The sequence below is a fragment of the Arachis hypogaea genome, chromosome 14 (assembly GCF_003086295.3).
Source record: "Arachis hypogaea cultivar Tifrunner chromosome 14, arahy.Tifrunner.gnm2.J5K5, whole genome shotgun sequence".
NCBI lineage: Eukaryota > Viridiplantae > Streptophyta > Magnoliopsida > Fabales > Fabaceae > Arachis > Arachis hypogaea.
Window position 1 is genome coordinate 71,355,166 of NC_092049.1, and position 72,089 is coordinate 71,427,254.

Consider the following 72,089-nt stretch of genomic DNA (forward strand, 5'->3'; position numbering starts at 1 on the left):
AAAGGTGCTCATCCACGCGTACGCTTCGTCTATGCGTGCGCGTGGTCTTCAAAAGTGTCAAATTCTCGCGTACACTTTATCCATGCGTGCGTGCGGCCCTTCAAAAATATCATTTTCACACACACGCGTCACCCACTCGTACGCGTCACCAGCCAATTTTTCAATCCCCACTTTGAAAATTATTGCAGGCGCCTTTTGGTAACAACGTAGTGCCAAAGGCGCTCTTCCTGGAGGGACTCATAGCGCTCTTGAAAGGGAACGTAGCGCCAAAGGCGCTATCCTGGTTTGCAGAGTGTTCTTGGAAGAGAACGTAGCGCTAAAAATGCTATCCTGGTTTGCAGAGCGTTCTTGGAAGGGAACGTAGCGCCAAAGGCGCTCTCCCCCTATTCCTGGTCACAAAGGAATAACAACACATCAAAGCTCTGTCTCTTGTGCAACTAATTTTTGATAACTCACTCATTCATACTTTTCTTGAGTTGTTTGCATGAAATTGAGCAGAATTCACTTAGTTCTTAACACATCAAAGTATGATGAGAGAATCCATCTAAGTGCTTGTTTCTTTCAACTAAAATGCATGAAATAGAGCTAAAATTAACTAAACTAACCATCTAATCTAGCTAAGATGCAAACACATCAGTGATCCTAATTCCTATGCCTTAGCCAAGAGTCCTTTTTATAATTCACATTTGAAACCCAAAAATCCCAATTATTTGATTCTTGTTATAGTTAGTTTAGTTGTTTACTTAGCTCTAGAATAGAAGTAGATTTATATGTTCTCTTGTTAGATTGCACTTGCTCATACCTTGCTTTAGTTGCTTTGATTTAGTTTCTTGCACTTTAAGGTTCTTGCATGCCAAGCTTTAATAGTTTAAATTTTTGTTTATGACTCCCAACCTTAAAGTTCTAACCAATCTTGATGCACACGTTTGCCCATTCTCTTGAGGATGATCTGGGACTAACACTCTCAGTTACTTTTTATTGGGGTTGAACTAATGACAACCATATCAAAATTTGATAGAAAGGGTTATTTGTTGGTTTAGGACTATACTATAACATGATTTTCTATTGAGAAAATTCTAGACCAACAATATTCCTAGACAATCAAATTTTTGGCACCGTTGCCGGAGAGTGGATGCAGTGTGTGCTTTGATATTGGTGATGTGAATATATGGATATTGTAGATAATTTACTTGCTTTCATTAGTTTGTTTTTAGTTTAGATTTCCTTTAATGCATGAGCTATGACTTCTAAGTTGAATGACTCGGTCTCAACCGGATTCTAGCTTAGCCGAGTTTGATCTCGAAATTGAAAGAACTGTACTTCATACTCGGCAAGCTAGACGTCGGTTGGATTACACGGCTAGTGCTTCAGTCCCTCTTGAGGAATCTTCCAAAACAACCGAACCGAGAGTGATCAAGAGTCCACATTCAACGAAGGAATCTCCTATTTCTCTGTTGGCACTATTGATATATCCTTGCATACTACAGGTGAAAACCACATGGCGGAGCCACGTAGGATTACCTTGCATGAGCAAGGAGCACCGGATCTCATTCTTCAACCATTGCAAGCTAGGTATCCAAATCTTGATCATAATTTTGAGCTGAAGAATAGTCTGATTAACTTGCTGCCTAAGTACCATGGACTACCGAGTCAAGACCCTATTAGGCATTTGAGAGACTTTCAAGTAGCTTGTTCTACGGTTCGAAGGCATGGTGCTGATGAGATTGCTATCATGGTTTTTGCTTTTCCCTTCTCTCTTGAGGGGCCAATGATTACTGTCGTAAAACAAACTTTCTTTTATATAACTTTCTATGACAATTCTGAAAGCCCTCTATTGAGACCTTTGGGTTAGGTTCTCATCCACCTACATCCAACATTTTTAGAAAACAAATGACAAAATTTACAGAAAGTCTACTGAGCATCGGACGTGTATTACTTTATTTTTTACTGAAATTGTATTTAGTTATTATTTTTTCTCGTCATTATTATTATTACGTCTTTTTAAGAGAGGGATAGGAGTTGTAATTAGAAAATTATATTATTTATTATATGCATATGACTATTTGTATAAAAGTATACTTAGAGATGTTTTATTCATGACAATGGATGTAGCTGTTTGAGTTGAAGTAATTATTGGTTTCCTTGTAATAATTAGAATGTGAAATATATGTATGTATGTATGTATGTATAAAAAAAAGACTTCTATAATATATAAGTAAGTAATACAGGGTATACATATAATATCTTTATCATTAGTGATATCATGACTTAAGCATGATATTCTGATAGTAAGGGTGTTACAGACAACCTAGATCAAAGGGCTGAAATGGAAATAACCAACACTAAGAATTATCTTAGACTAAATTCTTTAAATTTATTCATCCAACAAGTAAACAAGTAAAGCAAATCACTCACCTCACTTTATCATACAAGGTAAAACATGCATAAAGCAACTAAGAAATTTTTATTCATCAAATGTGTTTAAATTATCTCACAAAAAGTATTTAATTAGACTCCTAACATATTAACCAAAAAGTGGATCAAATCTTCTTAAATATGACTCTAAAATTAACCTATTAATTTAAATCAGATCTGATTTAAACTAAATATCCTAAAAGATTTGATAACTAATTTAAATTAGATTTGCTATGATTGGATTTGATAAGATTTGATTTATACGTAAAACTCCTGAAATTACTATTAAGCAAATCAAAATCAATTACATCTTTTGACAAATCTTAATAACAAATCAAATTCAAATATGGATTACATAATTTTAAAAATTAATGCAAAATGTATGTCTTCCTCTGAACTTGAAAAATACTATTAAATTTCTTGTTATCTTGTCTTAATCTAATATGTCTTGTATTTTTTTCTTTGAGATGGACTATAGATCTCTTTAATGTCTAAGACCACATAGTATAATTCTTCTAATATTCATATTTTTTGAACATGATATGATTTTCATTATGCCTTTATTTTTAAAATGATAAAAATAAGTTCCTGAACCCGTATCAATAAGTTTCTTGAATTATTTTGTTCTATTATTTAATAAAAAATTTATGTTACGTGTGAAAAAATAGATAAAAATTTTAAAAATTTAAAAGATATTATAATTTTAAATTTATGAAATAAAAAAAAATTATTTCATGAATTTATTTTATACAGATTTTTTAATTTAAGAGACTAAATGAATCATGAGTGAAAATTTAGAGACTAATTTAAATCAATTAAAATAATAATATCTCAGTGATACATGAATAATTATATTATAACACGTGATATATAATTGACATGTGGAAAAATTTTGTTATAAGACATGTCATTATATTTTCTATGCCATCATATAATGTGTCACTAATAAATATAACATTATTTTATTTTATGTGACTAAATCTTATTTTGACATGTGATAATAACTATTATATGTTAGTATGTTATTAATAGAAATTATTTAAAGGACCAACATAAATTATAAAATAAAAATTTAAGATGTATACTAAGATAATTGAAATTTTAAAGACGAATGTAAAACTCGGTGCAAATTTTATGGGCTAATTTGTGTATTAACAATATATGTACGTGTGTATGATTGTATGTATGTACCAATTAAAGAAATAAGAGTTCACATGTGGTTTAGTGGCTTTTGTTTCGTTTACTTTTAAGATATAGGCTCAATCCTTCCTTAATCTATTTCTTCATGTTTTAACATCGTTCCATTTTCAAGAGATATAACTTAATTTGTTTGTCATTGTTATCTTACTATGATTTTCACTTTATTTAAAATTAAAAAAAACAATTTTTTTTCTTTACTGATAGTCAAAGTTGGGCAACTTTTACTTTACTTTTTTTAAGGATTTAAGTTAAAAAGACCTTTTTAAAAGCAGAGAAGGAAAGCTTTGTTTTAATTAAGTTATTTGTGTTTTCAATACACTTTTAATGTTTTTTCTTGTTTTAAATATTTTTCTTAGAAAACTAAATTCTCCCTTCCCCTAAAAACAATAAACCTTTTTTTCCTGAAACTATAGTTAAAAAATTAAATTCTCAATTTAAAATATGATACACACAAAATCTTGGCTACTTCAGATAATTTTAAATCCTTCTCTGATCTTAGAATCATGAATAAAATTCTAACGAGAGAGAAACTAAGAATATAAGAGATGAGGGAGTTGTAAAATGAGTAGAGGAACAAGAAGGAGTCTGTAAAAAAATAGAAAAGTTATGCATCTAAGTTTTTTATTTAATCAAATCTAACTAAACTAAAATAATATATTTTAGATTTATACACCACTTATATTTCAGCTGAAAAATAATTAAATTTTATGCATATGTTGGCATAATTTTTTTTTCTCTTCTTTCTAGTGTGGTCTTCTTCTTCTTTTTTTTTTTCCTCTTCTTTCTTTTACTTCTTTTTCTCTTCATCATCATTATCTTTTTTTCTTTTCTTTTATTTTGTTTTTTTTTTATTTCTTTCTCTTAGAAAAGAACAAGATCAAAAAAAATCTACATAACAAAAAAGAAGAACAACAAAAAAAAAAAGAAAAAGAATAAGAAAAAGCAGTTAATAAATAAATTCTTGTTAAGAAACTGCTATATTGAGTCCAAAACCTTAAAAATTTTCAGTTAAAAAATTTTTATGCTGCAGTTAAAAATTTTCGGTATCAAAATTAAAGAACTTCCTATATCGCTGTTAAGAAATTTTTGTACTATTTTTTTTGTTTTATGTTTTTTCCAAAAAATTATTTTTCTTTTTACTGTTCTTCTTGTTTCACACTTTTGTAACTTTTTTATTTTTTAAAAAGAATAAAAACAAAAAAAATCAAACAAAAAAATAAAAGAATTAGACAATTTTTTGTTTTTTTAATCCTTTTTTACCATAAAGACAAAAGTTTTTGAATGAAAAATAAACAATTTTATAGATAAAAACACAGAAATTTTATGCAAAAAAAAAAAAAAGAAGCAGCCAAAAAAAAAGAAGAAAAGAAAATAAAAGAATAAGAAGAAGGAAAAAGAAAAAAAAAATTGTCACATCAAGTTTAAAATCTTACGAAATTTTAGTGTCAAAACTAAAAAATTATAGTATTAAAATTAAGAAATTTTGGTGTTATTTTTAGGTGAAGAAAAAGTATGATTCACGCGCACATATGAGTAATTTTTGTTGGGTTTTGGTCAATTTAATTAAATTTGGTTGATAAAAATGTTTAAATATGTAACGAAATTGTAAAATAAAATGCACAAAATTTAAATTTTTACTTAGCCACAACTAAACCATCTTTAATATTAATTATTGAATAAAATAGTTTCAAAAAAATATTTTGCTTATGCACGACCAAGCATTATTCGTTTAATTATTTTTAAAAAATTAAATTAGAATGTTATTTGAATATTTTTATCAACCATCTAGCGGTCTCAAATCTTAATTCAAAAATGATTTAAAAGTAAAAAATAATACTATGGACAGTAGTCAGTCACCAAAAAAAAAAAAAGGACAGTAGTCGTTTGTAATCTTTTCCTACGTAAATATCTTCTGATAAAAAAAGTTGTCGTACACTTCATCTACCCTATCAACGGCAGTTCTGATTTTATCGATGGTGGCAACGTCGCCAACGGCGCTGTTTTAGTTAGACAAAAGGATTTTGTCAGAAGTAACATTTTGGAAGTTGGTAACTCCTTGTCTGATTAATTAATTAAGTTGCATATATAGCTCTTGAATCTAACAACCACATTTATTTGATATGATGAAAAAATAAAAAAATGGTAATCTATTCTAGATTATCTCGTTAGGTAGCCGGCCTTCATAACTGCTATTGATCTTAATGAATTGAATTTGTGAATTATGTAGGAATACGACGTTTCTCAAACAATACTAAATATGTGTAAATTTTTAACACTAATAATTTTTGTTTGGTTCTAACATTTATTCATAACAATATAATTTCCCTTTTTCCTCTTTATTTATCTACCTTCCATTCTATTATTTTTCCCTTCTTTTCTCCCTTATTTATTTCAACCTGATGGCTAAGATCATTCAGTGTAACAAGGAACTTTCATTCCATTGGATTTGGATAAAAGAATCTCTAGGATGAATATTGTGCACATTAATAGTAATACTAAGCTTTAACACAAACTTCTAATTATAATAATTTAACTAATTTGAGTTCTAAGGCACATTTTAAAAATATAATAATAATTTTTAATATTTTCTGATATACTAATTTTTTAATAATTTTTATAAAATATTTTTTTATGGTATGTTTAATTTATATTACTAGGACAAAGTTTTAAAAATCAGACCAGTCATTGAGTAGCTCTAATTATTAGTTTATTAATTTATTAAACCAATCGATTTAATCGTGATTCAATTGGAAAAATTGTTTTATAATAAACTAATAAATAAATTATAAATGAATATATTAAAATATAATTTCATATCATAATTAGCAGAAGAACCATCGCTAATTAATAATCAATTAATCATTCAATCTAAACACAATTAAATCAGCAAGACAGTCATAATATAAGTACAATTAAGTCACAAAGCACAAAACAATAGCACATCACTATATATAAAAATTACAAAACTCAAAACAGCCACCCAGCATGACAGTAATAGCTAATCAATAATCAATTAATCATTCAATCTAAGCACAACTAAGAAATCAAAATAGTCACAATCTAAGCACAATTGAGTTACAAAACCCAAAAAAAAAAAAAAAAAAACAGCAACATAATTTTAATAAAGATTAACAAGGTTAACTAGTGAACTAAATCAATCGAATCAGCACAATTTTAACAAAGATTAACCAGCAAAATAAATCAATTAATCATTCAATGATTCAATCCAAAACAAGAAAATAGAGTATAATACAGCTAGAATCAAATTTTAATATGAGTAGCATTAGCAGAATCCTAAAACAATCAATGTTCTGAGTAAAGAATGAAGAACAGATAATGAAAATTAAAAAATGAAGCCATTGCCTTTGTTCTGAGTAGTCTGAGCAGAAGGATAGAAGCACAACAGAGAAAGAGACCAGGTGACGAGCAGGACGATGGACAGCAAACGAAGAACAAGCACTAGCAGTAAGCACTGACCTTCGAAGGACGACTGCAAATAGACGATGTCGACGGTAGAGAACGAAGACTGAGAGCCAACATGGGTTCTTTTTTGGAGAACACCAACGGGAGGAAGAGAAAAGCCCCTGATTACGACAGACAGTAGTGGTGGCTCACTCCTTAAGGCGGTGAGGCTAAGGTTTCCATTTTTTTTTTGGAGAGAAGGAAGGAGATAAAAAAATTGGAAAAGGGACTCTAGGGTTTAGAGGAGAGGCTTTTGTGCTTCACTCGTGCCTCTGACTGCGACGGACGATGGCAGTGACTCACTCCTTGTGGCTTGTGGCGGTTTGGCTAGGGTTTCTATTTCTTTGGAGAGAAGGAAGGAGATGGGAGAATTGGAGAAAAGGTTAGGAGGAGAGGCGATTTTATTTTTATGGAATGTTCGGACAGAAATAGACCCCTTTTTATTAGAAAACAAAAAAAGTTATCGAATGAATCGTTGTACATTTCAAATTTGAATAAAGAATTTAGCAGAAAATCCAAGTGGTTATTAACAAAATAACTATTTTTTGATAGCCCTATATAAAATTATGTATCAGAAATTGAAATAAAAAAAGGGAGGATTAAAAATGCGAGATCTTAAAATGTATCTCTCTGTGGCACCAGTGGGTTTGGGAAGTAAGAAGTTCTTTTGACATCTCTTTATCTGCAAAGAATTATCGAAGTGAAAACACAGAGACAGAGACAAAATGTTGATCTTTCAATAGAAAAAAGAGTACATCCCCAGGGTCCTAAGACCACACATATTGATAGATGAAACTCTTATTGTTATTTATTTGATTGATCGACAGCGCGACGGAAAAAAGCATAAATATACCTAACAATAAAATACTGAGAAAAGCCCATCTACGTTGAAGATTTTTTTGTTTCAGTGAGAAAAATAAAATAGAAGTCTCGCTCCTATCAACATAGGAATTGGAAGTGGAATGAAAGATATGATCTATAAAGATTGATGTGTAATTGATTATATATTAATATTTTTGAATATGTGAAAATTTTAAATTATTGAATGAATATAGAAATTTTATTTTGAATATTTCGAAATTTACATATATCTATAACAATATATAATGCCAAAACAGAGTTTTTGGTGTCCAACTTTATGTCCTAATATTGCCCTTAATAATTTATAACAATATATAATGCCAAAACAGAGTTTTGGTGTCCAACTTTATGTTCCAATATTGCCCTTAATAATAGAAGTTCTCCGTACATGCATGCGTCAGTTACTTTAAATAAAAAAACTTCCACCGTTAACAACAACATATATTTTTCTATCTCATTTTCATTCTGTGTTTTCACTAATAACCATAGAAACGCGTAACCTCTTGTTCAATTCTTCATTTCAATAATTTATCCTTTTCAATTTTTTTTAATTCTCTTCTCCATTCTGAATGTGCTTCTCTGTATATAACAATTATTTGGATGAATTTTTATGGTTTTATGAACTAAATAACACAATGCCAAATGTTGATTTTCGATGCCAAGTATAAAAGGAGGAAAAGAATAATTAGCAGTGATAAATAATTTTTTATAGATCTTATCATTTTGTTTTGGGTATATTCTATATGTGAGTACTTTATACCAAGAGTTTGATCTCATTCTTCTGTTATTAATTTTTTTTATCTCATTATTGGATTCGTAGTTCTTTAATATATATATATAACAATATAATTTTTGGTGTCTAACTTTATGTCCCAATATTGCCCTTAATAATCTATAACAATATATAATGCCAAAACAGAACTTTTGGTGTCTAACTTTATGTCCCAATATTGCCCTTAATAATCTATAACAATATATAATGCCAAAACAGAACTTTTGGTGTCCAACTTTATGTTCCAATATTGCCCTTAATAATAGAAGTTCTCCGTACATGCATGCGTCAGTTACTTTAAATAAAAAAACTTCCACCGTTAACAACAACATATATTCTTCTATCTCATTTTCATTCTGTGTTTTCACTAATAACCATAGAAACGCGTAATCTCTTGTTCAATTCTTCATTTCAATAATTTATCCTTTTCAATTTTTTTTTTAATTCTCTTCTCCATTCTGAATGTGCTTCTCTGTATATAACAATTATTTGGATGAATTTTTATGGTTTTATGAATTAAATAACGACAATGCCAAATGTTGATTTTCGATGCCAGGTATAAAAGGAGGAAAAGAATAATTAGCAGTGATAAATAATTTTTTATAGATCTTATCATTTTGTTTTGGGTATATTCTATATGTGAGTACTTTATACCAAGAGTTTGATCTCATTCTTCTGTTATTAATTTTTTTTATCTCATTATTGGATTCGTAGTTCTTATATATATATATATATATATATATATATATATATATATATTATATATATATATATATATATATATATATATAATGGCAAAACTTATTTTGGTGTCCAAAATTTTTTTCCACTTTTATCCTTGGTAAAACCTACCCCAGTATATGTCAGTAATTCCCCATTATAAAAATTTCACTACATCATCTTCATTCACGTTCTCTCTTATCTCATAAATCCAAATAACTTTTATAATTATCTCTTTCTTCTCTTATTCTCTTTCAGTTCGCATTACTAGTACTGTATAATAGAAAAACTTCCTTCGTTTCTCATCCATCTTCTCATGTTTCACTTCATCTAAATATAACGTAAAACGTAATATAATTTATTTTTCATCATTAAATAAAAGTATAAATTATATGTTTGTTTCGATTAATTACCGTAGACAGGATATCAATAAAAGATTTACGTGGAAGTGGTAAACCGACTTGGCAAGATTATGCCCCACGACGAAGACAAAACATAAGTGAAGAACAGGGGGAGCAACACCTCGCCAGAAGGCGTGCCAGTTACCGAGAGAGTATTAGACGAGGAAAATAAATTGATACATCGAATGGTCCAACTAATATGACAACACCATTAGAAGATATCACAAATATGCCCCCTCATCAATACTTTGTGTCAGATACTCTAAGTTATACTTTCCATTAATAAATTTATGTTGTTAGTATATCATCTAATATGAATTATTTTTTACAATATATTTTCATGCTAATAATAAAATTTTTTAAATATTCAAATATCTATAATAACAGTGGAGTTGGTCCAAGTAACAGACCAAATGGTCCAAATATGGGTAAGAATCCTGTGTATTTATTTAATTAATAATAATCTTTTTTTTCTTAGGTTTTGATTCGATAAAACTTGCATAATTGCCCTAAATAATATTGTTATAGATATTATTATAATATCTTAATGTATTCTAAATTAAATATCTATAATCTATAATAATAATAACAATATATAATGCCAATACTGAGTTTTTGGTGTCCAACTTTATGTTTCAATATTGCCCTTAATGATAGAAGTTCTCCGTACGTACATGCGTCAGTTACTTTAAATAAAAAAACTTCCACCATTAACAACAACACATATTCTTTTATCTCATTTTCATTCTGTGTTTTCACTAATAACCGTAGAAACACGTAACCTCTTCTTCAATTCTTTATTCCAATAATTTATCCTTTTCAATTTTTCTTAATTCTCTTCTCCATTCTAAATGTGCTCCTGTGTATATAACAATTAATTGGATGAGTTTTTGTGGTTTTTTGAACTAGATAATGACGATGCCAAATGTTGATTTTCGATGCCATGTATAAAAGGAGGAAAAGAATCATTAGCAGTGATAAATAATTTTTTTATAGATTTTATCATTTTGTTTTGGATATATTATTTATGTGAGTACTTTACACTAACAGGTTGGATCTCATTCTTCTGTTATAAATTTTTTTTATCTCATTATTCGATTTGTAATGCTTTTTCTCTCACCGCTAGATGTACTTCTCTGTATTTTTACTATTGCCATCCTTCTCCTTTCTTCAACATCGTGATTGTATCGCCTCCATCTTTCCCTCGCCTCCATTCACTGCAATTACAAATTATTACCTTTTAGTTAAATCTCATTTTTTTAAATTATTTTGTATTGAATGATATTATTTTTTTATTTTTTTAAATTATTGATTATGTAAAGTATTGTAATCAAAATTTGAGTACATAAATATTTATTTTTAAATTAAATTAAATAAATTATATAACAAAAAATTTAATGATTTTGTATTTCACAATATTGTTTGGTATACAACGTTGATTATTTGATGAGTTTAATTTTGATGGTGTTACATAATTAGATGCATGTGAAACTATTTTACACTAATAGGATATCAAAATTAAATATATTTGTACCTATCAATGATTTGTTTAAATATGTTTGTACCTATCAATGATCAATTAAGTCTAATATTTTGTTAACTCCATTATTTTTCTTTTTTAAATTACTTCACATGGAATAATATTATTTTTTAAATTTTTAAATTATTAATTAAACAGATTATTATATTTAAAATTTAAGTACATAAATATTTGTTTTTAAATTAAACTAAAATAAATGAATTATTATAAAACATAATTTATTTTGACTTCTATAATATCATTTGTTTGACATATGGCACTGGTTATTTGATTAACATATAAAAGATGTAACATATAAAACAGTGGGGTGAAGAGAAGGTGAAAGGAGAAAAAAAAAGAGAAAGAACAAAATAATATAATAATGACGATAAGACAATGATATGTATGTGTATAGAAAATAATAATAAGAGAAAGAATAGTGTTTTTTTTTTTGTGACTGAACATAACACAAAGAAAAAAGACCTAAGAAAAAGAGTAGTACTCCTCTCTAATAATAATGTCTAAATTATTAGGAGGCAGTAACCACTCTAGATACTCCTGCTTGTTTAAAACAGCAGTCTTAGCCATTAAATCAGCTGCTCTGTTTGCTGTTCGCAGGATGAGCACTAAAGTAGCTGTCCAATTGCGCTGGAGCATCTCTTTGATTTTGTCAAGCAGATCAGAGTCATTCCTAATCATGCTGGTTGTGCCTCGCGAAACAAGAAGAAACGCATCAAGATTATCATTTCACATATGACCTCTTTGCACTCGCAATCCCAAGCCATAACAAGCCCTCTCCAAATAGCATGAAGCTCACAACAGAGAACACTAGAAAGAGGTATACTGGCAGAACAACCTTTTATCCAAATTCCCATGCTGTCTCTAATAATACTTCCAAATCCAGCTAATTGCTCATTTTCAAAAACGCTTGCATCGCAGTTCACTTTACAGACATTCATTGGAGGTGGTTCCCAGTTATATTTCAAAGAAGAAGGAATAATATGCTTTTGGTTGATAACAACATTAGAGAAATCTCGAACAGCATGTTTAACTAAGTGAACAATTTTCTCCTTACTCCATGGATCATCTTGGTGGAAAATGTCATTGTTCCTATCCCTCCAAATCCACCAAAAGGCCGCTGCAAAGAGAAACTCATTTTTGTTGAGGTTAGAACGAATCCAAGACACAAAATCCAAATTAGAGTCCTCAGCGGTCATTCCCAAATTTAAGCTAATCCAAATCTGACGAGCTTTTTGGCAAGTCCTAAAGCAGTGGTTAATATCCTCTAGAGCAAGATAACATCTCTAACAAAAATTAGAAGTAGAAATACCTCTTTGAAACCGGTAACTAGCTGTGGGAACTCCGTTGTTAAGGCAAAGCCAGAGCAGACACTTTATCTTCTCCGGTATTCTCAAGCGCCAAAGCCAAAGCCAATTTTCATTATCATTCCAGCCAAATTTCTTCTTCAATAGCCATTCATACCCGATTTTAGTCGAGTAGGTGAGAGTATTTGAGTTTGTCCAAAACCAACCTGTTTTATCTCCTGCCTGCTTGATAGGATCAAAGAGCATCAAATCAAGTTTAACTTCTTCCGGAATCATTGTGCAAAGAATATCCCACCACCAATGCCCAAGGTGCCAGACATCTTCTAACTTCAAGTGAGAATCAGAAATGTGCACAAAAGGAACCAAAGGAGCTAGCGTTCCACATGGTCGCCAAGCATGATACCAAAAGGATTGAGACATCCTGCCTGTACACCAATCAAAACCATCACGAAGCTTTTCTATTGTCTTATAAATCGCTCGCCAAGTGCTTGAAACATTATTAGAAAATTTGGGTGAAAAGCAAGAACTCCCAGATAAATATTTTGCTAACATAATTCTTACCTAAAGCTTATCTTTATTATGCAATAATTGCCAAACAAGCTTTCCGAGTAAAGCAAAATTTACGCATTGAGTATCTCTAATTCCCAAGCCTCCATATTTTCTTGGAGTGACAACTTTGCTCCACTTGACCAAATTTAAGCAACGCTCCCCCACCTTTCCCTTCCACAAGAATTGTCTAAGCACAGAATCAATCTTTTGACAAACCGAAGTGGGAAAAAGAGTCACTTGCATCTGATAAATAGGAAGAGAAGAAGCAACAGATTTAATTAAGCAAAGCCTGCCTGCTCTGTTAAGGAGCCGACCTTTCCAACTAGCCAGCCTATTATTGATCTTCTCTAAAGAGTCCGAAAAAATAAATCTAGCAGCTCGAGGATGATTAAGGTTCACCCCCAAGTATTTGCCTAGGTCACTAGTAAAAGGAATATGAGAAACACCAGACAACATTTCCTTCCTTCTATTAGAGATATTTCTAGAACAAATAGCTTTAGATTTTTCAATGTTAACCTTCATACCTGAAGCTTTACAGAACAACTCCAAGGTGTGCACAACATTTTGAACTTGACTTTTTTTCGCTTTACAAAAAAGGAGGAGGTCATCTGCAAACATCAAGTGAGAAATTCTAGGTCCCCCTCTAGAAATAGCCACACCATCCGAAATACCCTCGTCAACTTGTTTGGAAATGAAGCACGCCAATCTCTCCATGCACAAAACAAATAAATACGGAGAAATTGGATCTCCTTGCCTGAGCCCTCTGGGAGGTTGGAAGCTGTCCAATCTATTCCCATTCCAAATGATGGAAAGATTTGAGGCCTGAACACAATTCATTACAAGCCGAATAATTAGAGAAGGAAAGCCAAAAGATTCAAGAGTGTGCTCAAGAAAATTCCAATCAACTCTATCAGAAGCCTTTTCTAAATCAATCTTAAAAGCCATAGCTCCTTTTCTAGACTTTGTCCGCTTAAGAAAGTGAAGACCTTCTTGGGCGACAATAATATTATCAGGTGCTCCTCTACCATGAATAAACCCTCCCTGATTTGGGCTAACAATCTCATCCAAAAATGATCGTAATCTATTAACCAGCACTTTAGTCACTAGCTTATAAATTACATTACAAAGGCTTATTGGCCGAAAATCCTTCAATCTAGTTGGAGGGTCGCACTTAGGGATAAGAACAATCAAAGTTTCCAACAAAGAATGGCTTAACGTCTCCCCTAAGAATGCTTTCTGAACAGTACGCCATACCTCATGACCCACCACATCCCAATATTCCTTGAAGAAAAAAACTTGAAAACCACCCGACCTAGGAGCTTTGAATGAGCTCATATTATCCAGAGCTTCTTTAACCTCCAACATTGTTACTGGTTTAGACAAATTATCATAAGCATCTTGGCTAAGAGATGGCATAGGAATTTTTCCCATGCAATTAACCTCAATAGGCTCAGTAGAACAAAAAATATTTTTGAAGAAATGAACAACCTCCCTTTGCAAAACTTTCGGATCATCAGACCAAGACCCATCACTGACTAGCAACCCATGAACCTTGTTAGATTTTCTTCTAAGGATGGTTTGCATATGGAAAAAGCTAGTATTTCTATCACTATACCGAACCCATTGATCTCTTGACTTCTGGTACCAAAGCAATTCTTCCTGGGCCAAAACTATATTATACTCAGCTCTCAATTCTTCCTCTTTGTGCTTCAGAATCGGATCATCGTCAGCTTCCATTTTCCGTTGAATACGATTCAAATAACCCTCCAATTCTCTCTTTTTAATAAAAATATTGCCGAAGACCGTAGAGTTGAATTCTAACGAAGCTTCTTGGACCCCCAGCAACTTCCTATCGATGCCAAAGTCTGTACTATCCCAAGATTTCTAAACAATGGCCTTGTAATCAGGATGCGTTGCCCATGCCGCTTGGAATCTAAAAGGCCGGTTTCCTTTCTTGATAGGAACTCCTTGACATCGGATAAGTAAGGGACAATGATCAGAGTGGGAATGACTGAGAACTTCAACAAAAGTTTCTGGAAAAAGAAGGCGCCATTCTGTAGTACAGCAAGCTCTATCCAATCTCTTTGCAATTTCTTTGTTTCCTTGAATTTTACGGAACCAAGTAAACCGTCTTCCAGAGGTTATTAGATCAAAAAGACCACAAGAATCTAGAGTACTTGCAAAGATACTACTGCGATTTGAATAGAAATTACCCCTCTTCACCTCATGAACACTCAAAATATCATTAAAATCCCCAACCACCACCCATGGGTCCTGAATGCACAAACCAATATCAAGCAGATGACTCCATAATTCTACTCTATTAGTGGCTTGAGGGCTGCCATAAACCGCACTGCAGATCCATCTTCGCCCACCACCATCAATTTCCAAAGTTACACATTGATTCATAGCCCAAAGAATTTTACAAGAAAATTTTAAATTAGCAGAGAGGAACCAAATTCCTCCCTTGTGTCCAACAGCATCTACAATCCCTATAGGATAATAGCCTAATCTCCCCCAAAATTCTTTCATAGTTTCAAACCCAATATGAGTTTCCACCAAAATAAAAAAAGTTGGTTGAAATTTTCGTACCAACTCCTTATAGTGCACCCGAGACATCTTATTTGACGCCCCCTAACATTCCAACTAATAATATTTAAATGGTCACAATCCATAAAAAATAAATTAAATAATTAGAATGTTTAATCATTCTACCTCACGTTGATGGACCCCTGTCTCCAAGTGTCTCTTTGTGGACTTGCACCGCAGAACCATCAATCTTCTGTTGAGGTTGGGTCTCCAAGTGTGTTGTTGCACTAACTTTATCAAGCTCTTTTTGTACTCGAGAATCCATTGACAATGCTTCAGTAGGTGAGTTTTGAAGTGAAATAGGACGCTGCCTTTTGTGCCCTGCTTTAAAAAAGGGAGTACTCTGATCCTTGAAAGCCACCTGAGTTGTTCCCAAAGAGCCAAGCGTGGATGGATGATCTTTCTTTTCCTTAGGCCCACCTTTGCATTTGATGAGGATCCAGCATGCATGTTATTAGACCCAAAAGAAAATTTCTTACTCACCAAATTGGAGCATATTGCTACATTGGCTTTTTTTGGCACCACATTGTGGCCTTTACCCACTTTTTCCTTGCCTTTTCTACTAACTGTAACCCATTCACCCTCTTTTGCACGAGTATCCCTTTCCATACGTGAGTCTTGCAAATTATCATGCACAAGATCTGCTGCACCATGCTTCTCCATAATTGGAATTGATTTGGCATTAATTCCAAATTCAAAAGATAAATTTTGATTTTTTACTGGGATTTGACTACCTTCCACCGTTTTCTCGTTGTTATCTACAGGAAAAAGTGACGGCAAATTTTTTTCCTTCACCGTGCTTTCCTTCCCAAAGCAGCTACATTTTTCACAAATTAAATTCAAGTGCTCATATTCTATATCATACATATGACCATCAACTTGAATTTTTTTTATAACTGGAAGTCCCAAGTTAATTTGCACACATGCTCTTGCATACTTTTCTCTCTCTGCAGACTTGGTGGCTAAGTCAATGCGGATCGGTTTGCCAACAGCTGACGCAATCATTTTCATGGCTCTCTCTTGATAACAGTTAATGTTTAAACCTGTGATTCTTATCCAAACCATGGTAGACCCAAAAGTGTTTTCACAAGGTCTGAATGAAGAACTCCAAGGTTTAACCGCAACATAGCTTCCAGTAATCATCCACGGTCCTCCAAGAAGAACTTTCTCTCTATCCTCCAAGAGATCAAATTTGACTAAGAAATAGCCAAAATCGACATCTAGTACCTCATACCCTCCTTTGGTTCTCCAGACGCCTTTAAGCCTGTGTGTAATCGCTGTATAGCTAAAATTTTTTCCAAGAACTTTGATCACGATGGCATTTTTGTAGGGCTCTGCCAATATCTCTTTTGCTTCCTCAGTGAACGTCACAGTTGGTATCTCCGAATCACCTTGCTTACCAACTACGGTAGCCATCTTATCCCCATCAAGAGAATCAGCAACCTCCAAAGCTCTCCTTGCTGAGGCTCCAACAACTTTATCTCTGAACGATATCCGCTGACTTTGAGTCTTGTTACCATCTCCTTTAATCCCCTCCTTTTCACCTGATGCATGCCCCCCTCCGCTCTCCCCCTTATTTCTTCCGCCGACATGGCCGGCTGCCTCGCTATGTGCCACCCTCGAAGACTCTCCCCCGCTCTCCCCACTCTCCATTTCACGGACTCTCTCGTACTAGGGTTTTTTTTTAGAAAGAATAGTGTTTGATATGGTAAGGGGATATAATAAAAATGATAAATTAATAATTTTAAAAAATAATGAAATTAAAGAAAATTTAAAAAATTAAATATAAAATTAAAAAAAATATTTTTTATCAGTTAAAATTATGCATAAAGATAAAGAGTTGCTTTGAATATAAATTTTTATCTTGACTTTAAATTAAATACTATTAAAAATAAATAATTAAACTTAATAACGTTTATAAATAGTTAATTTATAAATAATTTTTTTAAATTTTTATTTTTATTTTGTTACATATAATTTTTAATTGAATAATCTTGAACGGTTGATATATTTATTTTTATAATCAATAAATCTGATCGTTTTTCAAGACTTAAAGAAGTTATTGATAAGGAGATGTATAATGAATTAAGAAGGATTTTTTCAGATACATAATTTTTATACTCTCTTATTTTATTTATTAATTATTCTTATAGTTTGATATAAACAAAAAATAAGCATTCTCATTTATTCTATTTTTTTACTATTTATAGAAAAATCAAGTTCTCTCCATATTTAGATTTATATTTTGGCCTATCACTTAAAAAAGATGAAGACAAATATGAATATCCATGATATTTAAGTAAAAATTATCTTTTATAAATAACAAATATATATTTTGGTTTATATATACTCTTTTTGAATCAGAATAATGATATTATCATTATTTTTGAATATATTTTAGTTTATAGTAATTTTAATTTTAATAAAATATGATATAAATAAAGTTACATCAACATTAAAATAAAAAATTATTTATCTAACAAATTTAAAAAGTGAATGATATATTAATAAAAAATAAAATTAATTTCTTAAAAACAATAGAAAAGCGGCTGAACAGGCACTAAACGTGCCTGTTGAGCCGCTAGTATATATAATGGCAAAACTTATTTTGGTGTCCAAAATTTTTTTCCACGTTTATCCTTGGTAAAACCTACCCCAGTATATGTCAGTAATTCCCCGTTATAGAAATTCCACTACATCATCTTCATTCACGTTCTCTCTTATCTCATAAATCCAAGTAACTTTTATAATTATCTATTTCTTCTCTTATTCTCTTTCAGTTCGCATTACTGGTACTGTATAATAGAAAAACTTCCTTCGTTTCTCATCCATCTTCTCATGTCTCACTTCATCTAAATATAACGTAAAACGTAATATAATTTATTTTTCATCATTAAATAAAAGTATAAATTATATGTTTGTTTCGATTAATTACCGTAGACAGGATATCAATAAAAGATTTACGTGAAAGTGGTAGACCGACTTGGCAAGACTATGCCCCACGATGAAGACAAAACATAAGTGAAGAACAGGGGGAGCAACACCTCGCCAGAAGGCGTGCCAGTTACCGAGAGAGTATTAGACGAGGAAAATAAATTGATACATCTAATGGTCCAACTAATATGACAACACCATTAGAAGATATCACAAATATGCCCCCTCATCAATACTTTGTGTCAGATACTCTAAGTTATACTTCCCATTAATAAATTTATGTTGTTAGTATATCATCTAATATGAATTATTTTTTACAATATATTTTCATGCTAATAATAAAATTTTTTAAATATTCAAATATTTATAATAACAGTGTAGTTGGTCCAAGTAACAGACCGAATGGTCCAAATATGGGTAAGAATCCTATGTATTTATTTAATTAATAATAATCTATTTTTTCTTAGATTTTGATTCGATAAAACTTGCATAATTGTCCTAAATAATATTGTTATAGATATTATTATAATATCTTAATGTATTCTAAATTAAATATCTATAATCTATTAATAATAATAACAATATATAATGCCAATACTGAGTTTTTGGTGTCCAACTTTATGTTTCAATATTGCCCTTAATGATAGAAGTTCTCCGTACGTACATGCTTCAGTTACTTTAAATAAAAAAACTTCCACCATTAACAACAACACATATTCTTTTATCTCATTTTCATTCTGTGTTTTCACTAATAACCGTAAAAACACGTAACCTCTTCTTCAATTCTTTATTCCAATAATTTATCCTTTTCAATTTTTCTTAATTCTCTTCTCCATTCTAAATGTGCTCCTTTGTAATATAACAATTATTTGGATGAGTTTTTGTGATTTTTTGAACTAGATAATGACGATGCCAAATATTGATTTTTGATGCCATGTATAAAAGGAGGAAAAGAATCATTAGCAGTGATAAATAATTTTTTATAGATCTTATCATTTTGTTTTGGATATATTCTTTATGTGAGTACTTTTCACCAACAGGTTGGATCTCATTCTTCTGTTATAAATTTTTTTTTATCTCATTATTCGATTCGTAGTGCTTTTTCTCTCACCGCTAGATGTACTTCTCCGTATTTTTACTATTGCCATCCTTCTCCTTCCTTCAACATCGTGATTGTATCGCCTCCATCTTTCCCTCGCCTCCATTCACTGCAATTACAAATTATTACCTTTTAGTTAAATCTCATTTTTTTAAATTATTTTGTATTGAATGATATTATTTTTTTATTTTTTTAAATTATTGATTATGTAAAGTATTGTAATCAAGATTTGAGTACATAAATATTTATTTTTAAATTAAATTAAATAAATTATATAACAAAAAATTTAATGATTTTGTATTTTACAATATTGTTTGGTATACAACGCTGATTATTTGATGAGTTTAATTTCGATGGTGTTGCATAATTAGATGCATGTGAAACTATTTTACACTAATAGGATATCAAAATTAAATATATTTGTACCTATCAATGATTTGTTTAAATATGTTTGTACCTATCAATGATCAATTAAGTCTAATATTTTGTTAAATCAATTATTTTTCTTTTTTAAATTACTTCACATGGAATAATATTATTTTTTAAATTTTTAAATTATTAATTAAACAGATTATTATATTTAAAATTTAAGTACATAAATATTTGTTTTTAAATTAAACTAAAATAAATGAATTATTATAAAACATAATTTATTTTGACTTCTATAATATCATTTGTTTGACATATGGCACTGGTTATTTGATTAACATATAAAAAATGTAACATATAAAACAGTGGGGGTGAAGAGAAGGTGAAAGGAGAAAAAAAAAAAGAAAAAGAACAAAGTAATATAATAATGGCGATAAGACAATGACATGTATGTGTATAGAAAATAATAATAAGAGAAAGAATAGTTTTTGATATGGTAAGGGGATATAATAAAAATGATAAATTAATAATTTTAAAAAATAATAAAATTAAAGAAAATTTAAAAAATTAAATATAAAATTAAAAAAATATTTTTTTTCAGTTAAAATTATGCATAAAGATAAAGAGTTGCTTTGAATATAAATTTTTATCTTGACTTTAAATTAAATACTATTAAAAATAAATAATTAAACTTAATAACGTTTATAAATAGTTAATTTATAAATAATTTTTTTAAATTTTTATTTTCATTTTGTTACATATAATTTTTAATTGAATAATCTTGAACTGTTGATATATTTATTTTTATAATCAATAAATCTGACCGTTTTTCAAGACTTAAAGAAGTTATTGATAAGGAGATGTATAATGAATTAAGAAGGATTTTTTCAGATACATAATTTTTATACTCTCTTATTTTGTTTATTAATTATTCTTATAGTTTGATATAAACAAAAAAATAAGCATTCTCATTTATTCTATTTTTTTTTTACTATTTATAGAAAAATCAAGTTCTCTCCATATTTAGATTTATATTTTGGCCTATCACTTAAAAAAGATGAAGACAAATATGAATATCCATGATATTTAAGTAAAAATTATCTTTTATAAATAACTAATATATATTTTGGTTTATATATACTCTTTTTGAATTAGAATAATGATATTATCATTATTTTTTGAATATATTTCAGTTTATAGTAATTTTAATTTTAATAAAATATGATATAAATAAAGTTACATCAACATTAAAATAAAAAATTATTTATCTAATAAATTTAAAAAGTGAATGATATATTAATAAAAAATAAAATTAATTTCTTAAAAATAATACAAAAGATATATATATATATATATATATATATATATATATATATTAGAACTAGTCTAATAGAATACAATATAAAAAATAGATATTAGATAGAGAGATTGTGCACGACTTCACGTGTGCTTTCTTTTTTTTTTTTTAAGTGAAACAACATCGTTTCATGAGAACTGACTGTGTCCCAATTTGGTTTGACCAATCCATTCTTACAATCAGAAAATTGCTTATTACAGATGGATTTACAGATAGATTCGGTCTCTTTTACTGATGGATTTTTAGTTACCGACGAATTTTGTCCCTCTGTAAAAGCCTCGTAGAAAATTACTTACCGACGGATTTTTTTACGTCGGTAATTTACCGACATATTTTTCCCCATTACCGATAGAATTTTTCTCGGTAATGGTCCCCTCCTTTTGCTAAAAAACTGTCAAATTTTTTGACAGATTTTTTGTCGATAATTTACCAATAAATTTTTTTGTGTTACTGACAGATTTTTCCTCGGTAATCGTCACTTCAATTTCGCTTAAACCGTCCAATTTTTCGACAGAGTTTCTGTTGGTAACTAGCATCAGATTTTTTGACAGATTTTTCGTCAGTAATTGGAGCCTGGGAAAGCATTTCCAACTCTGAATACAGACAGATTTTCTGTTTGTAAATCCGTCAGTAAGGTAAAACAACATTTTTTTTAGATTTTTATATTACAAAATAAACCTGATTTCATACAAAATAAATACAATTTAAACAAATTTATCATATTATCAAAATAAAAGAAAACTACTATAAACATGCAAGTCAATATAATTCAAAACATAAACAAAGTGTGTTGATACATCAATTATAATAATAAGTAATGACCATACATAAACTGTAATTCAAAACACGAACTCAGTGTATTATTCAACTATACTAAATTTATCAGCTATAGTCCAAGTGTCATCCTTATCCCTATCATCATCATAGCCCTCATCAATTCTTAATTAATTAAGTTGGTGGTACAGTGGGATCATGAATTGATCCTTTGCCTTAGGCTTCTCTGCCCCCTTAATTTCAGGTTCAATAAGTATGAAAGACTCATGATGATCTTGTTCTTGCTCTTGTGATGCACGAAAATTTGTATCGCTACAAATTTCCTTCGGTAAGTATACCGAATTGTCGTCAAGTAAAAACTCACAGTAGACTGAGGTCGAATCCCACAGAGATTGATTGATTGAGAAAATTTAATCGGAGGAGTGTTCTAGTTAAATTGAGCAGATTTAAATTGAGATTTGCAGAAATTTAAATGGCGGGAAACGTAAATAGCAAGGAATGTAAATAACAAAAAGTAAATAACAGAAGATAAATGGCAGAAAGTAAATTGCAGAAACTTAAATGGGAATGAGGATGATGAACATAAATATAAAACAACAAAATATAGAGAATGTGGATTTCAGAAATGGGAAGTTCATTGGGCTAAGGAGATATTGTATTCTCCGGATCAAGTTCATTCTCATCTCTTCCTCAATCCATGCAACTCATTAATCTCTTGGCAATTCAATCTCTCTAAGCTTGAACAATTGCCCAATTCCTTGATCTAATTGCTCATGGAAAGAGATGAAGTACGGTCACTGATTATACCATATGTTTTCCTAGATCAAAGTATTGGTAGGATTATATGTCATTATATCCATCCAATCCCCAACCCAGTCTGACATGAGAAAGCATTTATAGCATGATTTCCTCATTCCTCTTCCAAGGTTCAGAGGAAATCCAAGTCTAAATAACTTCTCTTCCGAGACAGTTATCCAATTGGATGAAGATCGAAAGCTTTCAAGTAAATTAAAGAGAAAGGAAAGAAGAAGAAGAATCAGAACTATTCATGATCCATTGAATTACAACAAAGATCCCTAACCCAATGAAGTAGGTTTAGTTGTTCATAGCTCTAGGAGTGATAAATGTAAATGGAAATTGCATTAAAAGGTAAGACTGAATTACAGAGAAAAGTAAATTTGGGTGTTTACAATCCTGGACCCCCCAGCTACCAATCCTCCTTTTCTAGTTCAAAACTACCCCTATATATACTACTTTTCTGATCTTCAGTTAACTCTGCAAGTCTCTGAATGTGGGCCTTTGAGCTCAGTTGAAGCAGTTACAATCTTAGTGGACTTTGCTCAGCTTGCTGGGAGAGTTTGAATTGGGTGGCTTTCACGTTAGTTAGGCCATTAGTGTGGTTAACGTCAAGTATAAATTCCTGGTTTGAAGACGTTAGTGATACTAACTTGGTCACTAACGTCCTCCAACCCTCTTGAGTCACGTTAACCCCACCGTTAGTGGCACTAACGTGGCCACTAATGTAGCCTTTCCTAACACTCGAACATGTTAGTGGTGCTAACCTAACCACTAACGTTGCAAACACCCTTTCTTCCACGTTAATGGCCCACGTTAGTGGCACTAATGTGGCCATTAACATGGGCAATCCTTGGCTCGAACACGTTAGTGCTGCTAACTTCCCCACTAACGTTGCAAACCTCCCCTTTGTTCCACGTTAGTGGCACTAACGTGGGCTTCTTTGGCCATTCCTCATGTTAGTGGTGCTAACTTCGCCACTAATGTTGCACACTTTCCCTTGTTCCTTGTTAGTGCCCACGTTAGTGGCACTAACGGGGCCACTAACGTGGGCTTAGTTGGCATTCGAACATGTTAGTGGTGCTAACTTCACCACTAACGTTGCAAGCTTGTCCCTTCTTCCACATTAATGGCCACGTTAGTGGCACTAACGTGACCACTAACGTGGCTCTTCTCTGCTTCTTCTTACCTGAAATCAATCAAACAAAGTGTATCAAAGTCTTGCTCTTAATCATGAGATGATGAATCATCCATTTTATCATTCAATCCTTGCATTATTTTCATGAAATTGTTTAAAATTCACAATATTTGCTTGAATCAAGGCATGACTGCATATTCAACCAAATACTTGCTTATTGCCTAAGAAATTGCATGAAATTAACATAAACAAACTAAAAATGGCGTGTGAAACTAGCCAAGATGCCCTGGTATCACAACACCAAACTTAAATCTTGCTTGTTCTCAAGCAAGTGATAGAACATAAGAATAATGAAATGAGAATACAAGAGATACGAGCCCTTATTCAGAGAATTCAAATCCTTAGTTCATGGAGTTTCATGCATGGCAATTTAGGTTCATGTTCTTGCTGGCTTCTTGGCTATCATATGCTCTTGAATTCTCACTCTATTGCCTTCTATGAGACTCTTATTCTTGATCCTTAACTTAGCTCTATTTTTGTTTTCTTTCCTTCTTTAGAGCTTATTGCTTTCTGTAGCTAAGTGTTCTGTGTTGAGACAACTCTTTAAGATAGGCTTTCAGCCAACACTCCCGAACCAGTTGGTTCAAGGTGCTAGGTGTTGAAACACCCCTAAGGACTTAATCACCCAAGTATCTTCTCAGCATATACACACCATAGGCACATGTTTTGTTATTCATTCGTGAGACCTTAGTGTCCAGCACCTCTTTGAGTTACTAAATGTTTTGTAACAAGGTTGCTCTTGATAGTGGACTTTCAGTTGACAATTCCGGGTTAGTTAACCCAAGTTATCAAGTGATGAAGCACTCTTCAGAACTTACTCATCCAAGCATATCCTTGTACAAAAACACCACAGACACATGCCTCAAGGTTCAAACTATTGCCTTATTTCTTGCTCTTTTCTTTCTCTTTTTAGTTTCTTTTTCTTTCTGGGATCTTATTTATTTTCTAAGTCTCATAGAATGCACTTCAAGCTCATAATTCAAGAGATATCTTAGCCTTGTACCTTATTGATGGACCAACTTAGCTACCAAACACCACTACAAACACTAGGACTTTATTCTGCAACATTGGATTTCATCCTTGTTTTTCAAACCATTTTCTTTCATTTCTTTTATTGAACTTGAGAACAAAGCATATAATCTAGGCATTGGTGCAGTGGGCTAAGCACTAAGATAGCAAGCCCAAGATAAACTAAAGAAACTAAATAAGCTAAATGCAAATGCAAATGACTTGTCAACTAAACTAGCAAACTTAAAGATAAACTCAAAGAAACTAAATGCAAAACTAAATTGAAATTCCTAAATCAACTATGGAAACATGTTCTATTTCATACATGATTTTCTTTATTTAAAGCTTTAAAAGAAACGCCACCACCTTTCAATCTTTGGCGTGCTTTCCCTTCTTGTTTCTCTCCTCTTTTTGGTTTCCTTTTTTATGTCTGCTTGTTCCTCCTTATATTCGTGCCATTCTAGCCTTCTTCCAATCTTCCAATGCTTTTCTCACTGCTTCATGGTTCTGCTCTGCTCTTTCTTTCTCTACCCGTGCCAATTCATCATGGACCTCTTCATATCTTCTGATTCCTGGGTTCAACACGAGTAGCTGCCCAACCAAGTAACCAAGCATAGCTTGAGTATTTATATCATACCCAGCTCTACTTAGATAAACCCCTTCTTGAAATACCCTGTAATCATCAAATGCATCCATATGCTCATGTTGCCTTCGATGCATTTCATGGATGTGTGTATCTTGGTGAACTTGCATGTGGATTAATTTTTCGATGGCCTCTTATTGTTGAGCTTGTTTTTGATTTACCATGTTGATGGAGTCACCAAATTGTTTGCCTTGCTTGAGTTGTTGCTACATTAATTGCTTCTGCCACTCTCTTTGGTGATCCATCATTTGAGATTGAAAGTTCTCTTGTTGGTGCATCATTTGCATTTGGAGGTTCTTCTGCTGCTCTTGGCTCTCTAGGTACTGCCTTGATAAGCTATCGATGGCCTCTTTGACTTGGCTCATGTGTAAGGTGATTGGGACTTGTCCTCCTGAAGTTTGTCCTTCCGAGGCTTATGGCACTACTCTTTTCTTTCTTTGGGGTCTTCGTTGAGCTTGAGCAGGTGCAACATAATTCATTCGTCTCAGGGTAATTGGTTTACCAACCGTTACCCACTCAGTGTCATCATCCTCAAATACCATTTTAGCCCTCTCACACAAGCGAAAGATTGTACTAGGGTAGCCAAGCCGAGCTTTAGAATCATTCTTCTCGGCCATTTTTCGAATACCTTGTGCTATGAGTTCATGAACCTTAATTTCTCCTCCCTTCATTATGCAATTCACCATAGTTGCTCTATTGATATTAACCTCAGAATTATTCGAACTAGCAAGAATGGACCTCCTTACTATCTCGAACCATCCCATGGCCTCCGGGATGAGATCTCCTCTCTTAATGAACTTGGGTGCTCTATTGGAGTCCCTCACCCAATCGGCCCCTATGACACAAATATCATTTACAATTTCATCATGGTTAGGATCACCACTCATCCTTGATTAGTAACTTTTTTCCTCAAATAGTACGGCTCACAGTTTAAGTATTCTCATTATGGATATTGGACTAAAATCCACCACCATAGAATTTCTCAAACGGCATTTGCATAGAATTCTCTAAGAAGAGTTGCACTCACCTTTGTGATTGGATCACAAAGGAGTTCCCACCTTCTCCTTCCAATTTTCTCCCTAATTTCTGGGCATTCATTCTCCCTAAATTGAAAGGCTAGCTCGTGTACTATTTTCTTGTCTGCCATCCATCCGAATTGTAATGCATGGTGCAAGGTTCTGAATTTTCTTTCATCAAAGGGATATTGCTCCATAGGTTCTTTCCCCTTTCTTCTCTTGGAGCTTGATGATGCCATAGGTGAGGAGCCGAATACAAAGATATAGAGGAGTGTGGTTAGAGGAAGAAAATCAATGAGTAATCAGTATGCTAGCTATAAGAGAATGGAGTAGAGGTTTAATGAATGAATGTAACCAATGGTGGAAGAAAAACGCAGGTAGCTTGTAATGAAATAAGAAGTGGAGTATGAAGGAAAGCAATTGGTTTCGGTTACATGAAGTGGAGGAAATTTATATTAGAGGTTGGTAGATAAATGAAAGGTGGAGATTATTCGTGTATGATGAGAATGGATGGTGTAAATGTGAAGTGGTTATGAGTACAAGGATCACCACTTGACGGTTGGTCTTTGTCAGGGTGGTTGGTACTGTCTCAGGTCTTCTCCTCTCACAGTGAATTTATCTCCACTTGCTTTTTTGAGAATCTCTACATGCTCCAAGGATAGGATTCTATTGATTGTGTACACCTGAGGCAGTTGAGACGGAATGGTAGGAAGATGAGGTGAGATTAGTGGCTGGTGGATTGATATTACTCTATCTCTAGGAGAAAAGTCTTCTGTAGGGATCTTCTTGTTCTTCCTTGTCACCACCTCATTTAGCTATTGTGTCTTTCTTTTTCCATCCTGGGTGGTGATGCAGATTCCTTCTAAGGGTTTTACTACTTTTCCTACAAGAGTAGTGAAAGTTGCTTGCTTCTCAAGTACTTGAATAGTTAGCATTCGTGTATACTTGTAAGCCTCTGAACTTACTTTGGTGTGTGCACACCAAACTTAGTTCTTTGCTTACTTCTTTGTGCAATAAGTTGTATGCAGAGTGTCATCATGTGCCCCTTAATCTTTTTAAAAACGTATATTAGACTAGATTCGAGAGTCAAATTGCTTCTGTGATTGCTTGGAATTAGTGGTATCTTATGATAATAGAAGGGTTACAGTGTGTTCATGTGAACTTCATGGTGGAACACCAAACTTATTATCACAGATTCATCCTTGAATTATTGACTTATAAGATCATCACTTTTGGTGTGAAACACCAAACTTGATTCCTTGCAATGCATAGAAGGTTACTTGACCCTTTATTAAACAAAAAAAAAAAAGAATTACAAAGAAGGTTTACCTCTGGTTGGGTTGCCTCCTAACAAGCACTCTTTTAATGTCACTAGCTTGATGGTTATTTCATTAGTTGAGCTTGTACTTCATCTTGGGGCTTCCCCCATATTGCCCAGATAGTGTTTGAGCCTTTTTCCATTCACAGTAAAAGTTCGCTGTAAGCTTTCTTCCATGATCTCTATGTGTCCATAAGGTGAGACCTTGGTGACAAGAAAAGGTCTTGACCACCTTGACTTTATCTTTCCAGGAAAGAGCTTTAGCTTGGAGTTGTAAAGGAGCACTATCTGTCCTTCTTCAAAGCTCCTTGGTGCCAAATTGAGGTCATGCTTTTTCTTTGCCCTTTCTTTATAAATTTTGGCATTTTCATAGGCTTGGGATCTGAACTCTTCCAATTCTTTGAGAGCCCAGAATGCTTTGTGTTCAAGCTCCATTGGTAGATGACAAGCCTTTCCATACACTAGTTGATATAGAGACATCCTAATTGGTGTCTTAAAGGCTGTTCTATATGCCCAAAGAGCGTCATCTAACGTCTTTGACCAATCCTTTCTTGAAGTTCCCACAGTTTTTTCGAGAATTCTTTTGAGCTCTCTGTGGGATATCTCTGTTTGCCCGCTTGTTTGGGGGTGATAAGGTGTGGCCACCTTATGCTTAACTTCATATCTCAGGAGGAGAGTCCCTAATGGTCTGTTACAAAAATGGCTTCCTGCATCACTAATAAGAGCTCTAGGAACTCCAAACCGGCTGAAGATGTTCTTTCTGAGAAAGCTCATCACTATTTTGTTATCATTTGTTAAGGTTGCAATGTCCTCCACCCACATGGATACTGTTCCGAGGGTTACCTGAAACTGTAGGTCGATCTCGGATGATATCTTCTGTACTGATCGGCGACGACGAGTCCTACTTGTGGGTGGTGGCCGGAGCGGTCGCGTCCGACTTGTTGGACTGGCAATGCTGCTGATCCTTCATCACCGGAGGGTGGTGGTATCTGCAAGGGACTCCGATACTTAAGTTAGCAAGGGTATTAAGCAGGTATTAGTAGAATCAGAGTATGAGTTATACCTGGGTGCTCCAGTGTATTTATAATGGTATGGAGTTACCTTTCTGGAGATAAGATAGTTATCTTATCTTATCTTATCTTTGAGTGAAGTCATCTTATCTTTAAGGGAACTGCCCTTATCTCTTTAGGCTTGGACTGCCTTTGGATTTGGGTCGTGTTCCTTTGTTTGGGCCCTTTTTGGGCTTTTTCTGGTGATTTGGCCGACCTCTTTGAGAAGAGGTCGAATAGTCCTGACCTGAAGAGGTCGGTCGGCTTGTTGTTGATCATCCAGGGTCGGACATCTCGACCCAGGGTATGAACAGTGCCCCTGCTCGAGCGTGGTCTTCCTTTTTTAAGGACTTCAGTCCTTCTCTGGGGAAGCCGAACTCAAGCATTTGTCGACTTCTTTTGTGTAGAGACCCTCTTCTGAATACGGAGCGTTTCTTCTTTTCTTTGATTTTGAAAATAGGTGTTTCCTATCTTGGGAACGTGGAAGGGTTTTTACTGCCCCATTAATTAACGTTCCGTTTCTTTGTCTCCCGTTTTCTTTGTTTTATTTTTTGAATTGCATCAAAACTTTCTCTTTTCTGTTTTCTCTTCACTGTTGCTCGCTGTAACTTCCCCTTTTTCTTTCTTACTCTTCCGTTTTGTTTGTACTTCCTTGTTCCTGTGGGATTTTTGTTCGTGCATTATTCACACTTCTTCCTGTAACGCCATTGGTGTTTGCTGGTGCTTTCTTTGCTCGAAAGAAAATTCCGGATTCCGCCTCTCTGTCCTCAATTTCTTTGGAGCTTTCTCCTTTTTTCAGGTTGGTACTTCTTTCCGTTTCTTTACTTCTTTCGTCATTCTTCCTTTGCATTGTTCTTATTTCTTGGTAAAGTTTTGATTTTGGTTGAGTGTATGTTGGAAAGCTTGAACCTTTTCGTATTTTTATACTTGTTTGTCACTGTGATGCTTGTTTTTTGGCTCTCTTTCTTGGTGTTTTCCTTGATGGTTGAAGCTTTTAGGGCTTTGCATGTTGTTGCCTGTTTCTGTATTTTTTTATTTTGGGGCTTTTTGATAATGGCTTGTTTGATTCTGAAGAAAGATTGCGTCTTTGACAATTTTCCACTTGGCATGCTCTTGCTGTTTGGTAGTTCCTTTTGCTGATAGACTGAAACTGTAGTTTTGAGAGGTGGCTATTGATGACTTATTTGGTTTGTAATTTTCTTCTCGGAGTGTTGATTGAAAGAAGGTTTATTTTCTTGCTGGGATAACTGATGAGCGGATAATTTATACGCTTTTTGGCATTGTTTTTAGTATGTTTTTAGTAGGATCTAGTTACTTTTAGGGATGTTTTCATTAGTTTTTATGTTAAATTCACATTTATGGACTTTACTATGAGTTTGTGTGTTTTTTTATGATTTCAGGTATTTTCTGGCTGAAATTGAGGGACTTGAGCAAAAATCAGATTCAGAGGTTGAAAAAGGACTGCTGATGCTGTTGGATTCTGACCTCCCTGCACTCAAAATGGATTTTCTGGAGCTACAGAACTCAAAATGGCACGCTTCCAATTGTATTGGAAAGTAGACATCCAGGAATTTCCAGAAATATATAATAGTCCATACTTTGCCCGAGTTTAGACGACGCAAACTGGCGTTCAACGCCAGCTCTCTGCCCAATTCTGGCGTCCAGCGCCAGAAACAAGTTGCAAAGTGGAGTTCAACGCCCAAACTGGCACAAAAGCTGGGGTTCAACTCCAAGAATGACCTCTCCATGTGTAGACTTCAAGCTCAGCCCAAGCACACACCAAGTGGGCCCCGGAAGTGGATTTATGCATCAATTACTTACTTCTGCAAACCCTAGTAGCTAGTTTATTATAAATAGGACCTTTTACTATTGTATTAGACATCTTTGGATGCCTAGTTCTTAGATCAGAGGGGATGGCCATTCGGCCATGCCTGGACCTTTCACTTATGTAATTTTAACGGTAGAGTTTCTACACTCCATAGATTAAGGTGTGGAGCTCTGCTGTTCCTCAAAGATTAATGCAAAGTACTACTGTTTTTCTATTCAACTCAACTTATTCCGCTTCTAAAATATTCATTCGCACTTCAACCTGAATGTGATGAACGTGACAATCATCATCATTCCCTATGAACGTGTGCCTGACAACCACTTCCGTTCTACATTAGATTGAATGAGTATCTCTTAGATCTCTTAATCAGAATCTTCGTGGTGTAAGCTAGAATGATGGCGGCATTCAAGAGAATCCGGAAAGTCTAAACCTTGTCTGTGGTATTCCGAGTAGGATTCAATGATTGAATGACTGTGACGAGCTTCAAACTCGCGAGTGCTGGGCGTAGTGACAGACGCAAAAGGAGGGTGAATCCTATTCCAGCATGATCGGGAACCTCAGATGATTAGCCGTGCCGTGATAGGGCATCTTGGACCATTTTCACAAGAGGAGGGGATGTAGCCACTAACAACGGTGATGCCCTTGCATAAAGCCAGCCATAGAAAGGAGTAAGACTGATTGGATGAAGACAGCAGGAAAGCAGAGGTTCAGAGGAACGAATGCATCCCTATGCGCTTATCTGAAATTCTCACCAATGATTTTCATAAGTATTTCTATCCTTATTATATTATCCTATTTTCGAAAACTCCATAATTATTTTATATCCGCCTGACTGAGATTTACAAGGTGACCATAGCTTGCTTCATACCAACAATCTCCGTGGGATTCGACCCTTACTCACGTAAGGTATTACTTGGACGACCCAGTGCACTTGCTGGTTAGTTGTATTGAAGTTGTGACAAATTATGAATTGAGATTAGAGCACCAAGTTTTTGGAGCTATTACCAGAGATCACAATTTCGTGCACCAAGTTTTTGGCGCCGTTGCCGGGGATTGTTCGAGTTTTGACAACTGACGGTTCATCTTGTTGCTCAGATTGGGTAACTTTCTTTTTGTTTTCTTTTCAAAAAGTTTTCAAAAATCTTTAAAAAATTTCTCCTTTGTTTTCGAAAAAAAAAATGTTTTTAAAAATATATTTTTCTTCAGAATTTTTAAGAATGAATTCTAGTGTTTCATAAAGCATGTTGAAGCCTGGTTGGCTGTAAAGCCACGACTGTAGGGCATGTTAGGCGTGTCATGTCTGAGTTACATACTAAAGCTTGGCTGGCTATTAAGCCATGCCTGACCCTTTGATTGGAGCTTTAGACTAAAGAGCATAAGATTCCTGGAATTCATATTAAAAATTTTGGAATCCTTATTTTTCTTTCTCAAAATGATTTTCGAAAAAATTAAAAGAAAATACAAAAAAAAAAATATTCATAAAATCATAAAAATCAAAAATATTTTTGTGTTTCTTGTTTGAGTCTTGAGTCATGTTATAAGTTTGGTGTCAATTGCATGTTCATCTTGCATTTTTTTGAAAAATTCATGCATTCATAGTGTTCATCATGATCTTCATAGTGTTCTTGGTATTCATCTTGACATTCATAGCATTCTTGCATGCATTCATTGTTTTGATCCATAACTTTCATGCATTGCATTATTTTTCTTGTTTTTCTCTCTCATCATAAAAATTCAAAAATAAAAAAAATATCTTTCCCTTTTTCTCTCTTAAAATTTCGAAAATTAGATTTGACTTTTTCAAAAATTTTTAAAATCTAGTTGTTTTTATGAGTCAAATCAAATTTTCAATTTAAAAATCTTATCTTTTTCAAAATCTTTTTCAAAAATCAAATCTTTTTCATTTTTCTTAGTTATTTTCGAAATTATAAAAATATTTTTCAAAAATCTTTTTCTTAATTTTATCTCATAATTTTCGAAAATAACATCATCAATTAATGTTTTGATTCAAAAATTTCAAGTTTGTTACTTACTTGTTAAGAAAGATTCAAACTTTAAGTTCTAGAATCATATCTTGTGATTTCTTGTGAATCAAGTCATTAATTGTGATTTTTAAAAATCAAATCTTTTTCAAAAACTAATTTTAATCATATCTTTTCAAAAATATCTTCTTATCTTACCTTTTTCAAAAATTTGATTTCAAAATATCTTTTCTAACTTCTTATCTTCTTATCTTTTCAAAATTGATTTTCAAAATTTGTTTCAACTAACTAACTAACTTTTTGTTTGTTTCCTACCTTTTTCAAAACTACCTAACTAACTCTCTCTCTCTAATTTTCGAAAATATCTTCCCTCTTTTTCAAAATTTCTTTTTAATTAACTAATTATTTTAATTTTTGATTTTAAATTTCGAAAAATCACTAACCTTTTTCAAAAAAAAAAAACTATTTTCGATAATCACTAACTCATTTTCAAAAATAATTTTTGAAAATTCTCCTTCTCTCTCATCTCCTTCTGTTTATTCATCTACTAACATCTCTTCCTCACATCACTCACCAAATTTGAACCCCCTCTTCCATCTGTGTTCGAATTTTTTCTTCTTCACCCCTATTCCTTTTCTTCTTCTACTAACAATAAGGAACCTCTTTACTGTGACATAGAGGATTCCTCTTCTTTTCTTTTTCTCTTCTCTTTCTTATGAGCAGGGACAAAGAAAAAAGCATTCTTGTTGAAGCTGATCCAGAACCTGAAAGGACTCTGAAGAGAAAACTAAAAGAAGCTAAATTACAACAATCCAGAGACAACCTTATTGAAAATTTCGAACAAGTAAAGGAGATGGCAGCCGAACCCAACAACAATAATGCAAGGAGAATGCTTGGTGACTTTACTGCACCTAATTCCAATTTACATGGAAGAAGCATCTCCATTCCTACCATTGGAGCAAACAATTTTGAGCTAAAACCTCAGCTAGTTTCTCTGATGCAGCAGAACTGCAAGTTTCATGGACTTCCATCTGAAGATCCTTTTCAGTTCTTAACTGAATTCTTGCAGATCTGTGATACTGTTAAGACTAATGGAGTAGATCCTGAAGTCTACAGGCTCATGCTTTTCCCTTTTGCTGTAAGAGACAGAGCTAGAATATGGTTAGACTCTCAACCCAAAGACAGCCTGAACTCTTGGGATAAGCTGGTCACGGCTTTCTTAGCCAAGTTCTTTCCTCCTCAAAAGCTGAGCAAGCTTAGAGCTGATGTTCAAACCTTCAGACAGAAAGAAGGTGAATCCCTCTATGAAGCTTGGGAAAGATACAAGCAGCTGACCAAAAAGTGTCCTTCTGACATGCTTTCAGAATGGACCATCCTGGATATATTCTATGATGGTTTATCTGAGCTATCAAAAATGTCATTGGATACTTCTGCAGGTGGATCCATTCACCTAAAGAAAACGCCTGCAGAAGCTCAAGAACTCATTGACATTGTTGCTAATAACCAGTTTATGTACACTTCTGAGAGGAATCCTGTGAGTAATGGGATGCCTATGAAGAAGGGAGTTCTTGAAATTGATACTCTGAATGCCATATTGGCTCAGAACAAAATATTGACTCAGCAAGTCAATATGATTTCTCAGAGTCTGAATGGAATGCAAGCAGCATCCAACAGTACTCAAGAGGCATCTTCTGAGGAAGAAGCTTATGATCCTGAGAACCCTGCAATAGCAGAGTTAAAATACATGGGTGAACCATATGGAAACACCTACAATCCATCATGGAGAAATCACCCAAATCTCTCATGGAAGGATCAAAAGCCTCAACAAGGCTTTATAATGGTGGAAGAAACAGGTTTAGCAATAGCAAGCCTTTTCCATCATCCACTCAGCAACAAACAGAGAATTCTGAGCAGAATACATCTAGCTTAGCAAATTTAGTCTCTGATCTATCTAAGGCCACTGTGAGTTTTATGAATGAGACAAGGTCTTCCATTAGAAATTTGGAAGCACAAGTGGGCCAGCTGAGTAAAAGGATCACTGAAATCCCTCCTAGTACTCTCCCAAGCAATACAGAAGAGAATCCAAAAGGAGAGTGCAAGGCCATTGAATTAATTACCATGGCCGAACCCACAAGAGAGGAGAAGGACGTGAATCCCAAGGAGGAAGACCTCCTGGGACGTCCAGTGATCAATAAGGAGCTTCCCTCTGAGGAACCTAAGGAATCTGAGACTCATCTAGAGACCATAGAGATTCCATTGAACCTCCTTATGCCATTCATGAGCTCTGATGAGTATTCCTCTTCTGAAGAGAATGAGAATGTTACTGAAGATCAAGCTGCCAAGTTCCTTGGTGCAATCATGAAGCTAAATGCCAAATTATTTGGTATTGAGACTTGGAAAGATGAACCTCCCTTGTTCACCAATAAACTAAGTGTTCTGGATCAACTGACATTGCCTCAGAAGAAACAGGATCCTGGAAAGTTCATAATATCTTGTACCATAGGCACCATGATCTTTAAGGCTCTGTGTGACCTTGGTTCAGGAATAAACCTCATGCCCCTCTCTGTAATAGAGAAACTGGGAATCTATGGGGTGCAAGCCACTAAAATCTCATTAGAGATGGCAAACAATTCAAGAAAACAGGCTTATGGACAAGTAGAGGACGTGTTAGTAAAGGTTGAAGGCCTTTACATCCCTGCTGATTTCATAGTCCTGGATACCGGAAAGGAAGATGATGAATCCATCATCCTAGGAAGACCTTTCCTAGCCACAGCAAGAGCTGTGATTGATGTGGACAGAGGAGAATTGATCCTTCAATTAAATAAGGACAACCTTGTGTTTACAACTCAAGGATCTCTCTCTGCATCCATGGAGAGGAAGCAGAAAAAGCTTCTCTCAAAGCAGAGTCAACCAAAACCCCCACAGTCAAACTCTAAGTTTGGTGTTGGGAGGCCACAACCAAACTCTAAGTTTGGTGTCAAACCCCCATATCCAAACTCTAAGTTTGGTGTTGGGAGGTCTCAACAAAGCTCTGCACATCTGTGAGGCTCCATGAGAGCCCACTGTCAAGCTATTAACATTAAAGAAGCGCTTGTTGGGAGGCAACCCAATATTTATTTATCTAATTTTATTTTTGTTTTTCATGTTTTCTTAGATTCATGATCATGTGGAGTCACAAAATAAACGAAAAATTTAGAAACAGAATCAAAAACAGTGGAAGAAAAATCACACCCTGGAGAAAGCACCTGTCTGGCGTTCAACGCCAGAACAGAGCATGGTTCTGGCGCTGAACGCCCAAAATGGGCAGTATCTGGGCGCTGAACACCCAAAATGGGCAGTATCTGGGCGCTGAACGCCCAAAATGGGTAGCATCTGGGCGCTGAACGCCAGAATTGCACCCTGGAGAAGAGCTGGCGCTAAACGCCCAGAACAAGCATGGTTCTGGCATTCAACGCCAGAAATGGGCAACAAATGGGCATTGAACGCCAAGAGTTGTTTGCAAGGGCATTTTACATGCCTAATTTGGTGCAAGGTTGTAATTCCTTGAACACCTCGGGATCTGTGGACCCCACAGGATCATCTCAGGATCTGTGGACCCCACAGGATCATCTCAGGATCTGTGGACCCCACAGGATCATCTCAGGATCTGTGAATCTCACAGGATCCCCACCCACCTCACCCTCTCTCTCTCCATTCATGGTCATCCCTTCTGTTTTCCATTCACCACTCACATCCATACACACATCCCTCTATCTCCTCCATATCTTCTTCTTCTTCATCTATTCTTTCTTCTCTTGCTCGAGGGCGAGCAATATTCTAAGTTTGGTGTGGTAAAAGCATAAGCTTTTTGTTTTTCCATTACTATTAATGGCACCTAAGGCCAGAGAAACCTCAAGAAAGAGGAAAGGAAAGACAAATGCTTTCACCTCTGAGCCATGGGAGATGGAAAGATTCATCTCACAAGCCCATCACTAAGAAAAGGACGGAGCAAACAAGAGAGCACATTCATGAATCTCAACAGGCACATGAAGAAGCTCATCATCAAGAAATCCCTGAGATACATCAAGGGATGCACTTGCCTCCACAGAATTTTTGGGAGCAAATCAACAACTCCCTAGGAGAATTAAGTTCCAACATGGGACAATTAAGGGTGGAATATCAAGAACACTCCATCATCCTTCATGAAATTAGAGAAGATCAAAAAGCAATGAGGGAGGAGCAACAAAGACAAAGAAGAGACATAGAAGAGCTCAAGGACATCATTGGTTCCTCAAGAAAGAAAGGCACCCATCACTAAGGTGGACTCATTCCTTGTTCTTACTTTCTCTGTTTTTCGTTTTCTATGTTAAGTGCTTATCCATGTTTGTGTCTTCATTACATGATCATTAGTAGTTAGTAACATTGTCTTAAAGTTATGAATGTCCTATGAATCCATCACCTCTCTTAAATGAAAAATTTTTTAATTCAAAAGAACAAGAAGTACATGAGTTTTGAATTCATCCTTGAACTTAGCTTAATTATATTGATGTGGTGACAATGCTTCTTGTTTTCTGAATGAATGCTTGAACAGTGCATATGTCTTTTGAAGTTGTTGTTTAAGAATGTTAAATATGTTGGCTCTTGAAAGAATGATGACAAGGAGACATGTTATTTGATAATCTGAAAAATCATAAAAATGATTCTTGAAGCAAGAAAAAGCAGCAAAGAACAAAGCTTGTAGAAAAAAAAAAGGCGAAAAAAAAAATAAATAGAAAGAAAAAGAAAAAGCAAGTAGAAAAAGCCAAATCTCTTAAAACCAAGAGGCAAGAGCAAAAAGCCAATAACCCTTAAAACCAAAAGGCAAGGGTAAATAAAAAGGATCCCAAGGCTTTGAGCATCAGTGGATAGGAGGGCCTAAAGGAATAAAATCCTGGCCTAAGCGGCTAAACCAAGCTGTCCCTAACCATGTGCTTGTGGCGTGTAGGTGTCAAGTGAAAACTTGAGACTGAGCGGTTAAAGTCAAGGTCCAAAGCAAAAAAAGAGTGTGCTTAAGAACCCTGGACACCTCTAATTGGGGACTTTAGCAAAGCTGAGTCACAATCTGAAAAGGTTCACCCAATTATGTGTCTGTGGCATTTATGTATCCGGTGGTAATACTGGAAAACAAAGTGCTTAGGGCCACGGCCAAGACTCATAAAGAAGCTGTGTTAAAGAATCATCATACTGAACTAGGAGAGTCAATAACACCATCTGAACTCTGAGTTCATATAGATGCCAATCATTCTGAACCTCAATGGATAAAGTGAGATGCCAGAACTATTCAAGAGGCAAAAAGCTATAAGTCCCGCTCATTTGATTGGAGCTATGTTTCATTGATAGTTTGGAATTTATAGTATATTCTCTTCTTTTTATCCTATTTGATTTTCAATTGCTTGGGGATAAGCAACAATTTAAGTTTGGTGTTGTGATGAGCGGATAATTTATACGCTTTTTGGCATTGTTTTTAGTATGTTTTTAGTATGATCTAGTTACTTTTAGGGATGTTTTCATTAGTTTTTATGTTAAATTCACATTTCTGGACTTTACTATGAGTTTGTGTATTTTTCTGTGATTTCAGGTATTTTCTGGCTGAAATTGAGGGACTTGAGCAAAAATCAGATTCAGAGGTTGAAGAAGGACTGCTGATGCTGTTGGATTCTGACCTCCCTGCACTCAAAATGGATTTTCTGGAGCTACAGAACTCAAAATGGCGCGCTTCCAATTGCATTAAAAAGTAGACATCCAGAGCTTTCCAGCAATATATAATAGTTCATACTTTGCCCGAGTTTAGATGACGCAAACTGGCGTTCAACGCCAGCTCTCTGCCCAATTCTGGGGTCCAGCGCCAGAAACAAGTTGCAAAGTGGAGTTCAACGCCCAAACTGGCACAAAAGCTGGCGTTCAACTCCAAGAATGACCTCTCCACGTGTAGACTTCAAGCTCAGCCCAAGCACACACCAAGTGGGCCCCGGAAGTGGATTTATGCATCAATTACTTACTTCTGTAAACCCTAGTAGCTAGTTTATTATAAATAGGACCTTTTACTATTGTATTAGACATCTTTGGACGCCTAGTTCTTAGATCAGAGGGGCTGGCCATTTGGCCATGCCTGGACCTTTTACTTATGTAATTTTAACGGTAGAGTTTCTACACTCCATAGATTAAGGTGTGGAGCTCTGCTGTTCCTCAAAGATTAATGCAAAGTACTACTATTTTTCTATTCAACTCAACTTATTCCGCTTCTACGATATTCATTCGCACTTCAACCTGAATGTGATGAACGTGACAATCATCATCATTCCCTATGAACGCGTGCCTGACAACCACTTCCGTTCTACATTAGATTGAATGAGTATCTCTTAGATCTCTTAATCAGAATCTTCGTGGTGTAAGCTAGAATGATGGCGGCATTCAAGAGAATCCGGAAAGTCTAAACCTTGTCTGTGGTATTCCGAGTAGGATTCAATGATTGAATGACTGTGACGAGCTTCAAACTCGCAAGTGCTGGGCGTAGTGACAGACGCAAAAGGAGGGTGAATCCTATTCCAGCATGATCGGGAACCTCAGATGATTAGCCGTGCCGTGACAGGGCATCTTGGACCATTTTCACAAGAGGAGGGGATGTAGCCACTGACAACGGTGATGCCCTTGCATAAAGCCAGCCATGGAAAGGAGTAAGACTGATTGGATGAAGACAGCAGGAAAGCAGAGGTTCAGAGGAACGAATGCATCCCTATGCGCTTATCTGAAATTCTCACCAATGATTTACATAAGTATTTCTATCCTTATTATATTATCCTATTTTCGAAAACTCCATAATTATTTTATATCCGCCTGACTGAGATTTACAAGGTGACCATAGCTTGCTTCATACCAACAATCTCCGTGGGATTCGACCCTTACTCACGTAAGGTATTACTTGGACGACCCAGTGCACTTGTTGTTTAGTTGTATCGAAGTTGTGACAAATTATGAATTGAGATTAGAGCACCAAGTTTTTGGAGCTATTACCAGAGATCACAATTTCGTGCACCAATAACTTTGATGTTTTCCTTATGTTCTTGCTTTGTCGCTCTGTTATTGCCTCCAAAGGATGCTCCTGGACCAGTGGGTTGTGTCCTGGGATTTTCCTTTTGTCATGTGTGATTTTAGATCGAGTTACATTTGTTTTGTCTGAGCTATTTTCTTTATTGTGCCCAAGTTATTTATTTAGTAATTCCTCTCTCTTTTCTTTGCTGTAGGATTAGTTGACCATGTCTTCTCGCAAAAATATTGTCGAGACCTCCTCCAAAGTCCCCGAGGGCATGTCTGATTGGCTGGACTCCCTTGTCTTGATGTGTGTCTCTGTAGTTAATTCTGAATTCTGTGCAGAGCTTAGAAAATATCACCGACTCTGTAAAAATAGAGATCAGGAAAAGAACTATGAATTGGTAGCGCCTGATTTTGAGGAGAGGGTTTGCTTTCCTGTTCTGACCCGGGGGGAACGCCCTTTCTTTTATGCTTATGACTATTTTTTTAGCCAGTTGAATATTACTTTTTCTTTCACTTCCTTTGAGACCGACTTGTTGTGGTCGTGTAATGTAGCTCCATCCCAACTCCATCTGAACTCCTGGGGTTTTATCAAGATTTTTCAGTTGCTTTGCCAAGAGCTAGACGTCACACCTTCTCAGACTCTCTTTCTTTATCTTTTTGTTTTGACTAAGCCCGGGATTTTCTCGAAAAAGAAAGCCTCTTGGATTTCTTTTAGATCTGCCCAGGGACATAAGGTTTTTGCTATGTATGATGAGTTCTTTAGGGACTTTAAGAATTACTTTTTTAAGATCCGAGCTGTTGAGGGAGCTCGACCATTTTTTTTAGAAGCAAATAATGAGCCTGCCTTCCCCTTGTGTTGGCAAAAGAATGTGGTAGTGTCTCGATACACGTGGGAGATGCTTGACGAGGTCGAGCAGTCTTTTGTAAATGTCTTGGAGGATATTTGGAGGGAACCTCCCCATCTTGATACCAAGAAGTTTTTGGGAGATTCATTCCTTGTCCGAACCGTGCTGGGTATTGATCAATATATTTTGCTCTGTTTTTATCTTGCTTCCTTCTTTTTCCAGTTTGTAACCTGCTTCTATGGTTGATTTTGTTTTTCAGAGATGGCCAAGAACAATGACTCTATGAAAGCCTTTAAAAAGGCGAGGAAGGCTACGGCGGCCCAAAACATCTCGGCCAAAGTGGCTGGGGAAGGGTCTTCCCGGGTTCCTCTTAAACAGCCTGCGCTGAGCTCTCCTGGACCGAGGAGGATGATTCCTACCCCTCGGGTCCATGTGCTCGATCCTCCCCAGGCTTCTGCTGCTGTCTCTTCTCCTACGGCCGTTCCTCCTTCCAAAAGACCTCGGACTATTGAGCCTTTCAATCTAGATGCTCCTGACTTTGATGCTGTTGGGTTTGTCGACCAGCAGATTGCTCCTTATGGTGTCATTCCTACTGATGATGTTTCTCTTCTTCATCATTTGGATTTTATAACTCAGAGCAACATCAAGATGGCACATATAGGGTCATCTCTGTACCAAACCGCCCATGATCTTCCTATCCATGCAACGAAGGCCTTTATGGAGGAGGCCAAATCGGAGTTTGACCGAATTAAGGGTTTGAAGGAGGAGCTCGAGGTGAAAGTGACCAGGTTGGAGAAAGAGTTGGAGGGTGAAAAGACTAGAGCTATTGCTTTGGCAGCCTCTGCGAAGTTGGCTGAGGATACGGCATTGAAGCATAAGGAGAGCTATGTCACTACTTATAAGGAGATGATGGATCTCAGGGAGAGTTTGGAATCTGTCCGAGCTGATTATGCCGAACTTCAAGGTCATCTTGTAGGCAGTGTTAATGCTAATTATGAGAATTTGAAGGCGCAAGTTCGAGTTCTTGCGCCCGAGCTTGACCTTTCCCTTTTTAGTTTGGACAGCATTGTTAAGGATGGTAAGATTGTCCCTGATGATCCCGATGATGATGATGACGTCAGTCCTCCTGCTGTATCCTCTGCCAAAACTTTTGTTATTCTGCCCTCCTCCATTTCAGCTGAAGCCAGTCAGCCGGAGTCTGATCCAGATGTTCAAATTCTGAACCGGGATGATGGGACAGTAGATGTGGTGCCTCTTCAAACTCGTCCTCCTTCACCCCGGGATGCTGTCACTGGAGAATCTTTGAATCTGTTGTAGTTTTTTGTTTATGAATATTTGATGTGTATAGCTCGGTCTGTGGGCCTTGAACTCTTTTTGGTTTGTTGTTTTTATCTGTTGGATACTCATAGTTGCTTTTCTATTAGCAACTTTATTTTTGAAAAAACAAAGTATTTTCTCAGGCTTTGGGGTCGACTTTGGGTGGCCTCTTGAGTCTTGTTATTATTATAACCTTGTTTCTTTCGTGATACGCTTGTCTGCACCTATCTGACACCTTCTATGTTTTTGGGAGTGTTGGAACCTTATTATCCAACCTCTTTTGATTGCCTCCGTACTTTCATACTTGTAGCTTGATTCTTTTGAGGTCGTGGATTTTTGGGTCCAACTTGCATGCCTTCTGTCGGCCGACTTCTTCATCTCGGCCTAAAGTTATTTCTAGTAATCCATTTTGTTTGGGCCTTATCAGGTCTTTTTCTATGGATTTACCTTTTTATAACTTTTTGGCATCTTGGTCAGGCCGACTTCATCATGTTAGTCTTTAGTTATTTCTAGTAATCCATATTATTTGGACCTTTGTCAGGTCTCTTTTATGGATTACTTTTATAACTTTTTGTGATTGATGGGAGGCCGACTTCATCATATCGGTCCCTTCTAAGTTATTTTTAGTAATCCATTTTGGATCTTTGTCAGATCTCTTTTATGGATTACTTTTATAACTTTTTATGATTGATGGGAGGCCAAATTCATCATATCGGTCCCTTCTAAGTTATTTTTAGTAATTCTCCTTTTTAGGGCTGGCCAGGCCTCTTTCTAGGGATTTACTTTTTATAACTTTTGTTGTTATGATCGACTGGTCCAAGTTTTTCATGTCGATCCATCTTTTAAGTTATTTTTTAGCAACCCATTTTTATTAAGACCTCGCCAGGTCCTTTCCTATGGGTCACTTTCGATAACTTCTTGCATTTAATCTGTTTTTGTTGCTTTTCATCTTTGCCGATTTTGTAGAAATTGGGTTTGATCCTTGCTTGGTCGACCTTTTGATGAATTCAGTTTTCATCTTTGTTGATCTTTATTGTGATCGGGCAGTGAATTTGGTTTTCACTTTGGCCGATCTATAGCTTTATAATCGGGCGATGAAATTTTGCGTTTCAGATTAATGCGTCTTGATAAAGGATTTGTAGAAAATCTGAAAAACTTTATTCAAAATAGAGAATATGCAAATATATACATGTGGGAGTTTTACTCCTCTAAGTTAGGTATTTATGGATCTTGGCTTGGTGTCTCGTTAAAAAATCTTTTTAAGGAAAAATAGTGCACCTCATCCTAAGATCTTTTCTACCTCCTAACTGTAGTACCTCCTTAAGTTGCAGGCGTACCATGACCTTGGAAGCTCTCGCCCTTCGAGTTCGGATAGCTTGTAGTAGCCTCTTCCGAGTACTTATATGACTCGGTAGGGGCCCTTCCAATTTGCTGCCAGCTTTCCTTCTCCAGGTCGAGTTGTTCCGATATCATTTCGGATTAGGACGAGGTCGTTCTCGGCAAAACCTCGTGGCACTACCTTTTGGTTGTATCTTGAAGCCATTCGACGTTTTAACGCCTCTTCCTTGATCCGAGCTCTTTCTTGGATTTCTAGAAGTAGGTCGAGTTCTTCCCTTTGAAGTTGGGAGTTGGCCTCTTCATTGTAGTGGATCACTCTGGGTAATCCTTCTTCGACCTCTACTGGGATCATTGCCTCCATTCTGTAAGCCAATCGGAAAGGTGATTCCTTTGTGGTGGAGTGTGAAGTTGTTCGATATGCCCATAGGACTTGTGGGAGCTCTTCAGCCCAGGCTCCCTTTGCATTCTGTAATCTCCGTTTTAACCCGGCTAATATGACTTTGTTAGCAGCTTCTGCTTGTCCATTGGCCTGGGGGTCTTCTATGGATGTAAATTGGTGTTTTATGTTCAGATCGGCCACCAATTTTTTGAAGCCTGCATCTGTAAATTGAGTGCCATTGTCTGTGGTGATGGAGTATGGAACCCCAAACCTTGTGACAATGTTTCTATACAGGAATTTTCGACTTCTTTGAGCAGTGGCGTTAGCTAGAGGTTCTGCCTCAATTCATTTTGTAAAATAGTCTACTCCCACGATGAGGAATTTGACTTGTCCAAATCCTTGGAGGAAAGGTCGAAGAAGATCGAGTCCCCATTTTGCAAATGGCCAGGGTGAGGTTACGCTGATAAGCTCCTCTGGTGGGGTGATATGAAAGTTGGCATGTTTCTGACATGGTGGACATGTCTTCACAAATTTTGTTGCTTCTTTTTGTAAAGTCGGCCAATAAAATCCGGCCCGAAGTACTTTTTTGGTAAGTGCCCATGCTCTGAGATGATTGCCACAGATGCCACTGTGTACTTCTTCTAAAACTTCCTTTGTGTTGGAAGTCGGCACACATTTTAATAATGGTGTTGAAATCCCTCTCTTGTATAGGGTATTGTTTATGATAGTGTAGTATTGTGCCTCCCGTTTTAACCTTTTTGCCTCCTTTTTATCTGCAGGGAGTGCTTCTATTTTGAGGTAGTTAATTATGGGAGTCATCCATCTTTGATCCAAACCTGTTATGGCTAAGATCTTTTCTTCCGAGATTGACGGGTTCTGTAGCATTTCCTGTGTGAGGCTTCTATTGTTGCCCCCTGGTTTGGTGCTGGCTAGTTTTGAGAGTGCATCAGCTCGAGCATTCTGTTCCCGAGGTATGTGACGGACCTCAAATTCCCCGAGTTGTCCGAGCTGTTCTCTGGTTTTGTCCAAGTACTTTTTCATGGTGGGATCCTTGGCTTGGTAGCTCCCTGCTATTTGTGAGGTGACTACTTGTGAGTCGCTGAAGATGGTAAGCTTTTGAGCTCCAACTTCCTTAGCCAGCTTCAAACCAGCTAGTAGTGCTTCATATTCGGCTTGATTGTTTGAAGCAGGGAACCCGAATTTGAGGGAAAGTTCGATTTGGGTTCCCTGATCACTTTCTAGTATCACGCCTGCACCACTTCCCGTTTTGTTTGAAGAGCCGTCTACGTATAGATTCCATTCTGTAGGGATTTTCGGGGTGTCCATAAACTCAACAATGAAGTCAGCCAGATACTGTGATTTAATGGTTGTTCGAGCTTCATATTGAAGGTCGAATTTGGACAACTCGACTGCCCATTACAAGATTCTTCCTGCTAAGTCTGTTTTTTGTAAGATGCCTTTTATGGGCTGGTTGGTCCGAACCCTGATAATGTAGGCTTGGAAATATGGGCGAAGTCGTCGAGATGTTAATATGAGAGCATAGGCAAATTTTTCTATTTTTTGGTAGTTCAGTTCGGACCCTTGTAGTGCTTTGTTAATGAAGTATATAGGTTGTTGTCTGTTGTTGTCTTCTCGGACCAGTGCTGAGGCTACTGCCCGATTTCTACTGCAAGGTACAATACAAGTGGTTCTCCTTCCTGTGGCCGAATTAGAATAGGTGGTTGTCCCAAGAACCTTTTGAAATCCTGGAAGGCCTGCTTGCACTCTGTTGTCCATTTGAACCTCTTTCCCTTCCTTAGAGTGGCGTAGAAAGGTAGAGATCTTATTGCTGATCCGGCTAGAAATCTGGACAAGGCTGCCAATCTTCCATTGAGTTGTTGTACCTCTATGACACAGGTCGGACTCTTCATGTCGAGTATAGCCCGGCATTTATCCGGATTTGTCTCGATTCCTCTTTGTGTGAGCATAAAACCCAAGAATTTACCTGCTTCTACTATGAAGGTGCATTTTGCCGGATTAAGTCGCATGCCATGCCTTCTTATAGTGTCGAACACTTGAGTGAGGTCAGACAAAAACGACTCTTCACTTTGTGTCTTTATTAACATGTCGTCCACATAAACTTCCATGACTTTTCCGATGTGGTCTACGAAGACCTTATTTATTAATCTTTGATAAGTGGCTCCTATATTTTTGAGTCTGAATGGCATGACGATGTAGCAGTAGTTTGCTTTTCGGGTTAAGAATGAGGTTTTTTCTTGATCAGAAGGGTACATTGGGATTTGATTGTATCCCGAGTAGGCATCTGATGAGCGGATATTTTATACGCTTTTTGGGGTTAATTTCATATAGTTTTTAGTATGTTTTAGTTAGTTTTTAGTTTATTTTCATTAGTTTCTAGGCAAAATTCATATTTCTGGACTTTACTATGAGTTTGTGTATTTTTCTATAATTTCAGGTATTTTCTGGCGGAAATTGAGGGAGCTGAGCAAAAATCTGATTCAGGCTGAAAAAGGACTGCTGATGCTGTTGGATCCTGACCTCTCTGCACTCGGAATGGAATTTCTGGAGCTACAGGAGTCCAATTGACGCGCTTTTAATTGCGTTGGAAAGAAGACATCCAGGGCTTTCCAGCAATATATAATAGTCCATACTTTGCTCAAGGATAGATGATGTAAACTGGCGTTCAACGCCAGTTCCATGTTGCTGTCTGGCGTCTAGCGCCAGAAACACGTTAAAAGTTGGAGTTCAACGCCAGAATTACGTTACAACCTGGCGTTGAACGCCCAAAACAGCCCAGGCACGTGAGAAGCTTTAGTCTCAGCCCCAGCACACACCAAGTGGGCCCCAGAAGTGAATTTCTGCACTATCTATCATAATTTACTCATTTTCTGTAAACCTAGATTACTAGTTTAGTATTTAAACAACTTTTAGAGATTTATTTTGTATCTCATGACATTTTTAGATCTGAACTTTGTAATCTCTGACGGCATGAGTCTCTAAACTCCATTTTTGGGGGTGAGGAGCTCTGCTGTGTCCTGATAAATTAATGCAAGTATTTCTGTTTTCTATTCAAACATGTGTGTTCCTCTCTATGATATCCATTCGCACTTCAACATGAATGTGATGAACGTGACAATCATCATCATTCCCCCACGAACGCGTGCCTGACAACCACTTCCGTTCACCGTAGAATGAATGAATATCTCTTGGATCTCTTATTCAAATCTTCGTGGTATAAGCTAGATTGATGGCAGCATTCAAGAGAATCCGGAAAGTCTAAACCTTGTCTGTGGTATTTCGAGTAGGATTCAGGGATTAAATGACTGTGACAAGCTTCAAACTCACGAGTGCTGGGCGTAGTGACAGACGCAAAAGGATAGTAAATCCTATTCCGGTACGATCGAGAACCTGCAGATGATTAGCCGTGAGGTGACAGCGCACCTGGACCCTTTTCACTGGAAGGATGGATGGTAGCCATTGACAATGGTGATCCACCAACACACAGCTTGCCATAGGAGGACGTGCATGCGTGAATCAGAAACAGAGGAAAGCAGAATTTCAAAAGACAAAGCATCTCCAAAACTCCAACATATTCTCCATCATTGCATACAAGTATAATTTGTGTTCTGCCCTTCTTACTTTTCACAATTCAAATTAAGAATTATTATTCATATTATATCCTGACTAAGAGTTACGAGATAACCATAACTTGCTTCAAGCCAACAATCTCCGTGGGATCGACCCTTACTCACGTAAGGTATTACTTGGACGACCCAGTGCACTTGCTGGTTAGTTGTGCGAAATTGTAAGAGAGTAATGTGAACATTGACATCACAATTTCGTGCACCAAGTTTTTGGCGCCGTTGCCGGGGATTGTTTGAGTTTGAATAACTGACGGTGAATCCTGTTGCTTAGATTAGGAAAATTTTGTCGTTTGGGTCAGAGTCTTTTATATTCTTTTCAAAAAAAAAATAAAATAAAAATAAAAATAATGTTTTTTTTTAGTTATTAAAAATATTTTTCAAAACAAGTGTTACATTTACTGGCCATTTGCCTAGAGCGTTGGTCTGTGTTCTTGGTAAATTGGGTACCTTCTTTTTAAAATTCTTTTTCAAAAATAATTTTTACATTAAATCTTGTGCCAAACTTCAAGTTTGGTGTTTCCTTGTTGGTTTTTCTTTGGTTTTCGAAAAATCTTATTTTGGTTTTCTAAAAATTTTAAGTTTGGTGTTCCTTCTTCATGTTCTTGTATTCTTGTGAATCTTCAAAGTGTTCTTGAGTTTTCCTTGTGTCTTGATCTTAAAATTTTTAAGTTTGGTGCTCCTTGGTGCTTTCCCTCCAAAATTTTCGAAAACAAGGAGCATTAGATCTAAAAATTTTAAATCTTGTGCTATCTTATTGTTTTTCTCTCTCCTCTTTAAATTCAAAAAATATCTTTTCTCTTTATTTTAAAGCAAATTTTTGAAATCTACCTTTAAAATTCAGATTTTTAATTCAAAATTTAAAACCTCTTTCAAAAAAAATCATCATATCCTTTTCAAAACTTCTTAACCATTTTCTCTCTCCTCATTTTTTTGAAAATCTTCACCCATTTTAATTTATTTTATTTTCGAAATAAATAAAGAAATAAATAAATAAATAAAAATAATTTTTTATTACATCATCTCCCTTTCTTCATCATGGATCTAAGTGGAAATGAACAGTCCAGAAGGACTCTGGGGTCATATGCTAACCCCTCTACTGCTTCATATGGGAGTAGTATCTGCATACCTTCCATTGGAGTCAGTAGCTTTGAGTTGAATCCTCAGCTCATTATCATGGTGCAGCAAAGCTGCCAATATTCCGGTCTTCCACAGGAAGAACCTACAGAGTTTCTGGCACAATTTTTACAAATTGCTGACACAGTACATGATAAGAAAGTAGATCAGGATGTCTACAGATTATTACTGTTTCCATTTGCTGTAAAAGACCAAGCCAAGAGGTGGTTAAATAACCAACCTAAGGCTAGCATAAGGACATGGAAACAGCTGACAGAAAAATTCCTGAATCAATACTTTCCTCCAAAACGAATGACACAGCTAAGGCTGGACATCCAAGGCTTTAAACAAGGAGATAATGAATCTCTTTATGATGCCTGGGAGAGATACAGAGAGATGCTACGAAAATGCCCCTCTGAAATGTTTTCAGAGTGGGTTCAGTTAGACATCTTCTATTATGGGCTTACAGAAAGAGCTCAGATCTCTCTAGATTACTCAGCTGGTGGATCTATCCACATGAGAAAGACAATTGAAGAAGCTCAAGAGCTCATTGATACAGTTGCCAGAAATCAGCATCTGTACCTAAGCAGTGACCCTTCCATGAAAGAAGAAGTTAAAACAGTAACTGCAGAACTCAGTCCTGTAGAACAAGCTGCTGAATTCAATCAGCAATTGGACTTTCTAACACAACAGTTAGCCAAATTCAAAGATAGACTACAAGAGACAAGGATGGCTAATATAAATATGGAAGAACAATTGAAGCAAACAAAACAGCAGCTGTCAAAACAAATAACAGAAGAATGCCAAGCAGTTCAATTAAGAAGTGGGAAAACATTAAATACCCCACCTTAAGGCAGCAGGAAGCCAAGGAATAAGAAAACCACCCATAATCCATCTGAGGACTGTAAGAGCCCAGGAAAAAATAATTCTGGCGTCAAAACGCCAGAAATTGGGTGGAAGGCTGGCGCTGAACGCCCAGACCATGCTTAGAACTGGCGTTCAACGCCAGAAATAAGCAAGGAACTGGCGTTGAACGCCCAAAGGAAGCACAGTTCTGGTGTTCAGACGACAGGAACAGTTGAGGAATTAGAATCTAACGTCAATCCAGCTTCCAACCCTGGCATTCAAATGCCAGTGAGGGATCAGACACCCACAAGTACTGATGACAACCCCTCTAAAAAGGCTTCTTCAACCACTTCTGTAGGAAATAAACCTACAGCAACCAAGGTTGAGGAATATAAAGCCAAGATACCTTATCCTCAAAAACTCTGCCAAGAGGAGCAGGATAAGCAATTTGCTCGCTTTGCAGATTATCTCAGGACTCTTGAAATTAAGATTCCGTTTGCAGAGGCACTTGAGCAAATACCTTCTTATGCCAAGTTCATGAAAGAGATTTTGAGTCATAAGAAGGATTGGAGAGAAACTGAAAGAGTTTTCCTCACTGAAGAATGCAGTGCAGTCATTCTGAAAAGCTTCCCAGAAAAACTTAAAGATTCCGGGAGCTTTATGATACCATGCATATTAGAGGGTAATTGCACCAAGACAGCTTTATGTGATCTTGGGGCAAGCATCAATCTAATACCTGCATCCACTATCAGGAAGTTTGGCTTAACTGAAGAAGTTAAACCAACCCGGATATGTCTCCAACTTGCTGATGGTTCCACTAAATACCCATCAGGCGTGATTGAGGACATGATTGTCAGGGTTGGGCCATTCGCCTTTCCCACTGACTTCGTAGTGCTGGAGATGGAGGAGCACAAGAGTGCTACTCTCATTCTATGAAGACCTTTCCTGGCAACTGGACGAACTCTCATTGATGTCCAAAAGGGGGAAGTCACCCTGAGAGTCAATGAAGATGAGTTTAAGTTGAATGCTGTCAAAGCCATGCAGCATCCAGACACACCAAAAGACTGCATGAAAGTTGATCTTATTGACTCCTTGGTAGAAGAGATCAACATGGCTGAGAGGCTCGAATCAGAGCTGGAAAACATCTTTAAAGATATTCCACCTGATCTAGAGGATTCAGAGAAATTGAAAGAGTCTCTGAAAATTCCTCAGGAAGAGGAAAAACCTCCTAAACCCGAGTTCAAACCATTACCACCATCCCTGAAATATGCATTTCTGGGAGAAGGTGATACTTTTCCAGTGATCATAAGCTCTGCTTTAAATCCACAGGAAGAGGAAGCACTAATTCAAGTGCTAAGGACATACAAGACAGCTCTTGGGTGGTCCATAAGTGACCTTAAGGGCATAAGCCCAGCTAGATGCATGCACAAGATCTTATTGGAGGACAATGCTAAGCCAGTGGTTCAACCACAGAGGCGGCTAAATCCAACCATGAAGGAAGTGGTGCAGAAAGAGGTCACTAAATTACTGGAGGCTGGGATTATTTATCCTATTTCAGATAGCCCCTGGGTGAGTCCTGTTCAAGTTGTCCCTAAAAACGGAGGCATGACAGTGGTTCATAATGAAAAAATGAACTTGTTCCTACCAGAACAGTTACAGGGTGGCGCATGTGTATTGACTACAGAAGGCTCAATACAGCCACCAGAAAGGATCATTTTCCTTTACCATTCATAGATCAGATGCTAGAAAGACTAGCAGGTCATAATTATTACTGCTTTTTGGATGGCTATTCAGGCTACAACCAAATTGCAGTAGATCCCCAGGATCAAGAGAAAACAGCATTCACATGTCCATCTGGAGTATTTGCTTATAGAAGGATGCCTTTTGGGCTGTGTAATGCGCCTGCAACCTTTCAGAGATGCATGCTCTCTATTTTCTCTTATATGGTGGAAAATTTCTAGAAGTCTTCATGGATGACTTCTCAGTATATGGAGACTCATTCAGCTCCTGTCTTGATCACTTGACACTGGTTTTGAAAAGATGCCAAGAGACCAACCTGGTTTTAAACTGGGAAAAATGTCACTTTATGGTGACTGAAGGGATTGTCCTTGGGCATAAAATTTCAAACAAGGGAATAGAGGTGGATCAAGCTAAAATAGAGGTAATTGAAAAATTACCACCACCTGCCAATGTTAAGGCAATCAGAAGCTTTCTGGGGCATGCAGGATTCTATAGGAGGTTTATAAAAGATTTTTCAAAAATTGCAAAACCTCTAAGCAACCTGCTAGCTGCTGACACGCCATTTGTGTTTGACACAGAGTGTCTGCAGGCGTTTGAAACTCTGAAAGCTAAGCTGGTCACAGCACCAATTATCTCTGCACCAGACTGGACATTACCGTTCGAATTAATGTGTGATGCCAGTGATCACGCCATTGGTGCAGTACTGGGGGCAGAGGCATGACAAGCTTCTGCATGTCATTTATTATGCTAGTCGTGTTTTGAATGATGCCCAGAAAAATTACACAACCACAGAAAAATAATTGCTTGCAGTGATTTATGCCATTGACAAGTTTAGATCATACTTAGTAGGATCAAAAGTGATTGTGTACACAGATCATGCTGCTCTTAAATATCTACTCACAAAGCAGGATTCAAAACCCAGACTCATAAGATGGGTGTTACTTCTGCAAGAGTTTGATATAGAAATAAGAGACAGAAAAGGGACAGAAAACCAAGTGGCTGACCATCTGTCCCGGATAGAACCAGTGGAAGGGGCGTCCCCCCCCCCTTTATTGAGATCTCTGAAACCTTTCCGGATGAGCATTTATTCGCCATTCAGGAATTACCATGGTTTGCAGACATTGCAAACTACAAAGCTGCAAGGTTCATTCCCAAGGAGTACAACAGGCAATAAAAGAAAAAATTAATTACTGATGCAAAGTACTACTTGTGGGATGAACCCTATCTCTTTAAGAGATGTGCAGACGGAATAATCCGTAGGTGTGTGCCTAGAGAAGAAGCACAGAGGATCCTATGGCATTGCCATGGATCACAATATGGAGGCCATTTCGGAGGTGAGCGAACAGCCACCAAGGTCCTCCAATGTGGATTCTACTGGCCTACACTCTATAGAGATTCCCGAGAGTTTGTACGTAACTGTGATAGTTGCGAGAGAGCTGGTAATTTACCTCATAGTTATGCCATGCCTCAACAAGGAATCTTGGAGATTGAGTTGTTTGATGTATGGGGAATTGATTTCATGGGGCCTTTCCCACCATCATACTCAAACACTTATATTCTGGTGGCAGTTGACTATGTATCAAAATGGGTAGAGGCCATTGCCACACCCACCAATGATACTAAAACAGTACTAAAGTTTCTCCAGAAACATATATTCAGCAGGTTTGGTGTCCCTAGAGTACTAATCAGTGATGGGGGCACTCACTTCTGCAACAAATAGCTTTACTCTGCCATGGTCCAGTATGGGATTCGCTATAAGGTGGCAACTCCATATCATCCGCAGACAAATGGACAAGCTGAAGTCTCTAACAGAGAACTAAAAAGAATCTTGGAACGGACTGTGAATACCCGTAGAAAAGATTGGGCACGAAGCTTGGATGATGCTCTGTGGGCTTACAGAACAGCATTCAAGACTCCTATAGGGACCTCTCCATACCAACTTGTGTATGGTAAGACTTGTCACCTGCCTGTGGAACTGGAACATAAGGCCTACTGGGCAACCAGATTCCTTAACTTTGATGCCAAATTAGCTGGAGAGAAAAGATTGCTCTAGCTGAATGAGCTAGAGGAATTCAGATTCACTGCTTTCGAAAATGCCAAGCTTTACAAAGAGAAATCCAAAAGGTGGCATGACAGAAAGCTGTCATCTAGAATCTTTGAACCAGGACAAAAGGTTCTGTTATTTAACTCTAGGCTCAGGCTATTTCCCGGGAAACTGAAGTCCCGGTAGAGAGGACCATATGTGATTACAAGTGTATCACCATATGGTTATGTGGAGCTTCAAGATATTGATTCTGATAAGAAGTTCATTGTTAATAGACAGAGAATCAAGCACTATCTTGAAGGCAATGTTGAGCAAGAGTGCTCAAGGCTGAGGCTAGATTAAGAACTCAGCAAGGTCCAGCTAAAGACAATAAAGAAGCGCTTGCTGGGAGGTAATCCAGCCATGGGGCATCACTTCCTCTAAGCATTTTGCCCTATTCTTGATTTTATTTGTTTATATAAAGTTCATTGATACTAAGGTAAAGAGTCAATTGTATAAGTTTACAGGGTTACAGAAGGATTCTGCACACAAAATAGAGAAAAAGAGCTCACTGGCAAGAAAACGCCAGTAAGGATAGCCTTCTGGGCGTTTAACGCCAGATTTACAGCGTCCTGGGCGTTCAGAAAAACGCCCAGTGACAAAGGAGTTCCTGGCGTTCAACACCAGAAAGAAGCAATAGCTGGGCGTTGAACGCCCAGGAGAAGCAGCAGTTGGGCGTTGAACGCCCAAAACATGCAGCGTTTGGGCGTTCAAACGCCAGGATGGTGGGGAGGAGGTAAATTCGTTTTCTCTTCATATTTTTCATTTTAATCTTAATTTTCATGTTTCAATTCACGATTTCTTGCATAAACATGTTACAAACCCTGATTTCTAAAATCCCTAATTTCTAAAAATCCTTCTTTAAAAATATTAAATATATCTTAATCCATAAGCACAAATCCTTTTTTCAATCCAATTAAACTCATTTTCAAAATTTTCAAAACAAATCTATCACATTTCATTCAAAAATCTTTTCAACTAATCAATATCTTTTTCAAATCTCCATATTATCTTTTTCAAAAATCCAATTTTATCTTTTTCAAATATCTTTCATATCTTTTCAATTTTAAATCATATCTCTTCTTATCATACTTATCTTTTTAAATCATATCTTCTATCTTATCTTTCTCCCTATTTTCGAAACCCCCCCCTTTTAAAAACCCATTCGGCCTCTTTCCTCTCATCCACCATTCTACACTAGCTCTCCTTCTATCCCTCTCCTTTCTTTTCTTTTGCTTGAGGACAAGCAAACCTCTAAGTTTGGTGTATTTATCCGTGATCACTAAACCATACCCACTAAAGATCATGGCTCCTAAAGGAAAACAACCCACTCCAAGAGGCAAGAAAGAGAGTATTCCAAAACCACTTTGGAATCAAGGGAGGTTCTTAACCAAAGAACATTCAGACCATTACTACAAAATAATGGGTCTAAGATCTGTGATCCCGGAAGTCAAGTTTGATCTGAAAGAAGATGAATATCCGGAGATCCAAGAGCAGATTCGAAACAGGAACTGGGAAGTCCTAGCTAATCCTGAAACGAAAGTGGGAAGGAATATGGTTCAAGAATTCTACGCTAATCTGTGGCAAACAGACAGGCAGAGAATATCTGGAGCTGCCCTCTACGACTACAGGAATGTGGTCAGAGGAAAGATTGTTCACATCCACCCTGACAAAATTAGGGAGATCTTTAAGCTACCTCAGCTGAAAGATGACCCAGACTCCTTCAATAGGAGAATGATGAGAACAAACAAGGGCCTGGATAAGATTCTAGAGGATATATGCATCCCTGGAGCCAAGTGGACCACCAGCACGAAGAGTGCCCCAAGTCAACTCAAGAGAGAAGATCTCAAACTAGTCGCCAGAGGATGGTTGGACTTCATTGGGCGTTCTATATTGCCCACCAGCAACCGTTCTGAAGTCAATATAAGAAGAGCAGTGATGATCCATTGCATTATGTTGGGAAAAGAAGTAGAAGTTCATCAACTGATCCCATCTGAATTCTACATACTTGCCAACAAGAACTCCAAGGATGCCAAGTTGGCTTATCCAAGCTTAATCTCTATGCTCTGCAAAGATGCTGGAATAAAGATGGGAATAATAGAGTATATCTCAGTGGAGCAACCAATCACAAAAATCACAATAGAAAAACAACAAATGCAGGATGACCCCATCAAGAGGAGGGCGCAAGAATTCCTACCAGAACTCCCTCAATTTGAATACTGGGAGCATCTTGAGGCATATGTCACTAAGTTGCAAGAAACCATGGATCAATTGAAGGAAGAACAGCAAAATCAAAATAGCATACTTTGCAAACTGCTCAGAGAACAAGAGGTGCAAGGGCGTGAATTAAGAGAACTAAAGCGTCAGAAACTATCTCTTGAAGGGCCAAGCACCCCACAGACTAAAGATGCATCCGCTTCCCAAAGTCAAGGTTGTTGAGTTCTGATCTTAACCTTAACCCTGTGATAACTTTCTTTTCTATTATTCGAGTTTCACCTTAGGAGTCATATAATGGCAATAAGTATTTATATTTTGATTTTATCCCCAATTAAGCTATAATTTATTTTTCTCATCATCATTAAACATGAATAAAATAGAAGATTTTCTTTAGAACAAGGAGGCAATAATTTTCGAGTTTTTAATAAAACAAATTCTAATTGTTTACATGTGGTGGCAATGCTTTCTGCCTTCAGAATGAATGCTTGAATAGTGTATATGTCTTTGGAATTTGATGTTCTTGAATGTTAAATATGTTGGCTCTTGAAAGAATAATAAACATGAGACATGTTATTGGCAATCTGAAAAATCATAAAAATGATTCTTGAAGCAAGAAAAAGTAGTGAATACAAAGCTTGCAAAAAAAAAAAAGCAAGCAGAAAAAGCCAATAACCCTTAAAACCAAAAGGCAAGGGTAATAAAAAGGATCCAAGGCTTTGAGCATCAGTGGATAGGAAAGCCTAAGGAAATTAAATCTTGGTCTAAGCGGCTAAACCAAGCTGTCCCTAACCATGTGCTTGTGGCGTGAAGGTGTCAAGTGAAAACTTGAGACTGAGCAGTTAAAGTCAAGGTCCAAAGCAAAGAGAAGAGTGTGCTTAAGAACCCTGGACACCTCTAATTGGGGGCTTTAGCAAAGCTGAGTCACAATCTGAAAAGGTTCACCCAATTATGTGTCTGTGGCATTTATGTATCCGGTGGTAATACTGAAAAACAAAGTGCTTAGGGCCACGGCCAAGACTCATAAAAGTAGCTGTGTTCAAGAATCAACATACTGAACTAGGAGAATCAATAACACTATCTGAATTTTGAGTTCCTATAGATGCCAATCATTCTGAGATTCAATGGATAAAGTGAGATGCCAAAACTGTTCGGAGGCAAAAAGCTACTAGCCCCGCTCATTTAATTAGAATCTGAGCTTCACTCAAAAACTCTGAGATATTATTGTTTCTTGACTCATTTGTATTCTAATCTATTGATGAGCGGATAATTTATACGCTTTTTGACATTGTTTTTAGTATGTTTTTAGTAGGATCTAGTTACTTTTAGGGATGTTTTCATTAGTTTTTATGTTAAATTCACATTTTTGGACTTTACTATGAGTTTGTGTGTTTTTCTGTGATTTAAGGTATTTTCTAGCTGAAATTGAGGGACTTGAGCAGAAATCAGATTCAGAGGTTGAAGAAGGACTGCTGATGCTGTTGGATTCTGACCTCCCTGCACTCAAAGTGGATTTTCTGGAGCTACAGAACTTAAAATGGCGCGCTTCCAATTGCGTTGGAAATTAGACATCCAGGGCTTTCCAGCAATATATAATAGTCCATACTTTGGCCAAGAATAGATGACGTAAACTGGCGTTCAACGCCAGCTTTCTGCCCAAATCTGGCGTCCAGCGCCAGAAAAGGAGCCAAAACCAGAGTTGAACGCCCAAACTGGCACAAAAGCTGGCGTTCAACTCCAAGAAGGACCTCTACACGTGCAACACTCAAGCTCAGCCCAAGCACACACCAAGTGGGCCCCGAAAGTGGATTTATGCATCAATTACTTACTTCTGTAAACCCTAGTAGCTAGTTTATTATAAATAGGACCTTTCACTATTGTATTAGACGTCTTTTTGACCATCTTTGGTCTCAGTTTTAATCCATTGTTCATCTTAGGAGACTATTGATCACGTTTTAGTGGGCTGGCCATCTCGGCCATGCCTGGACCTTTCACTTATGTAATTTTAACGGTAGAGTTTCTACACTCCATAGATTAAGGTGTGGAGCTCTGCTGTTCCTCAAAGATTAATGCAAAGTACTACTGTTTCCTATTCAATTCATCTTATTTCGCTTCTAAGATATTCATTCGTACTTCAATCTGAATGTGATGAACGTGACAATCATCATCATTCCCTATGAACGCGTGCCTGACAACCACTTCCGTTCTACCTTAGACTGAATGAGTATCTCTTAGATCTCCTAACCAGAATCTTCGTGGTGTAAGCTAGAATGATAGCGGCATTCAAGAGAATCCGGAAGGTCTAAACCTTGTCTGTGGTATTCTGAGTAGGATTCAATGAATGAATGACTGTGACGAGCTCCAAACTCGCGATTGCGGGGCGTTAGTGACAGACGCAAAAGGATAGTAAATCCTATTCCAGCATGATCGAGAACCGACAGATGAATAGCCGTGCCGTGACAGGGTGCATTGACCATTTTCACTGAGAGGATAAGATGAAGACATTGACAAGGGTGATGCCTCCAGAAGATTAGCCGTGCCGTGACAGGGCATTGGATCATTTTCCCGAGAGATGACCGAAAGTAGCCATTGACAGTGGTGATGTATCACATAAAGCCAGCCATAGAAAGGAGTAAGACTGATTGGATGAAGATAGCAGGAAAGCAGAGGTTCAGAGGAACGGAAGCATCTCCATTCGCTTATCTGAAATTCTCACCAATGAATTACATAAGTATTTCTATCCCTATTCTATTAATTATTATTTTCGAAAACTCCATTATCAATTTATATCTGCCTAACTGAGATTTGCAAGGTAACCATAGCTTGCTTCATACCAACAATCTCCGTGGGATTCGACCCTTACTCACGTAAGGTATTACTTGGACGACCCAGTGCACTTGCTGGTCAGTTACACGGAGTTGTGAACCGTGGTTTTGGCATCATGTTTTTGGCGCCATTTCCAGGGAAAGAAAGAGCAATGAACTTTACATAATTAAAGTGTAATCACGATTCCGCGTACCAAGTTTTTGGCGCCATTGCCGGGGATTGTTTGAGTTTGGACAACTAACGGTTCATCCTGTTGCTCAGATTAGGTAATTTTCTTTTTGTTTTCTTTTCAAAAAAAAAAATTTTTTTTCAAAAATATTTCAAAATTTTCTCCTTTGTTTTCGAAAAAAAAAATAAAACAAAAATGTTTTCAAAAATTTTATTCAAAATTTTTAAGAATGAATTCTAGTGTTTCATGAAGCATGTGAAGCCTGGCTGGCTGTAAAGCCATGTCTAAATTCTTGGACTGAGGCTTCCAAACCATCAGCATAGAGGCATGTTATTTTGATAAGTAATGAGCAGTATATTCTCTTATGTTGCATGCTGAAGCTTGGCTGGCCATTGGCCATGTCTAGTGTTTTGGACCGGAGCTTTCATTGAAAGCTTGGCTGGCTAGTGAGCCATATCTAATTCCTGGACTGAAGCTTTAGACTAAACATGGCAAGATTCCTGGAATTCATGTTAAAAATTTTGGAATCCTTATTTTTTCTTTTTCATATAATTTTCGAAATAAAAATCCAAAAAAATTATAAAATCATAAAAATCAAAAATATTTTTTTGTGTTTCTTGTTTGAGTCATGAGTCATGTTATAAGTTTGGTGTCAATTGCATGTGCATCTTGCATTTTTCGAAAATTCATGCATTCATAGTGTTCTTCATGATCTTCAAGTTGTTCTTGGTAAGTCTTCTTGCTTGATCTTTGCATTTGCATGTTTTGTGTCTTTTCTTGTTTTTCATATGCATTCTTGAATTCTTAGTGTCTAAGCATTAAAGAATTCTAAGTTTGGTGTCTTGCATGTTTTCTTTGCATTAAAAATTTTTCAAAATTGTGTCTATGATGTTCATCTTGACATTCAAAGTGCTCTTGGTGTTCATCTTGACATTCATAGCATTCTTGCATGCATTCATTGTTTTGATCCATAACTTTCATGCATTGCATCATTTTTCATGTTTTTCTCTCTCATCATAAAAATTCAAAAAAATAAAAAAATATCTTTCCCTTTTTCTCTCATCAAATTCGAAAATTTGAGTTGACTTTTTCAAAAAATTTTTAAAATCAAGTTGTTTCTTATGAGTCAAATCAAATTTTCAATTTGAAAATCTTATCTTTTTCAAAATCTTTTTCAAAAATCAAATCTTTTTCAAAATTCTTAGTTATTTTCGAAAATTCCAAAAATATTTTTCAAAAATCTTTTTCTTATTTTTATATCAAATTTTCGAAAATAACATAATCAATTAATGTTTTGATTCAAAAATTTGAAGTTTGTTACTTGCTTGTTAAGAAAGATTCAAACTTTAAGTTCTAGAATCATATCTTGTGATTTCTTATGAATCAAGTCATTAATTGAGATTTTAAAAATCAAATCTTTTTCAAAACTAATTTCTAAAATATCTTCTCATCTTATCTTTTTCAAAAATCTAATTTCAAAATATCTTTTCCAACTTCCTAACTTCTTATCTTTTTAAAATTTGTTTTAACTAACTAACTAACTTTTTGTTTGTTTCTATCTTTTTCAAAACTACCTAACTAACCCTCTCTTTCTCTAATTTTCGAAAATATCTCCCCCTTTTTCAAAATTTCTTTTTAATTAACTAATTATTTCAATTTCTAAATCTTAATTTTCGAAAATTACTAATATTTTTCAAAAACTATTTTAAAAAATTACTAACTTTTTTTCAAAAATTATTTTCGAAAATCCTCTCCCTCTCTCATCTTATTCTATTCATTTATTCATCTACTAACATCTCTTCCTCACATCACTCACCAAATTCGAACCCCCCTCTTCTATCTGTGTTCGAATTTTTTTTCTTCTTCTTCTCTTATTCTACTAACAATAAGGAACCTCTTTACTGTGACATAGAGGATTCCTCTTCTTTTCTTTTTCTCTTCTCTTTCTTATGATCAGGGACAAAGAAAAAGGCATTCTTGTTGAAGCTGATCCAGAACCTGAAAGGACTCTGAAGAGGAAACTAAGAGAAGCTAAATTACAACAATCCAGAGAAAACCTTATTGAAAATTTTGAACAAGTAAAGGAGATGGCAGCCGAACCCAACAACAATAATGCAAGGAGAATGCTTGGTGACTTTACTGCACCTAATTCCAATTTACATGGAAGAAGCATCTCCATTCCTGCCATTGGAGCAAACAACTTTGAGCTGAAACCTCAATTAGTTTCTCTGATGCAGCAGAACTGCAAGTTTAATGGACTTCCATCTGAAGATCCTTTTCAGTTCTTAACTGAATTCTTGCAGATATGTGATACTGTTAAGACTAATGGAGTAGATCCTGAAGTCTACAGGCTCATGCTTTTCCCTTTTGCTGTAAGAGACAGAGCTAGAGTATGGTTGGACTCTCAACCTAAGGATAGCCTGAACTCTTGGGATAAGCTGGTCAAGGCTTTCCTAGCCAAGTTCTTTCCTCCTTAAAAGCTGAGCAAGATTAGAGTGGATGTTCAAACCTTCAGACAGAAAGAAGGTGAATCCCTCTATGAAGCTTGGGAGAGATACAAAGGACTGACCAAAAAGTGTCCTTCTGACATGCTTTCAGAATGGACCATCCTGGATATATTCTATGATGGTCTGTCTGAGTTATCTAAGATGTCATTGGATACCTCTGCAGGTGGATCCATTCACCTAAAGAAAACGCCTGCAGAAGCTCAAGAACTCATTGACATGGTTGCAAATAACCAGTTCATGTACACTTCTGAAAGGAATCCTGTGAATAATGGGACGCCTATGAAGAAGGGAGTTCTTGAGATTGATACTCTGAATGCCATATTGGCTTAGAATAAAATATTGACTCAGCAAGTCAATATGATCTCTCAGAGTCTGAATGGAATGCAAGCTGCATCCAACAGTACTCAAGAGGCTTCTTATGAAGAAGAAGCTTATGGTCCTGAGAACCCTGCAATAGCAGAGGTGAATTATTTAGGTGAACCTTATGGAAACACCTATAACTCATCATGGAAAAATCATCCAAATTTCTCATGGAAGGATCAAAAGCCTCAACAAGGCTTTAATAATGGTGGAAGAAACAGGTTTAGCAATAGCAAGCCTTTTCCATCATCCACTCAGCAACAGACAGAGAATTCTGAGCAGAACCCATCTAGCTTAGCAAACTTAGTCTCTGATCTATCTAAGGCCACTGTGAGTTTCATGAATGAAACAAGGTCTTCCATTAGAAATTTGGAAGCACAAGTGGGCCAGCTGAGTAAAAGGATCACTGAAATCCCTCCTAGCACTCTCCCAAGCAATACAGAAGAAAATCCAAAAGGAGAGTGCAAGGCCATTGACATAACCAAAATGGCCGAACCCAATGAGGGAGAGGAGGACGTGAATCCCAAGGAGGAAGACCTCCTGGGACGTCCAGTGATCAATAAGGAGTTTCCCTCTGAGGAACCAAAGGAATCTGAGACTCATCTAGAGACCATAGAGATTCCATTGAACCTCCTTATGCCATTCATGAGCTCTGATGAGTATTCCTCTTCTGAAGAGAATGAGGATGTTACTGAAGAGAAAACTGCCAAGTTTCTTGGTGCAATCATGAAGCTGAATGCCAAATTATTTGGCATTGATACTTGGGAAGATGAACCTCCCTTGTTCATCAATGAACTAAGTGATCTGGATCAACTGACATTGCCTCCGAAGAGACATGATCCTGGAAAGTTCATAATACCTTGTACTATAGGCACCATGATCTTTAAGGCTCTGTGTGACCTTGGTTCAGGGATAAACCTCATGCCCCTCTCTGTAATAGAGAAACTGGGAATCTATGGGGTGCAAGCTGCTAAAATCTCATTAGAGATGGCAGACAATTCAAGAAAACAGGCTTATGGACAAGTAGAGGACGTGTTAGTAAAGGTTGAAGGCCTTTACATCCCTGCTGATTTCATAGTCCTGGATACTGGAAAGGAAGAGGATGAATCCATCATCCTAGGAAGACCTTTCCTAGCCACATCAAGAGCTGTGATTGATGTGGACAGAGGAGAATTGATCCTTCAATTAAATAAGGACAACCTTGTGTTTACAACTCAAGGATCTCTCTCTGCATCCATGGAGAGGAAGCAGAAAAAGCTTCTCTCAAAGCAGAGTCAACCAAAGCCCCCACAGTCAAACTCTAAGTTTGGTGTTGGGAGGCCACAACCAAACTCTAAGTTTGGTGTCAAACCCCTATATCCAAACTCTAAGTTTGGTGTTGGGAGGTCTCAACAAAGCTCTGCACATCTGTGAGGCTCCATGAGAGCCCACTGTCAAGCTATTGACATTAAAGAAGCGCTTGTTGGGAGGCAACCCAATTTTTATCTAACTATATTTTTCTTGGTTATATGTCTTTATAGGTTCATGATCATGTGGAGTCACAAAATAAATATAAAAATTGAAAACGGAATCAAAAACAGTAGAAGAAAAATCACACCCTGGAGGAGCATCTGTCTGGCGTTCAGCGCCAGAACAGAGCATGGTTCTGGCGCTGAACGCCCAAAATGGGCAGCTTCTGGGCGCTGAACGCCAGAACAGGCATGGTTCTGGCGTTCAACGCCAGAAATGGCACACAAATGGGCGTTGAACGCCCAAAATGGCCACCAACCTGGCGCTGAACGCCCAGAGTTGTGTGCAAAGGCATTTTTACATGCCTAATGGGTGCAGGGATGTAAATCCTTGAATACCTCAGGATCTGTGGACCCCACAGGATCCACTCAGGATCTGTGGACCCCACAGGATCCCCACCTACCTCCACTCAACTCTTCTTATCACTTTCTTTCACACAACCCCATAAACACTCTTCCCCAAAAACCCTTCACCAATCACCTCAAACTCTCTTCCCCATCACCTCTTCACCACTCACATCCATCCACTCTTCCCCATAAACCTACCTCATAAACTCCACCTACCTTCAAAAATTCAAAACCAATTTCCCACCCAAACCCACCCATATGGCCGAAACCTTTCCCCCCTCCCTTCCCTATATAAAGCCCTCCATTCTTCATCAAATTCACACAACACACTCCTCTACACCCTTCTTGGCCGAAACACTCCCCACTCTCCCTCTCCTCCATTTCTTCTTCTTCTTCATCTATTCTTTTTTTTATTATTGCTCGAGGGCGAGCAAAATTCTAAGTTTGGTGTGGTAAAAGCATAAGCTTTTTGTTTTTCCATTACCATTGATGGCACCTAAGACCGGAGAATCCTCTAGAAAGGGAAAAGGGAAGACAAAAGCTTCCACATCCGAGTCATGGGAGATGGAAAGGTTCATCTCCAAAGCCCATCAAGACCACTTCTATGATGTTGTGGCCAAGAAGAAGTTGATCCCTGAGGTCCCTTTCAAACTCAAAAGAAATGAGTATCCGGAGATCTGACATGAAATTCAAAAAAGAGGTTGGAAAGTTCTAACAAATCCCATCCAACAAGTCGGCATCCTAATGGTTCAAGAGTTCTATGCCATTGCATGGATCACCAAGAACCATGATCAAAGTAAGAACCCGGATCCAAAGAACTATGTTACAATGGTTCGGGGGAAATACTTAGATTTTAGTCCGGAGAATGTGAGTTTGGCGTTTAACTTGCCCATGATGCAAGGAGATGAACGCCCCTACACTAGAAGGGTCAACTTTAATCAAAGGTTGGACCAAGTCCTTATGGACATATGTGTAGAAGGAGCTCAATGGAAGATTGACTCCAAAGGCAAGCCGGTTTAACAAAGAAGATTGGACCTCAAGCCTGTAGCTAGAGGATGGTTGGAGTTCATTCAATGCTCAATCATTCCCACTAGCAACCGGTCTGAAGTTACTATAGACCGGGCCATCATGATCCATAGCATCATGATTGGAGAAGAGGTGGAAGTTCATGAGATTATACCTCAAGAACTCTACAAGGTGGCTGACAAGTCCTCCACCATGGCAAGGTTAGCCTTTCCTCACCTCATTTGCCACCTATGCAATTCGGCTGGGATTGACATAGAGGGAGATATCGTCATCAAAGAGGACAAGCCCATCACTAAGAAAAAGATGGAGCAAGCAAGAGAGCCCACTCATGGAGCTCAAGAGGCATATGAAGCTCATCACCATGAGATCCCGGAGATGCCTCAAATGCACTTTCCTCCACAAAACTATTGGGAGCAAATTAACACCTCCCTAGGAGAATTGAGTTCCAATATGGGACAACTAAGTGTGGAACATCAAGAGCACTCCATCATGCTCCAAGAAATCAGAGAAGATCAAAAAGCAATGAGGGAGGAGCAACAAAGACAAGGAAGAGACATAGAAGAGCTCAAAGACATCATTGGTTCCTCAAGAAGGAAACACCACCACCACTAAGGTGGATTCGTTCCTTGTTCTTATTTCTTTTGTTTTTCGTTTTCTATGTTATGTGCTTATCTATGTTTGTGTCTTCATTACATGATCATTAGTAGTTAGTAACTTTGTCTTAAAGTTATAAATGTCCTATGAATCCATCACCTCTCTTAAATGAAAAATGTTTTAATTCAAAAGAACAAGAAGTACATGAGTTTCGAATTTATCCTTGAACTTAGCTTAATTATATTGATGTGGTGACAATGCTTCTTGTTTTCTGAATGTATGCTTGAACAGTGCATATGTCTTTTGAAGTTGTTGTTTAAGAATGTTAAATATGTTGGATCTTGAAAGAATGATGACTAGAAAACATGTTATTTGATAATCTGAAAAATCATAAAAATGATTCTTGAAGCAAGAAAAAGCAGCAAAGAACAAAACTTGCAGAAAAAAAAATATAGGCGAAAAAAAATATATATAGAAAGAAAAAAAGGAAAAGCAAGCAGAAAAAGCCAAAGCTCTTAAAACCAAGAGGCAAGAGCAAAAAGCCAATAACCCTTAAAACCAAAAGGCAAGGGCAAATAAAAAGGATCCCAAGGCTTTGAGCATCAGTGGATAGGAGGGCCTAAAGGAATAAAATCCTGGTCTAAGCGGCTAAACCAAGCTGTCCCTAACCACGTGCTTGTGGCGTGTAGGTGTCAAGTGAAAACTTGAGACTGAGCAGTTAAAGTCAAGGTCCAAAGCAAAAAAAAGAGTGTGCTTAAGAACCCTGGACACCTCTAATTGGGGACTTTAGCAAAGCTGAGTCACAATCTGAAAAGGTTCACCCAATTATGTGTCTGTGACTTTTATGTATCCGGTGGTAATACTGGAAAACAAAGTGCTTAGGGCCACGGCCAAGACTCATGAAATAGCTGTGTTCAAGAATCATCATACTGAACTAGGAGAATCAATAACACTATCTAAACTCTGAGTTCCTATAGATGCCAATCATTCTGAACCTCAATGGATAAAGTGAGATGCCAAAACTATTCAAGAGGCAAAAAGCTATAAGTCCCGCTCATTTGATTGAAGCTATATTTCATTGATAGTTTGGAATTTATAGTATATTCTCTTCTTTTTATCCTATTTGATTTTCAGTTGCTTGGGGACAAGCAACAATTTAAGTTTGGTATTGTGATGAGCGGATAATTTATACGCTTTTTGACATTGTTTTTAGTATGTTTTTAGTAGGATCTAGTTACTTTTAGGGATATTTTCATTAGTTTTTATGTTAAATTCACATTTCTGGACTTTACTATAAGTTTATGTGTTTTTCTGTGATTTCAGGTATTTTCTGGCTGAAATTGAGGCTCTTGAGCAGAAATCAGATCAGAGGTTGAAGAAGGACTGCTGATGCTGTTGGATTCTGACCTCCCTGCACTCAAAGTGGATTTTCTGGAGCTACAGAACTTGAAATGGCGCGCTTCCAATTGCGTTGGAAAGTAGACATCGAGGGCTTTCCAGAAATATATAGTAGTCCATACTTTGGCCAAGAATAGATGACATAAACTGGCGTTCAACGCCAGCTTTCTGCCCAAATCTGGCGTCCAGCGCCAGAAAAGGAGCCAAAACCAGAGTTGAACGCCCAAACTGGCACAAAAGCTGGCGTTCAACTCCAAGAAGGACCTCTACACGTGCAACACTCAAGCTCAGCCCAAGCACACACCAAGTGGGCCCCGGAAGTGGATTTATGCATCAATTACTTACTTCTGTAAACCCTAGTAGCTAGTTTATTATAAATAGGACCTTTCACTATTGTATTAGACGTCTTTTTGACCATCTTTGGTCTCAGTTTTAATCCATTGTTCATCTTAGGAGACTATTGATCACGTTTTAGGGGGCTGGCCATCTCGGACATGCCTGGACCTTTCACTTATGTAATTTTAACGGTAGAGTTTCTACACTCCATAGATTAAGGTGTGGAGCTCTGCTGTTCCTCAAAGATTAATGCAAAGTACTACTGTTTCCTATTCAATTCATCTTATTTCGCTTCTAAGATATTCATTCGTACTTCAATCTGAATGTGATGATCGTGACAATCATCATCATTCCCTATGAACGCGTGCCTGACAACCACTTCCGTTCTACCTTAGACTGAATGAGTATCTCTTAGATCTCCTAACCAGAATCTTCGTGGTGTAAGCTAGAATGATGGCGGCATTCAAGAGAATCCGGAAGGTCTAAACCTTGTCTATGGTATTCCGAGTAGGATTCAATGAATGAATGACTGTGACGAGCTCCAAACTCGCGATTGCGGGGCGTTAGTGACAGACGCAAAAGGATAGTAAATCCTATTCCAGCATGATCGAGAACCGACAGATGAATAGCCGTGCCATGACATGGTGCGTTGACCATTTTCACTGAGAGGATAAGATGAAGCCATTGACAAGGGTGATGCCTCCAGACGATTAGCCGTGCCGTGACAGGGCATTGGATCATTTTCCCGAGAGATGACCGAAAGTAGCCATTGACAGTGGTGATGTATCACATAAAGCCAGCCATGGAAAGGAGTAAGACTGATTGGATGAAGATAGCAGGAAAGCAGAGGTTCAGAGGAACAGAAGCATCTCCATTCGCTTATCTGAAATTCTCACCAATGAATTACATAAGTATTTTTATCCCTATTCTATTAATTATTATTTTCGAAAACACCATTATCAATTTATATCTGCCTAACTGAGATTTGCAAGGTGACCATAGCTTGCTTCATACCAACAATCTCCATGGGATTCGACCCTTACTCACGTAAGGTATTACTTGGACGACCCAGTGCACTTGCTGGTCAGTTACACGGAGTTGTGAACCGTGGTTTTGGCATCATGTTTTTGGCGCCATTTCCAGGGAAAGAAAGAGCAATGAACTTTACATAATTAAAGTGTAATCACGATTCCGCGTACCATCTATTCATCTAGTTGCTTGAGGACAAGCAACAGTTTAAGTTTGGTGTTGTGATGAATGGATATTTTATACGCTTTTTGGGGTTAATTTCATATAGTTTTTAGTATGTTTTAGTTAGTTTTTAGTTTATTTTCATTAGTTTCTAGGCAAAATTCATATTTCTGGACTTTACTATGAGTTTGTGTATTTTTCTATAATTTCAAGTATTTTTTGGCTGAAATTGAGGAAGCTGAACAAAAATCTGATTCAGGCTGAAAAAGGACTACTGATGCTGTTGGATCCTGACCTCTCTGCACTCGGAATGGAATTTCTGGAGCTACAGGAGTCCAATTGACGCGCTTTCAATTGAGTTGGAAAGAAGACATCCAGGGCTTTCCAGCAGTATATAATAGTTCATACTTTGCTCAAGGATAGATGACGTAAACTGGCGTTCAACGCCAGTTCCATGTTGCTGTCTGGCGTCCAGCGCCAGAAACACGTTACAAGTTGGAGTTCAATGCCAGAATTACGTTACAACCTGGCGTTAAACGCCCAAAACAGCCCAAGCACGTGAGAAGCTTTAGTCTCAGCCCCATCACACACCAAGTGGGCCCCAGAAGTGGATTTCTGCACTATCTATCATAATTTACTCATTTTCTGTAAACCTAGGTTACTAGTTTAGTATTTAAACAACTTTTAGAGATTTATTTTGTATCTCATGACATTTTTAGATCTGAACTTTGTAATCTCTGACGGCATGAGTCTCTAAACTCCATTGTTGGGGGTGAGGAGCTCTGCTGTGTCCTGATGAATTAATGCAAGTATTTCTGTTTTCTATTCAAACATGTGTGTTCCTCTCTATGATATCCATTCGCACTTCAACATGAATGTGATGAACGTGAAATCATCATCATTCCCCCACGAACGCGTGCCTGACAACCACTTCCGTTCACCGTAGAATGAATGAATATCTCTTGGATCTCTTAATCAGAATCTTCGTGGTATAAGCTAGATTGATGGCAGCATTCAAGAGAATCCGGAAAGTCTAAACCTTGTCTGTGGTATTCCGAGTAGGATTCAGGGATTGAATGACTGTGACAAGCTTCAAACTTGCGAGTGCTGGGCGTAGTGACAGACGCAAAAGGATAGTAAATCCTATTCCGGTACGATCGAGAACCTGCAGATGATTAGCCGTGCGGTGACAGCGCACCTGGACCCTTTTCACTGGAAGGATGGATGGTAGCCATTGACAACGGTGATCCACCAACACACAGCTTGCCATAGGAGGACGTGCGTGCGTGAATCAGAAACAGAGGAAAGCAGAATTTCAGAAGACAAAGCATCTCCAAAACTCCAACATATTCTCCATCATTGCATACACGTATAATTTGTGTTCTGCCCTTCTTACTTTTCACAATTCAAATTAAGAATTATTATTGATATTATATCCTGACTAAGAGTTACGAGATAACCATAGCTTGCTTCAAGCCAACAATCTCCGTGGGATCGACCCTTACTCACGTAAGGTATTACTTGGACGACCCAGTGCACTTGCTGGTTAGTTGTGCGAAATTGTAAGAGAGTAATGCGAACATTGACATCATAATTTCGTGCACCAGCATCCATAAACGAGAGGTATTTGTATCCGGAGGAGGCATCCACCAGGGCGTCGATACTTGGGAGTGGATAGGGATCTTTTGGGTAGGCTTTGTTGAGGTCAGTGTAGTCGGTGCACATCCGCCACTTTCCATTTGATTTTTTCACCAAGACGATATTAGCTAGCTAGCCATAGTAGGTATTTGACTTCTCGTATGAATCCTGCCTCCAGTAGAGCTTGTACCTGCTCTTCCACAGCTTGGGATCGTTCTGGTTTGAGCTTTCTACATCTCTGCTGTACTGACCGAGATCCTGGATAAACTGCTAGCTTATGGCACATTAACTCAGGGTCTATGCCCGGCATGTCTGCGGCCTTCCATGCAAAGAGGTCGACATTGTTTCGCAAGAACTGTATGAGGGACTCCTTTTTGTCCCCTTTTAGGATTTTTCCAATATTGGTCGTTTTATCTGGGGTATCTCCGATTTGAACTTTTTCTGTTTCGCCTTCAGGTTGTGGACGAAGTTCTTCCTGTCCTCAAACTCTCCCGAGCTCAATGGTGTGAATTTCTTCTCCTTTGCCTCTGAAGTTCAGACTTTCGTTATAGCAGCGGCGCTGACGATTTGGATTCTTGCTAGTAAAGAAATTCACAAAATAAATCCTTGTTGCAAGTATAGCTTCTAAACTAACAGAAAATCCTTTCGTACAAAAGTTTTGTTTGTAACTTAAGCAAACCCAATAAAAATAAATAACCGAAGTATTCAAACCTCAGGTCGTCTTCTCAAGGAATTGCAGGGAAGTATGATTTATTATTGGTTATGGAAAAAGGTATATTTTTGGGTTTTTTGAAAGGTTGAACAAGGAAAATAGATTGCAGGGAATTAAATCAATAGCAAAGAAAACTCTTGGCAAGGTATGAAAACTGGGAGTCCTATCCTAGTTATCCTTATCAATGGTGATGAGAATTATATTTTTGCTCTCACTCAGTCAACCTCTAACTATGAAGGTAAGTCAAGTGGATAAATCAATTTAACACCTAAAGTCCTTGTCAACTCCTAAGGAAAGACTAGAGTTATAGGAATCTAAATCAATCAGCAAAGATATCAATTATCAATCATGATGAGTTTCACAACTCTAGAGTTACCAATTAATCAACCAAAGCCAAAAGAAAAAAATCTAAATTATTTATATAAATAAAAGAAAGCAATCATAATTCTGAAATACCTCAAATTATATTAAATAGAAAATCAATCTAAACATAAAGAGTTCATAAACTAAATTGAGAAAATAAATAAAAAGAATATTAAACCTGGAACTCAAAAGAAATTGTAAGTTGAAATAATAAGAAATCCTAAATCCTTTAAGAGAAATTCTAATCCTAAATTGAAATCCTAATCCTAAATCCTAAGAGAGAGGAGAGAACCTCTCTCTCTAAAAACTACATCTAAATTATGAAAAGTGAATAATGGAAGACAAGTTAATGAATGGATGCATTCCTCCACTTTATAGCCTCTAATATGTGTTTTTTGGGCTGAAAACTGGGTTAGAAATAGCCCAAAAATTGCCCCCAGCGATTTCTGGTACGTATAGGTCGTGGGAAAGTGACGCGGAAGCGTCGTCCACGCGTTCGCGCGGATTGGGTTTTCGCCAGGTCACGCGTCCACGTGATCCACGCGTTCGCATCGCCTGGATTTGGGGCAGCTATGGCAAATTATATATCATTGCGAAGCCCCAGACATTAGCTTTCCAACGCAACTGACACCATCTCATTTGGACCTCTGTAGCTCAAGTTATGACCATTTGAGTGCGAAGAGGTCAGGCTAGACAGCTTAGCAATTTCTTCAACTTCTTGTATTCCTTCCACTTTTGCATGCTTCCTTTCCATCCTCTGAGTCATTCCTGCCCTGTAATTTCTGAAATCACTTAACACACATATCAAGAAATCGAATGGTAATAAGAGAGGATTAATATTAGAAAATATAAATCCAAAGAAGCATGTTTTCAATCATAGCACAAAATCAGGAAGGAGAATGTAAAACATGCATTTTGTATGAACAAGTGTATGAAAGATTGATAAAATCCACTCAATTGAGCACAAGATAAACCATAAAATAGTGATTTATCAACCTCCCCACACTTAAACAATAGCATGTCCTCATGCTAAGCTCAAGAGAAGCTATAAGGGAGTGAAGAGGAATGGTAGAATGTATGAAATGCAACCTATCTATATGAATGCAACTACATGCTAAGATGTTTCTATCTACTTGGTTAAAAGAAAATAAGCTCTTCAAGACGAACATAAATCAAATTTCACTAATTCAAATTATACAATAAAAGACAAGTAAACTTGTAAAAAGACAGCCCATGAAAGCAGGGAACATAGAATTAAGCATTGAACCCTCACTGGTAGTGTATATCACTCTAACTCTCAAGTGTCTAGGGTCAATCACTCTAGTCTTCTCTAGTCATGCTTTCTAAAACTTTGTTCTTCA

At 36.7% G+C, this 72,089-nt stretch overlaps 1 protein-coding gene and 2 non-coding genes across 3 annotated transcripts; all 3 read right to left on the reverse strand.

Moving 5' to 3' along the window:
* Positions 1-15,108: 15,108 nt before the first annotated feature.
* LOC112742661 (uncharacterized) lies at positions 15,109-15,756 on the reverse strand. The gene has a single exon (XM_025791900.1). It carries the CDS (start codon positions 15,754-15,756, stop codon positions 15,109-15,111), a length of 648 nt encoding a protein of 215 aa, XP_025647685.1.
* An 18,679-nt stretch (positions 15,757-34,435) lies between these two features.
* Positions 34,436-34,543, reverse strand: LOC112745700 (small nucleolar RNA R71). The gene has a single exon (XR_003173614.1). It is a non-coding gene; the product is annotated as a small nucleolar RNA R71 (small nucleolar RNA).
* Positions 34,544-61,233: 26,690 nt separating this feature from the next.
* LOC112746735 (small nucleolar RNA R71) lies at positions 61,234-61,340 on the reverse strand. Its single transcript, XR_003174602.1, has one exon. It is a non-coding gene; the product is annotated as a small nucleolar RNA R71 (small nucleolar RNA).
* Positions 61,341-72,089: the final 10,749 nt, after the last annotated feature.

Excerpts from the sequence above, each read along its gene's own strand:
- LOC112742661 (XM_025791900.1), bottom strand. The coding sequence starts at position 15,756 with ATGAAAGAATTTTGGGGGAGATTAGGCTATTATCCTATAGGGATTGTA.